The sequence below is a fragment of the Barbatula barbatula genome (assembly GCF_947034865.1).
Source record: "Barbatula barbatula genome assembly, chromosome: 11".
Lineage (NCBI taxonomy): Eukaryota > Metazoa > Chordata > Actinopteri > Cypriniformes > Nemacheilidae > Barbatula > Barbatula barbatula.
This window is the reverse complement of record NC_136774.1, coordinates 2,003,655-2,075,743: the sequence shown is the minus strand read 5'-3', so window position 1 is coordinate 2,075,743 and position 72,089 is coordinate 2,003,655.

Sequence of the window (72,089 nt, the reverse complement as noted above, 5' to 3'; positions counted from 1 at the left end):
AAATTCTCGTTCGCACAAATTTTCTGGTCTTTTGTAATTGTAATGCCGAAATATTTCACCTTATTTTTAACCGGAAAATTATGCAGACAAGTGATATCACTCTGGTGTAGGGCAAAAAGTTCACATTTGTTTAAATTTAGCTGGAGTCCTGATGCCTTAGAAAAGGTATTAACTAAAGAAATAGCCAGAGGAATTTGATTCTTGTTTTTCAAGAATAACGTAGTATCGTCTGCCAATTGACTGATTGCTATACTTTTATCAAATACATTTAATTTCTGTACCGTTCGATCATGAATAACTAAAGTAGACAACATGTCTGCAGCCAAAATGAATAAAAGAGGGGATAAAGGGCAGCCCTGTTTTATTCCACGACTAATAGGAAATCTTTGTGAGGTAGGCCTACCTTAAGGAAGAGAACTAGAGCTGTTCATATCTTTATAAATCATTTTTATAATACTGACAAAGTGCTCACCAAAACCAAAGTGCTCTAAAGCTTTAAATAGAAACCTGTGTTCTAACGTGTCGAATGCTTTCTTAAAGTCTAAGAAAAGAATATATCCATCATCTTTTATCAAATGATTGTATTCAACCAAATCCATTACTAGTCTTACATTGTTGTGAATAGATATTCCTTTAAGGAATCCCGATGAACCTTATTACCCCAGTAAGGCCCTCTTTCAATCGACTGACAAGAACGTGTGTAAAGATTTTATAATCATTATTAAGCAAAGTGATTGGGCGGAGATTATCTAAATGTCTATGATCTTTATCTGGTTTGGGGATTAATATAATCAATCCTTGACTCATTGTGGGGCCTAACGATCCATCTTCAATAGATTCAATAAGAGCATTAAACAATAACATTTTTTCAAATCGTTCCAAAAAAAATATAAAAACTTCCTGTAAGGCTGTCGGGACCAGGGGATTTATTTGATTTAAGTTTCTGAACTGCTAAATAGAGTTCTTCCATACCTAAACGTGCATCACAACGATCTCTTAATTCATTGTCAATCCTAGGAATAAAATTAATAATTTTCCCAAAGAAGTTATCACAATCTTTTGGAGAAAAATGAGATAGATATAAGTCACTATAGAAATTATGATTTTTTTTGCTTATTATTGTAGGATTTGTATTTTCAATATTATTCACAATTAGGGAAATAATACTGTTTTTAGCCTGCTGTCTTTTTTCTAACCTACAAAAATAGGACGTGCTTTTCTCTCCCTCCTCTATCCATTTGGCTTTTGAGCGAATGTATGCACCTTTAGCTTTTTATATGTATAAGTTATCCAATTGTGTCTGAAGAAAAATAAAGTTACTTTTTTCAGCTCTACTCAGTGCACTTTTATTGCAGTGTTTATTAATCTAAAAAATAATCTTGTTTTCATGTTGTCGTCTTATTTTGGCAAGCATTTTACTATAGTTTATAGAAAATTCACAAATTTTAAATTTAAGAAACTCCCATCTGGCTTTATGAGCACTAAAATCATTACTATTCTCAATTACTCTAATTAAATCTTTTACTTTTGTACAGAATCCTTCATTTTCAAGCAAATCAGAATTAAATTTCCAATATCCCTTATTATACGAAATTTTACCCTTTGACTTAACAACCAAGACAATAGCGCAGTGATCTGTTAGAGGCTCTGGTGAAATAGAGCAATCCTTAACTAAATGTAGTTAATTGAAATTAACCAATAATCGATCCTTGATTTGCTGGAGGCATTAGGTCTAAACCAAGAAAACGTTTTGATGTTAGGGTTAAGATGTCTCCATACATCCAGTACTTTAAGATTGTTGCAAAAATTAGAAATCATAGAATTTGGTTGAGGGGTACTACTTTTAGGTGGATGTCCGTCAAGAGTTTCATCTGGTGTAACATTAAAGTCTCCACCTATGAAAATATTATCTGTTGGGAATAACCTTTTGAAATTAGAAATTAAAGAAGAAACCTCAGCAAAAAGCTGCTGATTTTGTTTTGCATTATTAAGACCGTAAGTAGTATAATCATAAACTATGTGTCAAAATGTTTGATTGATTTATGACCCTCCTGTCAAGGTCTATCATCCTGACAGCCTGTCAGTCAGATCTTCTTTATGGCCTGTCAATCTAATTGACATTTGATGTTTTATGACTGTTGTATGGGGGTCCTATGGCCCGCACTTTTCCTGCAGGGTTAGTCCCCCAAACCCCAACACCTTTTCAAACCTGGCTGCTTTTTCTATCGGGACACATGCTGTGAAATGTGTTTGTGTATTAGCAAATTAGAGAGATAGAGGCATACATAGAGGCCTGGATAGAAGCATGGATAGGCTAACCCTTGTAATATGTTCGATTGTCGCGGGTGGTCTCAGTTTAATTTTGTAACATGAGATAAGACATGGCCCATGTCATTCAAAATAGTTTTTTGTAACATGGAATGAATTTGTCACGGACAATCTTAGTTAAATTTTGTAACAAGGTGATGAGACATGCCCCCCCCCATGTCATTCAAAATAGTTTTATGGCCTGTCACTCCAAACAGGCTAGTTTTATGGCCTGTCACTCCAAACAGGCTAGTTTTATGGCCTGTCAATCTAAAATAGGATGGTTTTATGGCCTGTCAATCTAAAAACGATAGTTTTATAGCCGCCTTGTCAATCTAAAACCACGTACCATCAATAAATGTGTTTTTCACACTACCTCGTGAAAAACCTGAAGGGTGTGTCGTAATAAAGGGTTTAAATAATGGAGGGTTTTCGTAAATTTAAAGCAGATACTTACGTTGTCTTACATGCGATACAATGGCTCTAAACAGTACAGAAACGCCTAAAAATGTTGCGACCGGCTCGTCTACTGATGCCTGGATGGAATCGGAAGATTTGACAAGGGCTCCGCCGCGTTTAGAACGTATGCACATAACCCGTTTTATACATGACGATGAAGAGCTTGTAATACGCGATTTTTCACTTGCCGGTAACCGTGTTGGGTGTTTCGAGGTCGACAAGACGAGACGCTGTGTATCATTGTACAGCACCGATTTGGGGGTGGAGAGGTCCATCCTTGACCCCTGTCTGCGCAAGACTGGTCATTGTTTTACAACTACGTTTGGAGCGATCTAAACAAGTATCGTGTGGAACCTATGTTCGTCGGTGAATGGTGGAGCGTAATACCCGGTATATGTTGTCGGATGTTCGCCGACGGCTGTGGCGAGAACCCTCAAGATGCCCTGTATATATCATGCGGCTTTGATTCTGAGCCGAAGGCCCGCACAATTGATTCTCCAGCTAAAGGGGTGCGTTACGATCTGCGGTTTATGTTTCAATGGAGAGATGTGTGTGTGATTGATGACATTTTCGCGGATATTAACAACATGTTTAAATGGTGTAAGTTGCGGGACCGGTACAACTCTGTGAGAGTAAACTTGTTTGATCTGGAAATGGATGTTGCAAATGACACCGCCCCCCCTGCTATAACCTTTAAAAACAGACCGTTCAGACAAAACCCTCACCACAATATCCAACATTCAACTATGTCCCAGGAGGAAGCAACCCTATACCACAGTGCCGGACAAAATCCCCCGGTGTGTGAGGCCGTCGCCGGTGTGGCCGAAGACACATTGCAGCAATCTACAAACACCTGGCTGGATAAATTCTGCGAAGAGCTGGGTTATCACAACCTTACATTCATCACTACAAGGGGTCAAGCCCTCTCGGATGCCTTCGTATGCGCTGGTGTTGATGGCGTGGACGGGTGTATCGGAGAGGTCGGATTTAAAATAATTAAAGCCATCGTAGCCGTTCTGATGTCGCACATCGTTAACCGAAAACTTAAGGAACTATGTCAGGGTTGTGAGGTCGACCATCCGAGCCAGATGCGACATTCGTGTCTATTTGAACCATTACCCTATTTCTTCGAAGGATACTTTGGGGGTTGAACAATTTGTTTGATAATTCTTTAGTTTAAACATTGTATTGTTCAAGTGTTAACCACCTATGAACTAAGGCTTCACCACCAGAGAATTCAGGGGGCCGTGGAAGCCATTCTATGTGAACTACGGAGTGAACCATTTATCGTGGGTAAACTTAATGAAATTGCAGAGACTCTTGTGGATAAACATTGTGAGAAGGTAGTCAACGACGCGGTAGCTTGTTGGAAAGGGGTTACCGATAATCTCATTGTGTAGCTGTTGCGGAGTGATGGGGAACACATGCTTTGCGGGTTTTTTCAAAAATGTATTTAAGATGTATTACAAACATGAATTAACTAATCTTTTGTATTGTGTGATATATGACAATGTTGATATGTGTGATGTCTTACGAGTAGATAACTTAAAGAATGAAATGATTGTTGTGCGAAAATGTTCGGACTCTTGGGTTAACGTGACACAGGCTTGTGTCAGTGGTGATGATTCAGCAGCAGCGTTCATCAGAAAAGTATTAAATGCATTATGTGAAAACACTATTATATTTGATATTGAACATATCATAACGATGTTTACATACACAGTTGATGTTTGCATAAAACTGATATCCATAAAAAAAGATAGTAAAGATGTTTCTGAAATTGTTGAAATTGTGAGCGACTACATGCTTGATAAAGATATTTTCACATGTGTTCGTTTTCTTGGGTATCTAGACAGCATATGAAATGTATTGTTTTTACTTTTTTTTATTGTTGTTGTACATTCTTAAATAAAAACCATTGTTTTAAAAAAGGTATACTTTATATGTCTGTGTCTGTTGAAATGACAACATGTCAGATCTCATGAAAAAGGTTTATTACACACCGTCTAACCCGGGGTCTTTAGGTGGTAAAAACCGTTTAAAACGGGGTGTTTTAAATGACTCAGGCGTTCGACTAACTGACAAACAAATTTCAGAGTGGCTCGCGGCAGAGGATGCCTATACATTACATAAAACCGCACCCCTAAAATACAAGAGAAACAGGGTATTTGTTTATGGTATGAATAAACAGTTTCAGGCGGATTTGGTAGATATGTCAGCATACTCCGAGGAAAACGACGGTATCAAATTTCTCTTAACATGTATAGATGTATTTAGTAAATACGCATGGACTCGCGTCTTGAAGAATAAGTCCGGATCTGAAGTCTCAAAAGCTTTTGTTTCTATACTTGCTGATAAACGCATCCCCCAAAAATTACAGACAGATGCCGGGGGTGAGTTCTTTAACAAACAGTTTCAATCTGTTTCTAAAAAGTATAATATTCAACATTTTGCTACAGCATCGGATTTAAAAGCTAGCGTTGTTGAACGTTTTAATAGAACTCTGAAAAGCAGAATGTGGCGGTACTTAACAGCCGCTAACACACGTCGATACGTAGATGTGTTACAAGATATTACGCTGGGTTATAACACCAGTTTTCATCGAAGTATTCAAATGAGACCCGTGGATGTTAACAAAAACAACGAAGACACAGTGTTTCAAAATCTTTACGGACCTAGGAATCCTCTATGTGTTAAACCATTGTTTAAATACAAAATCGGAGATATTGTAAGAATATCCAAAGTGAGGGGTCCATTCGCCAAGGGTTACGAGAAAAATTATACAGAAGAGTATTTCACGGTGAACAAGTGTGTACAACGAGACCCACCAGTTTACAAACTTTGTGATTATGACGGAGATATTATTGATGGTAGTTTTTACGAGCCAGAGTTACAAAAAATATCTGTGAGCAAAAACAATACGTTTAAAGTAGAAAAAATCTTGGACAAGAAAAAGCAGGGTAAGAAGACCATTGTCTTGGTAAAATGGTATGGATGGCCGTCTAAATTTAATAGCTGGGTCCCCGAAAAAGAAGTGGTCGACGCACATTCGATTTAAAAAGGAGAATACATAGTAGTCTACCACATTCATTTAGAAAAGAGCCATGGGTAGCGACGGATTTTATGTCGTATTACCATGCAATGCATCGTTGGCGGTGTATCCTGACAACTATTTCTAATTATAGGACGTGCCTAGCCAACCCATTACATGTGAAAGGTAAATGGGAAGTGGGGGTTGTTGAATTCAAATATCCTAGAACGTGGTATACGTTTAATACTGAAGATGCATTTTTTGAAATAAATGTCGGCCAACCCCCGCTCAGTGGTGGTCCTATGAAGAAGAAGAATAAACACGATGACGATTCATTGATGCGTAGTAAAATGTCTCCAATACGTTACCGTATAAAAACGGGGTATTATGATGACATTGCTTCTCTGGTTAGAGAGATAAATGAGGCCCTTACGCCGCATTCATCTTTCGGCTATGACAGTGTGAAAAACTGTGTGTTTCTGAATGCAAAACCTAACATATCTTTGACTTTTTACAGGAAACTAGCCAATATTTTAGGAGCGAAACCCGGGGCTCCATTAGGTGGCTCTTCATATGTACCAACGGATTTTAATATCGACAAAAACAGTGTAACGCACACTCAGCAACAGGCGGACAAACACGGGAATGCATACATATCTGCTGACTTTAATAACGACACGGATGTTGTGACGTATGCACCGCATCAATCAGATATACAAGGGGGCTTCTACACCTTGTATTTATACACAGACATTATCGATTACCAGTCATTTGGTGATGCCTATGTACCTCTCTTAGGTACAGCTCATATAGCCGGAGAAAATAAGCATATGGTTTGTTTGCGATACGACAAAGTGCATTACGTTTCAAACAAAACAACCATCACAGACATTGGTATTGAAGTTAAGGACGACCAAAATACACACGTAAAGTTTTCATACGGCAAAGTTAGCGTTAAGCTTCACTTTAGACCTGTGAAACATTTCGTAAAATAATGTCCTTATTCAACAATTATAATCATGATCCTGAACGCTACGTGGCTTACTATACGAACCAGGCAGGTGGCGCTCTACCAGGGTATGCCGGTGGGGCTGTTATGTACGGAGGAGGTGTTGGGGGTCTGTTTAGAGGCCTCTTTAGAATGGCTATACCTCTGTTAAGGCGAGGTTTCAACATAGCGAAACCCCATCTTAAATCAGCTGCAAAAAACATACTTAGTGACGTTGTCAGTAACACAATGTCAAGCGCTTTTAACCATAACAAACACCCACAAGACGGTTCGGGTCTATTGGTAATGTCCCGTAAACGTTTGCTACGACCCCCAGGTGACAAGAGGAGGGGTCATTCTCAAAAGAAAGCAAGACGGTCATCTAAGAAGGTCTCAGTTGTAAAACGAAAACGTAGGGTGTCGGTAAAGCGTAAAATAAGCTCAAAGAGAAATCCTAACACCATCTTCTAGATCAGCGGTTCCCAAACTTTTTTTCCTGCGCACCCCCTTCTATGTCCCAACAGGGTTGGCGCACCCCCAATCCCCACTTAAAAAAAAACGCAACAAAGATTTGTTTTATCGCCATATAAAGACTCATGTTTAATCATGCGCAAAAAAACAAAACACGCATGACAATAACATCAACAAAATTTCAATATAATACAACAACTTTTTTGCCTCTTTCACTCCAATCATACACTCCACCATCTCTTTGGCCGCTGGCAAACACACGTCTTCGGCAATTGTGTGCGGCAGCCCCTTTCTCCCCACTCTGTAACTGAGTAGATATGACGCCCGTAATGCGTCTTTCGTAGACCCAACGCATGAATGAAACTGCATTTTTTTTTTGGCTTTTCTGTAACTCCTCCAACTTTGCTTTAAAAAATGTAAGGGGCTTTTGGCTTAAATTGCCATGTTTCGTGTGCAGATGACGACGGAGATAAGACGGCTTCAGACAGCTGTTTGCTAGAACTTCACTGCACAACACGCACTGAGGCTTCGGGCAATCTGTATCGCCGATCCAAGTGAAGCCCAGACTCAGATAATTGTCATCATATTTCCTTTTTTTTTCCCTGTCTGGTGTTCACCCTCATCACCTCTTTTTTGCCATCTCCTTCCCTCCTCTTCGGTTTCCTGCGGCGCATCTTCTGACTCCCGCTCATTTTCTTTCTCTATTCTCTCTGTCTCTGTTGCCTCCAAATCCTCACTCTCTCTTGGTCCCTCTCCTCCTTCGTGACTGACAACTTTATCATAAGACGTCCTACTTGACAGTTTCCCTGATTTCAGCCAGTTAAGCATATTTATAATATGGAATGAATGAAACGAGTTGGCAGCATATAGCCTAGCGGCTGCAGTGCATGAAAGAAGAGCAGTGTAGAAACGTAGAAGACAGCTGCAGTCTTCTTCTACGTTTCTATCAAAAACTAATAAATTATAGTTTTTTATTTAAAAAAAAAGCGATTACAAAGGAAATGTTTACTGTTCATGTTTTTTTATTGTATGGAAAAATCCCACTTAAAAAAACAGATCGCCATTACATTTTTCCTCTCGCGCACCCCCTGGTGGCAGCTCGCGTACCCCTGGGGGTGCGCGTACCACACTTTGGGAATCCCTGTTCTAGATCATGGCATTGCTACACAGCATGTCAGAAGAGTGTGTTAAATCAGAATTGGATTTGTTCACGGTGCCTCCAACTCAAACGGCAATTGAAAGAAATGCCTATATTGAGATACCACCATTATCTGCAATATCAGACACAGCACCCCTGGAATTTTTTATAGCGGGGAATGGAGAAGATTATATCGATCTAAATAATACATTGTTGTTTTTGTGTCTCAAAATCACAAATCCGGACGGCACAGATATTGTAGATGGAGCACCTGTAGGTCTGATTAACTACGCAGGAGCCACCATTTTTTCACAGGTTGACGTATCACTTGGAGATAGACTTATCTCACAGAGTTCCAGCACATATCCATACCGATGTGTTATAGAGTGTCTTCTTAACTACGGAAAAGATGTTCTTCAAACAACGTTTTCCACCGGTCTCTTTTACAAAGATACAGCCGGACATATGGACTGTACAGATCCGGGGGGAGGAAATGCGGGTCTGACAAAGAGAGCTGCGTACACTAATGCCAGCAGTGTTGTAGAATTATTAGCACCAGTTCACAATGACATATTTTTTCAGGAAAAACTTATGCTTAACGGTGTGGACATCAAAATCCGTATGACTAGGTGTAAAGACGAGTTTTGTCTGATGAGGGATGACAATATAAATTATAAAATAAACATTCGGTCTGCGTCACTTTTTGTGAAAAAAGTTACCGTGTCACCAGCAGTACGACTGGGTCATGCTCACGCACTGCTCTCGGCAACAGCCAAATACCCTATTGAACGAGTAATATTAAAAAATCATTCGCTGCCCGCTGGTTCTCGCGTCGTGACCCAGGAAAATGTATTTCTAGGAACCCTCCCCAAGTCTTTGGTCATAGCCATGGTTGATAACGATGCATTCACGGGGGCCTATAATAAAAACCCCTTTGCTTTTAAAAATTACGATTTAGAATTCTTGGCCGTATATGTTGATGGTCAGCAACATCCGGCCAAACCGCTACAACCTTAATACGGGACCGGTTCTGCTATACGGGAGTACTATCAACTAGCTCTGTCTTCTGGAAGACATCTGAAAAACCAGGCATTGTCTATTGACCGCGAAGAATATTTGCACGGGTACACATTATATTCATTTAATTTGACTCCTGATGAGGAGTGTGTAATAAAGTTTGTAAGAAGGGAAGGAAGGAGGCGGGAACCGGCGAACATTTGAACAATAAAACTTTAATTAAATAAACAAACACTGAAGTAACTGACCGACAGCCACCTCACGGTAGACTGCCGGCCATAAAACATACACAAACTAAACACAGTTTCGGGCCCGGTCCTCTCTCGTCAACAGTCCTGCCGAACATCCTTTTAAGCTCCCAATCTCCTCCGTGATAAGATGCGGGACCGGTGCGCGCACAGCTGCTTCCACTTATCACTCACGCCACCGGCCCCGCGTCACGGCTCTCGTCCCGCCTTCCTCACCACATACCCCCATCACCCCTTACAGGCCGGGGGGCACCACCGAGACTGTACCTACTCCCCCCCCCGGGGAGCCAGTCTCGGAGTCCGCGGCGCCTGGGGGTATGCACCGGCGAGACGAAAGAACGGAGACGGGAGCCCCCGGAGCGACAGGGACGAGAGAGGGGAGAGAGGAAAAGAAAAAAAAAATTATCCGGTTCCCTGACAAGCTGTCGCTCGGTCCTCAGCCAGCCGAGAAACTCTTCCTCGCGGTGCCATGCGATGGTACTGGACGCTCGGTGGACGGCTCGATCCTCCTCCGCCCCCTGGCGGCCGGCGATGGCCCTCCAGCTGAGAGCAGCTGGTCCTCCGTTCCCTGCTCCTCCCCATCATGGCGGCTGGCAGCAGGCTCGGCCCACGGCGAACGGGCCTTGGCTCCCTCCTGGACGGCAGCCACCCCACCTCGACCCAGGAGCACGGCAGCGAGGTCCTCGTCCCATCCGACTTCTTGATCCAGCACCACTGCCTCGGGCAGCCACTCGCGGACTTCCCCCGTCCGCGCTGCCCGAACTCCTCAGCACCGCGATCACCCTCGGCAGCGAGGGCTCTCTGACAGAATGTCCCTCCTTCCTCCCGGGTTTCGGCACCAGTGTAATAAAGTTTGTAAGAAGGGAAGGAAGGAGGCGGGAACCGGCGAACATTTGAACACGAAAACTTTAATTAAATAAACAAACACTGAAGTAACTGACCGACAGCCACCTCACGGTAGACTGCCGGCCATAAAACATACACAAACTAAACACAGTTTCGGGCCCGGTCCTCTCTCGTCAACAGTCCTGCCGAACATCCATTTAAGCTCCCAATCTCCTCCGTGATAAGATGCGGGACCGGTGCGCGCACAGGTGCTTGCACTTATCACTCACGCCACCGGCCCCGCGTCACGGCTCTCGTCCCGCCTTCCTCACCACAGAGTGTTCTAGACGTGTGTCTCTCATCAAATCTGGAAATATCAGACTAGAAGCACGGTTTCGACAACCGCTCCCCCGTACGATAAACCTTGTAATCTATGCTATTTATGATTCGATTCTTGAAATTTCAAATCGCAGACAGGTCTTGATCGATTACTATTAAAATGAATACCGTACAGCTCACAGTCTTGATGGATAAAATATCATGCAACACACATTTTCTAGGTGTGCTGCCGTGTGATTATTTACCAGAAGAACGTCTAAGAACAGTACCATCTATGGTCATAATTAATACACACCCCTCAGGACTCCCCGGGGAACACTGGTTAGCCATGAACATAACCAGGGAAGGGGTTGGGTGCTTTTTTGATTGTTTTGTCAAAATATTCCAGCCATTCGATGGAGACATCTAAGTAGGCCTTGTTCTGATTGGTGTAGGCATTGTTGTGGGTAAGAGCTAGAGTGTCTAATGTGTTTTGTACACAGCCATACAGCATGATGCTAACGTAGTGCACGTAAACGGATCAATCCCTGTACATTGCATGAATTCATCGCGGTATTTCATACATGCCTCCCTCAGCAAAACAATGTAATTCCTGCCATACATGGCTAGTTCTTTTTTTAAATCAAACACCTTATCGGTGACTGTTGTGTACCAAGCATCGAACTGACCTCTGTCTTTATCACTCATGGTCTCGTACCCATAGAAATGCTTGCCTGGATAAGGGCCTGTATAATCTTCGTTTTCTACCCTGTTGAAATGGTGGGGGAAGTATCCCTTATCCTCACAGGACAGGTTTAACGCGGCCGCTGTATTGGCCAAACGCATGGGGATGAATGAGTAGCTATCAATAAAACGTTGCTTAAAGCCGTTGTCATACATTAAAATTAAACGACACCCCTGCATTGTGATTTTAAGTGTGAGCCCTACTTTTGTGAAATGTTCCAAAAGTATGAAGTTGTCAAACCCTGATGCGTTATGTGCAATCCATGTGTAATTTTTATAACGCGGTTGTCTGAAACGTCTGAGGAGTCTGTCGACACAATCTGTACCCTCTGCTGTGAATTCCTCACCAGAAAAAGTGATAGCACACACAAAATTTGGAACATGTTTACCGTCTTGGTAGCATGTTTCAAAATCATAAAATATGTATTTCACACCAGGTTCCTTAGGGGTTATCGGTTGTATAAAACACTGATGGGCTCCATCAGCAACCAACACATCACCGCAATGGACGCAACAACTTGCTGGGCATTTGTGGGGTTTAGGATCTGTGCCGCTAATGTGATAACATCTATTGCATTTTGGACAACGTTTAGTCACAACACACTGCGATAACTGTTGACCTAGCGGTGGTTTCTTATGCATGTCATAACAATAGTCAGATCTGCAGTAACGAAGACAATCACTACATTGTCTTTTTTTCACAGCGTGTCTGAAACATTCAGACCCATTACAGACATCACACACACATTTACAGCTGTGATCTCTACGGCATGTGTAACCCCTGTAACAAAATTCACAAACGTAAGGCGTACCTGAAAGCTTTGAAGTTCTTAATCATAAAATAATGGCCGTCGTGCAGGTACAAAAACACTGTTCTGTTATGTGGTGCATCTTTTGTGTTGTACTTTTCCAACACACCAGTGTCTGACCTGTGGAAGACCACTATTTTAACATAAGACTGACGTTCAAACTTTGCTATGTCATTAAAGCCTATCATATCCTGATCCGTGTGACCAGCAGCATTCTGCAATGCTGAAGCTAATGGTATTAACTCTGTGTGTTGTTTTTGTGGGTTCAGAAAATGTGCCAGACAAAAAGCAAAACACAGATTGTTTGAGATATTAACGGTGTAGAAAAGATTCATTCTCATTAACCTCGTTATGACCTGTGTCACGGAGTTTTCTATACGCACCACCTTGTCTACACATGGCTATAGACACTTTCAATTCCAATCTATCGTCAACGCACACATCTGCGTTGCTCTGCATTATCTTTTCGATCTGGTATTCAAGAAACTCTACGCTATAGTTATTGCTAGGTGACAATAGTGTATTAACATCAGCTGTCAGACTAGCACCTCGTAACGTGATATTAATCAAACCGCCATCACCAGCCAGCTGTCGCGAAAATTGAACTATTTCAGTCAATGCCTCATGTAAAAGACGAACATAGTCTGCCATATCGGTGGATGTTATCGAACGCAGATTCAATACTCTATGTATTTCCAAGCTGTTAAACCTCCTTCTAGGGACCACAGTATAATCACCAACACTACCGCCCTCTCTTTCTAATCGCTGAGCTTCGCCAGGATTTAAACAAACAGAGGGTATCGTTTGTCTCAACATTTCTTACATCTCTTACAACCGGTTCATCATCAACAACTATATCATCATCAACAATATCAGCACCTAGATTATTTGCACCAACAATATCCGCATCAACAATGTCTAATCCGTAACCAACTTGATGTTGATTTAAAACATGTGCATCTAGAGCCACAATTGGTTCTGGTTGTACATCTGACATTGAACGAACAGTACTAATTAAAGCTAAAAGAGACTCTGTTGTAGTTGTCGGTCTATGCATCGACCTGACTGTGTAAATTAAACTCTGTAACGCGTCTGAAACACTTTGTGGGGGGTGTGAATCACCGTCACTGCGGTATCTAAATATTTTTGCCGCTGACTCACTTTCAGAATCATCTGACCCCTGACAACGTTTTGCGGTCATTTCACAATATTTTATTTAACTTTTAAAAACACTGTTGAAATCCCTCATACATACACTTTTAAAAACAGTATCAATAAAAACAAAAACATTAAAACATGTGCAAAGTGATTTATATACACGGTGTTTACTCACCAGATATGCGTCTGCCCATGTTAATGATCTCCATAAATAATACAACACTTTGCGCTTGACCGTCCTGAACGTCTTTTAGCGCCTTACGAATCAACCGTTGTCTCGCAAGACCTTCTCTCAGTGATACTGAAGTTGCGGTGATGACACTCCTTAACTTTTCAAAGTCCCTTCTGTCTCTCAGTCTTTCATCACGCAAACGCCACCGATCATCTCTCGCGATCCTCAATTCGGAGCTAATCAGATCCAAACGACGTAAAATCGCCACTGCCTCAAAGACAGAAGCCGGGGTCGCCGTCGGTATTGTACCAGATTCCGCTCTGAACGCCTCTTGATTAGAAGGCAACACCGCTGTGTCAGGGCCTGAATCAAGCCCCTGTTGGTTCGGCCTGGGTGAACTCTGCCGCTTCCCACGCTTCAACTAAATCGTCGTCCCACACAGCCTCTGAAATAAATAGTAAAACAAAATATGTATTAGGCGAGAGAGATAACCAAAAAGGTTCAAGATGTTTATAAATAAATATAAAAAGCCTTAGACTCACTGACCGGACCCGTTATTTAGATTTTGCAACGGTGTTGTAGCCTGTGATGTTCGTTGGTTGTAAATGCCGCCGGACTCCGTGTGAATTTGAGCAGCCGTTACAATTGTCCTTGGAGCAATAGAGCTACTTGGTAACGCAGGGTCTGTAGAAATGTTCACATCATTCGAGATGTTTGCCACCAATAGCGATAAAGACCCTACAAAACACATTATATAAAACATATATCTACATTTCTAGCAGATTATCAAAAACATAAAACAAAATAAGTATATTTTACTTAGTGAGTCGTTATCGCCGTAACCAAACTGAGGTGTTTCGTCGTTTTGTGTGTCTCCAGAAACTGTTGACATATGTAAAAAGAAAATGTGTGACTAACATGTTTATATAGGGTTTTTGAACAACTATAGACATACCTATTTTACTTACCAAGGAGTCTCCTTCTAACGTCAGGGTTTTGCGGGGCTGTGTCGACAGACCCCCGTGTTGGTCCTGTTTTGATAAAAAATAACGTGGAACAAATCTTGCAGTGTTTTTCTACGAACAATGATTTATATATAAAAAAATTTAGACACACGTACCTGCTGCGTGATTAAGAGCGTTTAGTTCTTCTGCAAGCCAAGAATATCTCGGATCGTTTAATGCACCTACGGTATGATAAAACCTGTTAAGCAATCCCCCGACAACCGTAACAAAAAGTTATATACAGACATTTTTATTTATTTTTGTTATAAAGAGAAAATGAAAACCAACATACCGGTCAGAAAGCTTGCCATTTTAGAAAACTGTAAGTTATTTTCAAGACAACAAAAGAGTATTGAATATCTGTTACCACAACACGTCCATACGTCTCGACACAAGGACTCTTAACTACAAGAACCCTCTTTTAAACTTTTTTAAAGAAACCAGACCCATTGTGAGCGTAGCAGGGGTCCGTCATTAACATATTTCAAACTTACTCCCAAAAGCTGTGTGGTAGTGTGTGTATTCCATGTATACCTAGTAGGTAATTTGATTAAGGTATAACCAAAACCAACATATAGATTTTTTGAAAAAATTGTCACTAAAACATTACAATAACTATTTATTGGTAAAATCAACCAAAAGTAGCACCTCTTATAAGTGTATGAAAAGTTATTACCTTTTCTATTTTATTTTTTACTCAATCTTATGTTTGTTTCATTACATGTCTTAACAACACTAGTAGACATGTAACGGTGTTTGTCTACGAACTGTCTCTATCAAACAATCCGTTAGCATAACAAGAACCCTCAGGATAGGTTTACACATTTCAGACAGTTCGTCTAGGCATAGCTATATCCTAATTAAATCTAGATGTCTGTCTTGAACACTTTTTCAAAGTAACTCTTAGAAGAAACATCACACAAACATTTACATGATTTCTCTCATTCATTTAAAATACACAAACAACTTTCACACGGTAATGTGACCCCTCGGTGATGTCATGTCAAAAGGGTGAAAAACACCTTTATTGATGGTAAGTGGTTTTTAGGTAGACAAGTCGGCTATAAAACTATCGTTTTTAGATTGTCAGGCCATAAAACCATCCTATTTTAGATTGACAGGCCATAAAACTAATTTGAATGACATGGGGGGGGGGCATGTCTCATCACCTTGTTACAAAATTTAACTAAGACCGTCCGTGACAAATTCATACCATGTTACAAAAAACTATTTTGAATGACATGGACCATGTCTTATCTCATGTTACAAAAAATTAAACTAAGACCACCCGCGACAATCGAAAATATTACAAGGGTTAGCCTATCCATGCTTCTATCCAGGCGTCTATGTATGCCTCTATCTCTCTCTAATTTGCTAATACACAAACACATTTCACAGCATGTGTCCTGATAGAAAAAGCAGCCAGGTTTGAAAAGGTGTTGGGGTTTGGGGGACTAACCCTGCAGGAAAAGTGGGGGCCATAGGACCCCCCTACAACAGTCATAAAACATCAAATGTCAATTAGATTGACAGGCCATAAAGAAGATCTGACTGACAGGCTGTCAGGATGACAGACCTTGACAGGAGGGTCATAAATCAATCAAACATTTTGACACATAGTATATGATTATACTACTACCATATACATTAACCAAAATAAAAAAGATAGATTCAATATCCAGAACAATTGCAACCCAATGTCCATTAGAATCATTTTTAACAGAAATCACTTTACCTGGACAGTTGTTAAATAAAATCGCAGTCCCTGCAGAGTGGGAGGATCCGTGGCTTAACATTTTATCTCCCCATTGGCTCGACCAAAAAGCAGCATCAGTTGCAGTAGAGTGTGTCTCTTTTGACCTTATTTTGAATGCCCCGAACTTTTAAAGTAATGAAAACGGTAGCTTAACTGCAAAACATATGAAGAACAAAATATAAATATAAAAGAACAAACACAGATTATGAACTCGAAACAGATATGTACTAAATGGATGACAATTAGCCAAGTACATACCTCGCAACCTAGCATTTCTCCAAATTATCACATCTCACACCATCCTACCCGTAAAAAAAGGTCAAGGCTTTCGTTGGGTCAATGCGTCTCCCTTCAATATAACCAAACGGTCCTCTGTAATTTTCCCTTCTTTACGTGCTTGAGCAATCAGCGGCCACAGGACGGCATGAGCGTTTCGGTCTTCCTTCGTGAAGTCTTCCACAAATCTGACTCCCTGGTTTAGGCAGACAGATGAGTTTTTCGTTGATCTCCATAACTCGTCCCTGTATTTCCGCATTGTGAATTGGACGATCATCTGTCTTGGTCTTCCTGGTTCCTTCTTACCGATCCGGTGCACTGTGTCAGTAATATCATTTAATTTCTGTATCAAGTGCGGAACAATTTCGGCAATCAGGTCAAGCACTTCCCTATGGGGATCCTCTTCAGACTTCTCCTTCATGCCGTTAATCCGGAGGTTCCATCTTCTCTTATATCGTTCAAGATCAGATGTTCTACTTTCCAAGTCGTTGTGTGCGGTGGTTAAACCCATGACCGATCTGCTCAACTCTTTGCACTTTTCTTTGCAATCTTTAATTTCAGCAGAGTTAAATTCGACAGCTTTGGTCTAACTTTTTGTCCTGTGAATCGAAGCGTGCATTTAGGGAAGTAGTAGCTTGCAGCAGAGTAGCGTTGGTGATGTCCTCTTGAGATTTTAGCATTTTCGACATATGTCATTTAGTGGGTGTAAAGTGAGAGGAATCACAGCGTTTCTCTAATGAATCAGTCTCTGTTTCCATTGAGCCACGCGATGAGCCGGAGGAATAACAATCTTGGGATGAGTTGATTTTCTCATTTTGGAGGTCAGCAACAATAGCACAAAACTTTAACGTCACTCTGGGTAGGTGTAATTGAGAATCAAGCTCTTTTCATATTAGAAAACGGGAGATAACTAAGCCGCTTAGTGAGAGCGCGTGTGCTCAGCCCGCCATCTTGCCCAAAACCGCAGGAATCAGAGTGATTAACGCCAAGCTCTACACACAACGTCAAAAATGAATTTGATGCAAGCGGTAGATGCACGCAGTCTGCACCACGGTGAAGCAACGCGCCAGAATAGCGTTGAGGATTTGAGACAGTCGCTAGCGAGACAATTCGCCAAAATAACTTCGAAGAGCTGTGTTCACGAACAGAACACAGTCACCAGGCGACAGCGCGCCGAAAGTTGCTGCATCAATGCGCTCCAGGACAAAACAGCAAAGCAGTCAGGTAGCTAGCCCTTAGCTCCGAAGAACCATAATGCCTAAATGGTCAAAACCTATAAGGTGCTGCAGTTTAAATCATTAAAAGCGGGCACTCGGCCAGCAGTAAAGCACACAAGCCAGCAAAAGCAGGCAGCCAGCCAAAGGGAACAACCACACAACAACTCCTGCGACGAGAAAAGATGACGTCAACCAGAAACAGGCGGTGTCAAAGACGACGCACATCCAGTTTGTCTGTATTCGCCCATATATATACATCCACATCCCCAAATGGATTCAGCTGGCTACCTATGGCATGCCCAATTAACCCTACTACATAAGCAATGTGCCCACCAACTTGATACGTGTGGCCCATTCATATAAACAGCAGGCGGACCGCTCCCATACAGTTAGTGTCCCCGTGCAGGTTATAAAGCCTGTGCGAGGACCAATATGCATAAACCTAGTAAAGACCTGATAAAATGAACATGGACAGCTCTGTGAGTACATACCACCTGCAGTTTACATGAATTGTGTGTCAATGCAAGTCAAGTCAACTTAATTTTTAACATTTTCATTGTTACAAAGCAGCTGTAAATGAAACATATTGACTTTAAGCAAAACATTAAATTTATACATACAAAAATGTGAAGTATATAAATCACTATGTTGTTTTTTAGGGAAAAAGCAATGTGTTTGTTCCATTGCCAAAGGAAGACTTTGGTATTAAAGATATCAAAGATATCAAAGACATAAAGCCGAGTAGCCTGCTGAACAACAACAGAACAACTGAACTCCGTCTGGTCGTGGGAGACCTTTATAGGGGTCTTCCCACACACACGTCAAATTGAGTTATCGAGGGTTACCATATAACTTGAAACAGATCTTTCCTTAGCCCTTGTGATAACTTGAAACTGTTGGGGTCCCTAAACAATAACAAAGACTCAACTATGAACAACTAGAGATAAACATACAAAAGAGCTCACTATGTGAGATGAACTTATAGTAAAATAATGGGTACACGATTCCTTTACATTTTGGTAAATCAAATCTTCAACATTTTCCCCTTTGAAACGTATGTGTCTCATTTGTCTGATTTTATCCAGAGAGCTGTTTCATAATTTAGTTTCTCTATTATAAGTATCTCATGACTAAGAGTCATTGGTAATAAAGAAGCATGACTATTATTATGACACCTCTCTCTGAATTTATTTATCAGAACCAAACGTCTCCCTCCCTCATAGACAAGGAAGCAAAAGATCCTTATAACAACAAAAGATTATAGTTAAGAATAAATTTGTTCAAAGCATGTGCTTGCAATTGTTTCGGGTCTTGCCTGTGGTTGTCACAGTTATATATAACAAGAAAAAAAACATACCATAATAATAACAGAGAAATAATTGTGAACAACACAGTGTACATGCAGCACCACAGGAGAGTATCCACCAAAGAGACCACACCCGTGTTCCAACCAGCACTCCCTAGTGATCCGCTAAACAAAAGCCAAAAAGATAAAACAAATTAGTTGGTTCTCGGAGTAAAACTGATGCTCAGGAAGCTGATGATAGTGGTTTAAACAGCCCTGATGCAGACTAAAGGCGGGCGTACACGGTGCGAATTCTGATGGTCGGAAGATCGTATGTCTACGCACATGTCACGAGTGAGTTTATCTGAAAATCATACGGACGAGGTGATATACGACACGATTTTACGACCTGCCGATTTCCGAAGCAATCGCACAAAGTTCCGCGCCAAAAACATTGAGTCAGAGGAAGATTTGCTTTTTTGTGGCAGCAATGGCTTGCGAAAGAATAAAAAAGAAAAGAAAAAGAAGGGCATGGAAAAGAGTTTGGCTGAAGAGCAGAGAAAAGCATGGACTTTCAGTTCTTCAAAAACAGCTGTGTATCTGTGTGCGCATGCTTTGATGTGGTCGTGGAATATGGCAAAGTATATAACCATAGCGTGTCACGCAAGTTTGTGCATATAGTAACGTCGTTTTTATATATTTTTTGAACAAATGTTATTGCTGGATAGTCTAGGTATTATAATTGTATACATACTGTTTATACAGGCCAAATGTTTGATATGGAATAGCCTACATATTGTATTGTGGGAGAAAAGTGATGCAGAAAACTGCCTTCAGGCCTTTTGTTATATGTTTAAATCCACTGTAAAATATCATCACGGATGACCCTGTCATGGTACACGCTGCTGGAAACATCATACAGCGCTCGCTGTTTCTGCCAGACTTCGGCGAGTTTATCCTCTTTTTCAATAGTCCACATTCGCTGTGGCGCTGCCATATTTGTCTATCTTCTTCTGTGGTTTTCCTAGTTCGTGATTGGTCAACTTCAGATAGATCAACAAATCGGCTCGTTCAACCGCACACATGTCACGAATTCAAACCGATAGCTCACGAACTTTTTAGACATGTTTAAAAATGTTCGGGAGGTCGGGAAGTGCTCGTAAGGCACTCTGCTCAGATCGTAATTCCTCGCACTTGATACGAGCCGCGACCATACGAGCATATACGATTTCCACACGATTGAAAAAAATCGCATGTGAACTCGTACGACAGCAAAAATCGCACCGTGTACGCCCGCCTTAAGAGCAAACATACCCAGCCGTATTAGACGTTTTACAATATTAAATAGGCAATTATCAAACAAACCTTAACCAGCAAACCCCACAAAAAGAAAAGAAAAGTTACATAAAACCAAAAGGGTAGAAAAGACAGCAGCGGCAAAGAAATTGGAAATCCTAAGGAGAACAAAAATAAACCAAATGTTACATCAAATAAATATAAAATCATCTAAACATCAACTACACAAATAAATATATTGCCACTGCCGCAGCTAAATCACTCCCAAAACACATGAAATCCTACCGATGCTCTAAAAGGATGAACAGTACCACTTTTAAGGGTCACTAACGTGCGTCCACCAGCCCCACGGCCATCAAGGAGATCTAACCAGCCTAAAACACATCCACAGAATGGTTAAGAGCAAATTCCCACATGCAATTGAAATCATTCATTCTAACTATATACACGAGCATAGAAGAAAACAGCCTACAAACAAGGCACACAGGTGTACGTCACTTTAGAGGCAATAAATACGGAATGAATGAAAGCAGCAACAATGATTACCTTCTTGAGTCTCAACCAGAAAACAAAGCCCATGCAAACAACTGCTCCTCTGGTCTTATAAAGCACCTGGGAATCTAATCATGTGCACAACTCCGCCCCTAAGGAAATTGGATTGGATTGGATTCAATTTATTGTCATTACACACATACAAGTACAGTGCAACGAAATGTATTTTTAGAAGAAGATAAAGCATAACATGGGGAAGGTGAGGAGAAAAACATGTACACAATACACCATAGACAAGACTTGCAACAGGGATAAGTAATCCAGTTCCGACAAGCAGCCATCTAATCCTGCTGCCATGGTGGCGCCGTGTACAGACCCGCTTGTCAGGCTGGCGGGTCAAAGTGACGGAGGCGATGGATCTGGGGATGGAAGCCCGCCCTCGAGTGCGGCCTATGTTTGTGTGTGATAGTCTGTGCAGGTGTTTCAGTAGAATGGGGGAGGGACGCAAGAGCGTCTCTCCGTACTGCTCGACTCGGGGTTGAATTCCAGCAGCAGCCTTGGCCAAGGCTGATACGGGGGAGTCGAAAAAGAAAAAAGATAAGATTGATTGTTTAGTCTTGGGGCGAGCAACCGCATTCCATTTATACGGCTACTCTCTTTGTCCATTTTATCCATTTTGGCCTCCAACAACATCAAATTTCCTTTGCAAAGTCGTGAGCTTCTCCGTGATAGAATCCATATTGCGGTTATTAGTATCATTTCCAGAGCCGACCGCTCTTCCCACGACTTCCATCATAACGGGCAGCCTTGTGAGACTTTTGAGAGCTGTTACAGTTTTCTTAATTTCTCGTTAACTAAGGGCACAGCCTAATCCAATTAGCATAATACCTGTTATCATGGTTCCGAATAGGTAGATATCTTCAATGTCCTCCACGGAAAGAGGAGCCAGACACACGATTCGCCATCTCTCCCAGGCGTCCATCGTGTAGCCAGCTGCGAACGTTCCGTCAGGGCAGACAGGTTCCCCCGAACCCAAGCTTCTCGTCGAGAAGATCGTGTCAATAGCGTTGAGAGACCAGTTGATCAGATCCATAATTTCAGTTGTAGAGCAGTGCAGAGAGAATCTCTCAATAGATGATACGAGACGAGACACGAAATCAGCAGGAAAAAAAAGGGGAGGACGGGAGCAAGAAAAATGCGACTGCCTCCATTGAGAGAGCGAAGAGAAGAGGAAATGGGAAATGCTCTTAATGGGGAAATGCCTTTAAAGGTGCCCTGCCACTTTTCCCCTGCTACATCTGGTTATATGACACCAGGTGTTGCTTCCTTTTCCTTGGACTTGGAGTAGCTATCACTACTTGAAAGCTTCCTCTCTCCTGCACAAACAAAACTTTATAGATAACAGTTAGTTTTCTCATATATGATCTCAATTCCATTTGTAATCGTTCTAAGGGGGGTCCTTTGTATCCGTCTTTGCTTCATGGTACTGGTATAAATTGACCTGTATGAATTTAATGCGGTGTTAAGTGTGTGTTCCTATGTGGTACAGAATTTGCTTCAGAAATTTGAGCCTCAATGAATTTACCCCATTCATCAACTGCCAGTCTTGATATAAGCAAAGGTTAGTCACATCTTAATTTTTTTATTAAACTGGGCTTTCTGAATATTTTTTATTTGTACCTCGGTTTAGCACTTGTGCTAACAAAAGAAACACGAGGAAACCGCATGTGGTAACTGTCACGGGTTGACTCAGTATTTTTTTAGTTTGAGACATTAGGGCCTTGTGTGCTGTCATGTTTCCTGTGTGCATTTATATAATGGCACTCTGTATTGTAGTGGTTATTCACTGTGCATACGCAATCACATTTGTAGTGGGTTTTGTTACCATTTTTTAAATTGCCCAACGTGACTCTTTTTAGACTATTTATGGACAAACCTGGCAACCGGATTCCTGTTTTATTAAGCCCATGTTTGGACTGTGCTTCCTCCCCTGCTACTGTGAACCCATTCTGTTTATTAGAATTCATCACCATGCTCCACCTTTCTGCCCATATTTGGACGACACTTCCTGTAATTGGGGAACTTTATTATTGCCTCTGCATTGCTGCTAATGATTGCAATTATGATTGACTAATTGTTTAACAGCTGGCCATGAGGGTTTTGAAGAAGATAAAAACTGGTTCCTTGGAACCGAGAGGGGCCTTTTTTTCTTTGTCTGGTGGCTGTTGTTCTGCTGCCATTGTGGTCAACGTACTCCCCTGCGCTGCAAATGAAGCCCAGGTTCCCAGGCTTCTCTATTTGACTACCGGTGTACTACAGCTGGATTCTCTCAACACTCTCTAATGTCCTTTAAAGGGCCGTAACTATAACTTATCACACAGTGTGAATGTGTGTCTATTTTCTATCTGTGGTGTCGGTGTTCATTGTGGTCGCTTGCTTTTCTGCCTCAGAAATACCTATCCTGTGGTTCCAGTAGCTGGCGTTGTCCTGAAGATGGTGGCTATCCTCGAACCTCCTTCCACGCTTGCTGTTTGCTGACTAGAGTACCGTAACTTTCTCCTGTGGCTCTGACGACTGCGGTGATCCTCTGGACGTGTCTGTTCGGCTTCCTAGAGGGAGGCAGCTGGCAAACTGCCGAGAAGCCACCGAACCTGAACCTTTGCTCTAAATGGCTTCAGAGATGTCATTTTAGTAAATTCTTTCCCCTACATAATAGTATTCCCAGTTAGCACTTGCTGGCACATTAATAAAGAGTATTTTTGTATCCTCACTTTGACTGTCTGTTGTTTCTGTGGCTGGGGCCTGAGTCATTTTATTATTTAAAGTTGGTTATTAGGTGACATAACTGCCAACGCAGCCTGTTGCAATGCGACACGAAAGGAACAGAATCCCGGCTCCGCCTCAAAGGGACCGTATGGCTTCTGTCTGAGTGAATACCGGTTGTGAATTATGTAAGCAAGTCCATTGTGTGTGAGGTGCTTGCATGGGGGCTCATGCACTTATTGTTTTTGGAAATGGAACCCTTTAATTGTTTTTGGAAATGGAACCCTTTAATTATTATGAATCTTTTTTTTTCTTAAATTTTGGAAGAGCACTGTGAGAATCCTTACCACCACAAGCTTCACTTTGATGAACAATACAAACTTATTAAATAAGCCAAAGTGCTTTCCTCTGTTTTAGGTGGCTAGCCATTTGTATTGCTCATCCAGTCAGCATGCCATGAAATAATTATGAGAGTATAGTTACAGGACCCTTCCTTGAACCGCCACCTTAACGTGGTGGAGGGATTTGAGTACCCGAGTGACCCTAGGAGCTATGTTGTCGGGGGCTATATGCCCCTGGTAGGGTCTCCCAAGGCAAACAGGTCCTAGGCGACGGGTCAGACTAAGAGTGGTTCAAAAACCCCTTATGATGTTCAAAATAACGAGGACCGTGACGTCGCCCGGAATAGCGCAACCGGGGCACCACCCTGGAGCCAGGCCCGGGGTCGGTGCTCGAATGCAAGCGCCTGGTGGCCGGGCCTTTCCCCACAGGGTCCGGCCGGGCTCAGCCCGAAGGAGCGACGTGGGGCCGCCTTCCCGTGGGCTCACCACGTGCGGGAGGGACCATTAGGGGGTCGGTGCGTGGGAGAGTGCCTCGACAGCCTGATCCCTGGACATGGAAGCTAGCTCTAGGGACGTGGAACGTCACCTTGCTGGCGGGGAAGGAGCCTGAGATGGTGCGTCAGGTTGAGAGGTTCCGACTAGAGATTGTCGGGATCACCTCTACGCATGGCTTGGGCTCTGGAACCACACTCCTCGAGAGAGGATGGACACTTCATCACTCTGGAGTTGCCCATGGGGAGAGGCGGCGGGCTGGTGTGGGTCTGCTTATAGCCCCCAGCTCTCCCGCCATGTGTTGGAGTTTACCCCGGTGAACGAGAGGGTCGTTTCCCTGCGCCTACGGGTCGGGGTTGGGTCTCTCACTGTTGTTTGTGCCTATGGGCCGACCGGCAGTGCAGAGTACCCGACCTTCTTGGAGTCTCTGGGAGGGGTGCTGGAAAGTACTCCGACTGGGGACTCCGTCGTCCTACTGGGGGACTTCAACACCCATGTCGGCAACGACAGTGACACCTGGAGGGGCGTGATTGGGAGGAACGGCCCCCCTGATCTGAACCCGAGCGTTGTTCAGTTACTGGACTTCTGTGCTAGTCACAGTTTGTCTATAACGAACACCATGTTCAAGCATAAGGGTGTCCATCTGTGAACGTGGCACCAGGACACCCTAGGCCGCAGGTCGATGATCGACTTTGTGTTTGTTTCATCTGACCTGCGACCGGATGTTTTGGACACTCGGGTTAAGAGAGGGGTGGAGCTGTCAACTGATCACTACCTGGTGGTGAGTTGGATCCGATGGTAGGAGAGGAAGCTGGACAGACTCGGCAGACCCAAACGTACTGTAAGGGTCTGCTGGGAACGCCTGGCCGAGTCTCCTGTCAGAGAGATCTTTAACTCCCACCTCCGGCAGAGCTTCAACCAGATCCTGAGGGAGGCTGGAGACATTGAGTCCGAGTGGACCATGTTCTCCGCCTCCATTGTCGAAGCGGCCACTCTGAGCTGTGGCCGCAAGGTCTCCGGTGCCTGTCGAGGCGGGAATCCCCGAACCCGGTGGTGGACACCGGCATGTAAGGGAAACAGTCAAGCTGAAGAAGGAGTCTTATCGGGCCTGGTTGGCTTGTGGGACTCCTGAGGCAGGTGACAGGTACCGGCAGGCCAAGCGGACTGCTGCCCGGGTGGTTGTGGAGGCAAAAACTCGGGCCTGGGAGGAGTTTGGTGAGGCCATGGAGAAGGACTATCGACTGGCCTCGAAGAGATTCTGGCAAACCGTCCGGCGCTTTAGGAGAGGGAAACAGTGCCCTACCAACGCTGTTTACAGTGCAGGTGGGGGGCTGTTGACCTCAACTGGGGATGTCGTCGGACGGTGGAAGGAGTACTTCGAGGATCTCCTCAATCCCACCGTCACGTCCTCCATTGAGGAAGCAGAGGCTGAGGGCTCAGAGGTGGACTCGTCCATCACCCAAGCCGAAGTCACTGAGGTAGTCAAGAAACTCCTCAGTGGCAAGGCACCAGGGGTGGATGAGATTCGCCCTGAGTACCTCAAGTCTCTGGATGTTGTGGGGCTGTCTTGGCTGACACGCCTCTGCAGCATCGCGTGGCGGTCGGGGACAGTGCCTCTGGGATGGCAGACCGGGGTGGTGGTCCCTCTTTTTAAGAAGGGGGAGCGGAGGGTGTGTTCCAACTACAGGGGATCACACTTTCTCAGCCTTCCCGGGAAAGTCTATGCCAGGGTATGGGAGAGGAGAATACGGCCGATAGTAGAACCTCGGATTCAGGAGGAACAGTGTGGTTTTCGTCCAGGCCGTGGAACGCTGGACCAGCTCTACACCCTCTACAGGGTGCTGGAGGGTTCATGGGAGTTTGCTCAACCAATCCACATGTGTTTTATGGATTTGGAGAAGGCATTCGACTGTGTCCCTCGTGGCATCCTGTGGAGGGTGCTTCTGGAGTATGGGGTCTGTGGTCCTTTACTAAGGGCTGTCTGGTCCCTGTACGGCCGAAGCAGGAGCTTGGTTCGCATTGCCGCCAGTAAGTCGGACTTGTTCCCAGCGCATGTCGGACCCTGGCAGGGCTGCCCTTTGACACCGGTTCTGTTCGTAATTTTTATGGACAGAATTTCTAGGCGCAGCCAGGGGCCGGAGGGTGTCAGGTTTGGGGACGACACGATCTCGTCTCTGCTATTTGCGGATGATGTTGTCGTGTTGGCCCCTTCAAACCAGGACCTTCAGCATGCACTGGGACGGTTTGCGGCTGGAATGAAAATCAGTACCTCCAAATCCGAGGCCATGGTCCTCAGTCGGAAAAGGGTGGCTTGCCCACTTCAGGTTGGTGGAGAGTTCCTTCCTCAAGTGGAGGAGTTTAAGTATCTCGGGATCTTGTTCACTAGTGAGGGAAGGATGGAACGAGAGATTGACAGACGGGTCAGTGCAGCTTCTGCAGTAATGCGGTCGATGTACCGGTCCGTCGTGGTGAAGAAAGAGCTGAGCCGCAAGGCGAAGCTCTCAATTTACCGGTCAATCTACGTTCCTACTCTCACCTATGGTCATGAGCTTTGGGTCATGACCGAAAGGACAAGATCGCGGATACAGGTGGCTGAAATGAGCTTCCTCCGCAGGGTGGCTGGGCGATCCCTTAGAGATAGGGTGAGAAGCTCGGTCACCCGGGAGGAGCTCGGAGTAGAGTAACGAGGGGCACAATCACTGACAAAGACCTAAGTGATAAGACTGTTGGAGTTATGGGATTCTCTGGAGGGTTAGAACATTGGCATCTTACTGTTCCTCTTACCACGAAAGTGGCAAATCAGTCCCTGTAACACTCATTTCTGTACTCCACAAAAGCACCTGTTCCCTTATTGGGCAGAGATTTGTTGATTAAATTGGGTGCAAATATTTTATGCTCACCAGAGGGTGTCACAGTCACGTTCCCGGACGGCGCTAAAGTCAACTGTTCACAGGCACACAGTAAAGAGGGCCACCAGCAGGTTTTGTTGGGAGGACCCTTGCAGGAAATGGCAGACATATATTGGGTGGAACTAGATGATTCTCAATCAGGGGCCAGGGCACTGTATAAGAATCAGTGGCCTTGGATTAAAGACTTAGCTGTTTATTTGCCTCCCATCGACCCCCTGCATTGTACACTATTTTATGACCGAAATGACACTGTCACATATCAGGAAATGTTCCATGACATTGAAGGCCAAATGTGGACACTCACAGGGGATGGCCTATATGTAGGACAAGAGGGTGTAGTAGTCCCCGTTACACTGACACCAGAACAACAGATATGGTATGAAATGGCAGACACAGCTGAACCTCACATTTCTATGGCACTGCATCCAGGCCATGAAGCTCGAGAGTTAGGAGCTATGACAAAGAGGTTGCGCTTGGTGACCGATTGGGAGCCCTCTGGCATTGTTGGGGTTTTGCATTTGCATATGACAGATTCATATTGGGTACCACAAAAAACGGCTGACAGGGGCCAATTGACTCATCTCGAAATTACAAGCCATGGTCGCGAACTAACAGACGGTCCCGGAGCTGAGCAGTTAATTAATAGCCAGCCGGACGACCTCTGTAACATTGAGCCAGTCACATTTCAGTTAAAATCGACAGAACCAGTTTGTGTCCCACAATATCCTAATAAAAGGGAGGCAGAGGAAGGCATTGCGCCCACTGTTCAAGGTTTAGTGGAGAAAGGTGTCATTATTCCATGGCGATCGCCATGGATCACCCCGATCTTTCCTGTCAAGAAACCAGGCACAAACAAATATAGATTAGTCCATGATCTGAGTCGAGTAAACAGCCTCGTGGCAACACCAACAATGGCCGTACCAAACCCATATACTGCCATCTCAAATTTGACCCCAGCTCACCAATGGTTCACATGCATTGATTTGGCCAACGCTTTTTTCTGTATACCAATCTCAGAAGAATGTAAATTGTGCCTGACTTTCACTTACCAGAAATGTCAATATTCTTATAACAGACTTCCACAGGGCTTTATTTTATCGCCAGGGATATTCAATCAGGTCCTGAAAGATCAGCTGAGAAATTGTGTGTTACCTGTAGATTGCATTCTAATAATGTATGTTGATGATCTTTTGCTGGCAGCCGTAACCAACGAAGATTGCTTCTGAGACAGCTGCATTCGTCTGGGTTCAAGGTTAGTAAAGAAAAACTGCAGGTCAGCAGGCCATCTGTTACTTTCATGGGCCGTTTAATCACAGGCCAAGGCACAACGTTGTCTGATCGCCAACGTGATAGCATTTTGTCACACCCAAAGCCACACAATGTGAAGGACATGCTTTCCTTTCTGGGATTGACAGGTTTCAGCAGAAACTATATCCCTATGTATGTAGCGGTCACTCAGCCATTACGAGACATGGTCAAGGAACAAGGCATGCGAAATGTACAGGCAAAGTTAACATGGACCCCTGAAGCAGAGACCGCGTTCATTAAATTGAAAGGGGAGCTGTCACATGCAGCATATCTGCATAGCCCTGATTACAGCAAGGCATTTTTCCTGGACGTTTCTGAAACAGGGAATAGTGCACATGGAGTACTTTTCCAGAAGCAGTCTAGTGCTAGACGTGTGCTCATGTATGTCAGTGTCCTAATGGATGCCATTGAACAACGCCAGCCAGCTTGTGCCAGGTTCACTGCAGGATTGGCAAAGATCATTGAAAAGACATCACACATTGTGATGGGTCATCAGTTAACGGTCCTGACCACGCACTCTGTCATGTCGTTTGTCAACTCTGAATCATTTACATTTTCACCATTGAGGCAGAGAAAACTGTCCAAATGTCTAACGGCGCCAAACATAACATATAAACACGACGGCATTAACATGGCAGATTTGTTCACCAAAGGGGAACCACATTACTGTGAACCAATCACTGACCTGGCATCTCGTGTTCGCCAGGACTTAACTGCAACCCCTATCCCTGAAGCCTCGGACGTGATTACACTATTCACGGACGGGTGCTGTTTCAGAGCTCATGACGGCTCTTTGGTCTCGGCATACTCTGTTGTGCAGCAAACAGACTTAGGTTACACCACTAGGGAAGCAGCAAAAATAGAAGGCAAACAGTCAGCACAGAGAGCAGAACTAATTGTGGTCACACAAGCACTAAAACTTGCAGGCTCTGGTAAAGTCAACATTTACAGTGACTCAGCTTATGTCGTGGGTGCTGTCCATGTCGAACTCGCAGTTTGGCAAAGAAGTGGGTTCGTCACTACGTCTGGTAGGCCTATAGCACATGACGCAGAAGCACGTGCACTGATGGACGCTTTGAAAATCCCAGCAGGTGTTGCTGTCATAAAATGTCAGGGCCATTGTAAAACAGACAGTGCGGTAGCACGGGGAAATGAGGCTGCTGACTTGGCTGCCAAAACAGCTGCAGGCTATCAGGTAACCATGATGGTACAGACTGACTGTTCATATGTGAAATTGTTACCATCTTTCAGCAGAGAAACACTTGTGGCCGAACATGGCAAATGCACACCAGTAGAACTGTCAACGTGGACAGAGTATGGGGCCCTGTGTGCACCAGATGGTCTGTGGCAGGCCCCAGATGGCAGACCGGCATTGCCGTTGAGCCTGTCACGCTCTATCATGATCCAAGCACACACTGTCACACGTGAGCTCAAAACAGATGATGAAAACATTGCAATATTGGTGGCATCCTTTTTTGACGGCTATGGTGTCTAACTTTGCACTTTCATGCAACATTTGTCAAAAACATAACGTCAAACTAACCTTAAAACAGTAAAGGGCACATTTTTGCCGTTGCGAGGCCCAGGAGAGGAAATCGTGATTGACTTTACAGACATGGTAGAGAGGGTGCAAGGGAAACGGTATTTGTTGGTGATAGTTGACCAATTCACAGGTTGGCCTGAGGCTTTTCCTTGTGGGAAAGAAGACAGTACTGCAGTCATTAAGTGTCTCATAAATAATTACATCCCTCATTACGGTTTTCCCCGGCATATCCGGTCAGAAAATGGATCGCATTTCAAAAATGAGCATTTAAAAATCGTAGAGAAATCGCTGGGCCTAACGCATGCGTTTGGGGCCGTCTATCATCCTGAATCGCAAGGTGAGGTCGAACGGATGAACCTAACGCTGGCTAAAATCTGTGCACAGACCAAATTATCATGGCTATCAGCTCTTCCGTTGGCTCTAATGTCTGTACGTTCCTCTGTTAACAGAATCACTGGCTTTACACCTTTTGAATTGCTTACAGGTAGATCTTTTCAAGGACCGTCGACGCCGCTGCAGCCGGACACCTGTGTACCACTTTCACATTGTGTATATTTTGACAAACTGACTGCTATGATTCAACATTTCTCTCAGCAGATACGTGGGGTTATGAGTGTATGTTGGCATTGACACGGATGGCCAGTCCAGCAAATTGTACCACACTAGCAGCAATATTTCCACCAATAACCAATCTTTCACGGGCAGGTCCGTTTACACCAAAGAAAGCAAATTATACTTGCTATGATATTGAACGTCAATCACCAACTAGCAACCTGGGGGAGATAAACAAGGAGTGGTGTGATCAGATAATAGTAGATAATGGGACTAAAATAGGTACATGGGCTAGGGCAGGTTTGTATTATTATTGTGGAGATCGAAGATTGTTTACTAGGATACCTGAGAAGGCGAAGGGAGTGTGTGCTATGGTAAGACTGGGAGCCCCAATAACCCTGATAGGAGATAGAGCAGTAAGAACGGAAACCGTGAATTCAGCAACATTGACTAGAAGACGTAGGAGACACATCATTAGAAGGAGAGCAATAGGTTCAAGTGTAGATTTGACATTAAATAGTCCCACGTATATCGATGCGATAGGAATTCCACGAGGTGTACCAGATGAATATAAGCTAGCAAATCAAGTGGCAGCAGGTTTTGAGAATATACCAATAATAGCTGCTATTTTTCCAGTCACCCCGAACAAGAATGTAGATAGGATTAATTATGTGCATTTTAATGTGATGAGACTAGCAAATATGACAAGAGATGCCGTAGATGGTTTAGCGGAGCAACTTCCACCAACCTCATTGATGGCCATCCAGAACCGTATGGCTCTGGACATGTTATTGGCAGAGTATGTGTTATGTTTGGTGATCTTTGTTGTACGTACATCCCCAATAATACTGCCCCAGACGGATCAGTAACGAGGGCATTGGAATGATTGAAAACTTTGTCTATCGAAATGAAGGAACATTCAGGAGTGAATAATCCTATTGGAGATTGGCTAGACAAGGCACTAGGCAAAAGGAAATCAGTAATAATGTCTATTGTGGTATCAATAGCTGTATTTGTAGGTATTTTGGTCTCATGTGGATGCTGTTGTATTCCCTGTATCAGATCACTATGTAACAGATTAATATTAGCGGCAATAGAAAAAACAGATCTAACCCCTCCCAAATATACCATGCCTCTATTGTCTGGCGACCACTTCCTAGATGAGGATGATAACGATGATTGTGATGATGTATGACCACTTTCAGTGGTCAAGAGAGGGACTGGAGGATTTTTATTGTGATTTTTATTGTGGTTTAAACGTGCTTTTACATTTAATATGCTTTATGATTTCATTATTGATCATTAACTGTGCATAATATGTTAAGAATATAACAAGTGTGTGAGTTAACCAAAGGACTTATTTGGAGTGAACTTTCTGTACCAAAATAATATGTGTGTGTGTGTAAAGATCAGATTATGCAGAGCTCGTCAGAATTTGGTGAGGTATGGAGTTACGTGTGATACTCCACAAATAGTCGGGACAAGAAGTGTGAGCTGGTTGGCTGAGGCAGAACAAAGGAGAGAAAGCGGATTGGACGTGTTCCCAGGAATCCACGGCCGAGAAAGGACATCAGCTTCTCGGACTAAGAAAAGATACCATAAATATTATTAATACCATGTAAAAGTGTTTTTCGGTGTCGGTCCTTTGTAAAGATATCAGTTCTCTTGTAAGACTGAGTCTGAGGCAACCCACCCAGCTGTACTTTGAATCTTCTGATCAATAAACTTCAAGATTTTACTTTGACTGGCCTCTCTCCAATTCTGAACACGCAGAACATTGAAGAAATGTTCATCAAATGTTTTTATTGTGTTAGTAAGCTTTATTGTTTTTAGTTATTATGGCTTGAATCAAAACAAACTAACTGCAATTTGATTGATATTAATTGGAATGCACGGTTCAATTTCTTTTATTTTCAAACGCAGTTCTCATTATGGAACCAAACTCTTCATAAACGTTTTTCTTTTTATTAAACTACATTGTGCTATTTGTTTACAATTAGTTAATGGATTAGTTAACAAACTAACAATAAACAATATTAATACAGCATTTATTAATCTTATGTTTAAAATCAATTGTTGTATCTGTTTACATTAGTTAATGCACCATGAACTAACATGAATAACTGTATCAACATTAACTAACATTAACAAGGATTAATAAATGCTGAAAACCTTTTTTTTCATTGTTAGCTTTACATTTACTACTGTAAACAAATAGCACCTTATTGTAAAGTCTTACCACTCGTTAAATCGTATTCATGGTAGTCACAACAAGAAATTGAAATTACATTTTTTAAAATATATGTTATACTAAATACAAATTAAATTCAAACTTGATCATACCATTGTGTCGACGAATATGTCTGTCGGCTGTACTGCACGTAGGACGTTCAGATACGTCCACGTTATTGCCTGAAAAATATGAAAAGCAGGACAATATAACAGATGAAATGTATTAAGTTTTAATGTAGGTCTGTTTTAAAGTATAGAGAAATAGGAAACTAGTGTTACATTTTTTGTTTAATATTCCAATAAAAATCGAACTTCACACCATTTTGTCCACATATATGTCTGTCAGCCTCCCTCACTCTGTCAGATGTGTCCATTTGTTCATCTTTCAGTTATGTAAAAGAAAAGTGTAGTTAAAGTCTGATGGCATCTGTCCCAGCACCCAAGAAATGTTAGCAAAAACTTTAAAACAACATTATACAATAGTTTAAAAAAACTGTAGTACAACTTGTTTGACGAGCACCAGTATCAGTACACGGTGCCCATTTCATTGATTTTAATCAGGTACGATAGTTTTTGTCAGAGTTTACATGCATAAGCGGTGTGGTGTCATTTGCCTGTCAAATTAGCGCTTTACAGGTTTAACAAATTTGAACAAAAGTTCAGAAATATATGAGAATGCATGAAAGGAGTTGCGTGCAAATAAAGTGCATTCTCTGAATTTATCGAAAGGGAGAGAACAAAGCAGATAATGCCAGCTTTAATTTATTTGCCTTTACCGATGAGGTGAGTAATCAACAGGTAAGTAACCCACAAATAAACAGCCTAGTAATCCACAGGTAAACAGCCAAGTAATCCACAGGTAAACATGCAAGTAAATCACAGGTAAAAGGGTAAGTAGCCCACAGGTAAACCGCCAATTGATCCACGGGTAAACAGGTAAGTAGTCCACAGGTAAACATGTAAGGAACTCACAGGTAAACCGCCAATTAATCCACAGGTAAACAGGTAAGTAGTCCACAGGTATACATGTAAGTAACTCACAGGTTAAAGGGTAAGTAACCCACAGGTAAGTAGTCCACAGGTAAACATGTAAGTAACCCACAGGTAAGTAGTCCACAGGTAAACATGTAAGTAACTCACAGGTAAAACGCCAATTAATCCACAGGTCAACAGGTAAGTAATCCACAGGCTAAGGGCTAAACAATAACTACAGTGTCGGCACTAGACGATACATATACGACGAGTAGACCTGACAACAAACACAACGCATATATAGTGTCCATGGCGATGAGGTTCAGGTGCGAGTGTGATCATGGGTCTCAGGTAAGGGTGTCCGGTGCAAGGGGGTGATGGGAAATGTCTAGGCCCTGCTAATCTCAAAATTGGACTACTGCAAAGTTCTCCTCGCTGAACTTCCTGCAAAGGCTATCAAACCGCTCCAGCTGGTTCAGAACGCAGCGGCGTCTCGTATTGCCTTCACATAATGGCAGTAAATCGCTTTCCCGCTCATTCTGCTTCACGGTGGTTTGCTTTACCTGAAACATTCTTCCCAATGCGGTCCGGTAAACCACAGCTCTCACAACATTCAAAAAACTACTTCAAACCCATCTTTTCTGTGAATACTTGAGTGATTTGTTTTTTCATTTGTCTAACTCTTCTCTCAACAGGTAGTGGTCTGGCTTTTGTTGAAAACAGTAACTTTGTATTGGCACCTACTGTATTATTGCTCCCTGAACTCTCTGTAACTTGCTTGGGATAAAAGCTTCTGCTAAATGACTAAATGTAAAATGTAAATGAAGTCTATGAAATTAAAGGTCAACTGAAAGGGAGTCAACTGGGTGAAAACACAGGGAAAACTGGTAGGGGAGCATAAGGGGGCAGACAGGACTGTGAATACAGTTAAACTATTTATGGATATGTGCACTGCTTGTTAGCGTGGGATAACAGAAAGGTCCTCCCATCCATTTTAGTTCAAAAATATTAATGTAATCCTTATTATAGCATGGAATTTAAAATACATACCAATTTCATCTGCAGCATCTTTGCCCAGTGTTGTATCTTCCTCACTCTCATCATCCTCGTTATCATCACCATCTGTGAGATCTTGAAAAAAACAATTACAATTGCGAATTAACTCATGTAAACATGTGGATCCTTACTGTAAAGCCTTAATATTATAAGAACTTAAATACCTCCAATTTCATCAAGTGTTTTCCCTCGTAGCTCACTCAGCCTACCCTTTTCCAGTGCAAGAAGCAACTTGGAAATTTTTGCACTCTGAACGGTGGGCTCAGACAGACGGTAGAATTGTCTGTGCACTGATATGTCGTGTCCCAAAAAATCAGCAAGTTGATCCATTTCATTGTTCTTTAAGTTTAAAATTTGAGAAGTGGTCGCTATTTCTTTGCGCAGCTGAGTAGATCTTAAAAAATCTGGTTTCTTCGCACCACATTCATCTGCAAACTTTGAGACTTTGATGTCCTCTGTAGTAAGTCAGGCAGCTTGGAACCACAAATAAATACTCATTTTTGCTTGGCACACCACATTCCATTCTCTTCTCAACCATCAGGTTTAGTACTTTTGTCATCTCAGGAGTTAGTTGCACTGCTACCTTTCTTCCCCTTTTTCCTTTCAGCTCAACACGCTCAAAATAACTGCACAATTTCAGTTCATTTTCTGACAGACCCGTTTTTTCTAGGTAATTGCGCACTGTCGCTCCATATAATTTTTCAGTTTCATTTTTGAAACTTCTCCACCACGTCTTCTGTTAAAAAGAACTATCTTTGTTAGTGTTGTTCTTGCAACATTGGAATAGTTCTGTGGTGTTGCGTCATCCTCCAATGCTGCGGTTGCTGACTGTGCATTTTCATCAAGATGCTTGTTCAGTTTTATGATGTCTTCGGTGAGGGGTAGTTTTGCTGGTTTGTTATATTTCAAGTCACTCAGAGCACTGTGTGAAATGTACTCTGACCACTTTGCCCGATAAAGCTTCTGGAAGGCATCTGAGGATTTAATTAGGTTCTCATCTCCAGCCATGAGAGCATGGCAATGAATAATGTCACTCACTTTCAACAGGGAGTGACCAATCTTTAAGGCAAGACGGAGTTTTGTAACTGTTACGATCCTTATCAAATCCTGCAGTCTTTACTGCTCCAATCACATTTAGGAAATTTCCAGGTTTAATAGCATCCTCTAAAGTAAGTATTGGAGAGCTTTTGCGCATGGCCTGTAAGAACCTTCCAAGCTGCCGAATTTTTTGGCGGATATAATCATGCTTTGAAGGGTCATGTCCATGTTTGCTGTTAAGGGACTCAGCAAACCTAATAAGACAAAAGTCATTGCGAACTACACTTGCAATGTCGTCATTATGCATGTGGCTTAACATCTTAAGTACCCCATCTTCAACTGCGCTTGAACAAGTTGATTTGACCACTGCAGCTAGACCAAGTACTCTCTTCCTTCCTGGGTGGTCATGGTCCTCCGGTTTGGAAGAACACCTTCTCATGTGTCTCCACAGCTCTGCTCTCAAAAACATGCCCTTACAATGGATACAGTATTCATATTTTTTATAGTCGCCCTTGGCTTTTCTCTTGACTTTAAGTGAACCAGCTCCTTCTTTTAGAACCTCACAGTTATGCATGAAGTTTCCTTTGTTCCGAAGTTTCTCTAGCCACTCTTTTCTACTCTTTGAGCCTGCAGGGAAACTAAGAGCTTTGGCGATGTCTGCATTTTCCTTAACATGAGCTTTGAAATGTCGAGCTATTTTAAATTGAGCTTTTTTGCAAACAAAGCAAAAATTTTGCCCCTTCTGTGCTATGGTTGATGAGTCTGTTCTGTTTGTGGATGTTTTATTTGCAGTTATTCCACTGATGTGACTTGTATCCATTATTGGTGATTGTTTATCTTCCAGAACTGTAGATTTTGTCAAGGTACTTGGTGGTAGATCATCTTCTAAATCAGTTACTGAAGCTGGAACATATTCTGGATCATCATCCGATCATCCCATCCTCTTCACTGGATTCGGATTCATTCTAATTGAAATTCAAAGAAAACCAATCAAAGAATGTGTAACATTACAATGATAATTGACAGATTGCATTTTGAGGTAAAACAACACGTTTGGGAAAAACTTATATATTTTGAGGTTATTTAACAGTCATGTACCATCACATATTCATGGTAACCAACTGATAAGCACACCATGTTAAATATGGCATCAACTTGATGGCATGGAATAGCACCGGTTCTCATTATCATGAATTACTGTGATTATGTGACGATGGATGATCGCCAAAAAACTCAAAATATTGTTTTCCATCACAAATGTATTGTTTTGCTTCAAAAGACAGACAGCTATTTAATATACATTTGTTTTCGGCTAAAGAAAGATCTGGGATGACATGAAGGTGAGTAAACTATGAAAGAATTTTCAATATTTTAATGAACTTATGTTACTTAAATGGTTTTTAAGTAAAGTGTTCATCAGGTTTCCCCCTAGACCATGTCATTTTAATAGAGATATAGATATTTACAGCCTACTAAACTACTACCTACTTGGCCTAAAAGGTTATGTCCAATTTTCTAAATGGCTCTGTTTTTCTCACTTCTCTGTGTTTGAGGTGTCATAAATACTTTGAAATGTTTTCAAAATACAATACTTACCCAGATCTTTAGTCTTTCATGTTTTTTATGGTAACAGTACACATGCCATGTAGTAGTGCACACTGTTTAAGAAATAAGAATGTTTCATTAGAAAATTCATAAACAATTTCATATATAAAACAAAGCATCTACTGAGTAAACCTAAAATAGCATATATTTGGATATTATAGTAAACAAGCAGACCATGAAAATGAAAAACAATAAAAATGCATTTATAGTTGTGTAGTAACTTGGCCATGATATGAGCCGTTTAACCAAAACATGATAACAAGTAGGGGTGGGAATCGCAGAGTACGGTTCGATACGCGGTACAGGGCTAGTAGTATAATCATATACTATGTGTCAAAATGTTTGATTGATTTATGATCCCTCCTGTCAAGGGTCTGTCATCCTGTCAGTCAGATCCCCCTTATGGTCTGTCAATCTAATTGACATTTGATGTTTTCTGACTGTTGTAGGGGGCCTATGGCCCCACTTTTCCTGCAGGGGTAGTCCCCCAAACCCCAACACATTTTCAACCTGGTTGCTTTTTCTATCAGGACACATGCTGTGAAATGTGTTTTGTGTATTAGCAAATTAGAGAGAGATAAAGGCATGGATAGAGGCATGGATAGGCTAACTCATGTAATATGTTCGATTGTCACAGCAGACTTAGTTAATTTTTGTAACAAAAGTGTTAAGACATGCCCCCATGTCATTCAAAATAGTTTTTTGTAACATGGAATGATTTGTCACGGGCGGTCTTAGTTAAATTTTGTAACAATGTGATAAGACATGTCCCATGTCATTCAAATTAGTTTTATGGCCTGTCAATCTAAAAATGATAGTTTTATAGCCGACTTGTCTATCTAAAACCACGTACCATCAATAAATGTGTTTTTCACCCTTTTGACATGACATCACCGAGGGGACACATTACCGTATGAAAGTTGTTTGTATATTTTAAATGAATGAGAGAAATCATGTAAATGTTTGTGTCATGTTTCTTCTAAGAGTTACTTTGAAAAAGTGTTCAAGACAGACATCTAGATTTAATTTAGGATATAGCTATGCCTAGACGAGCCGTCTGTATGTGTAAACCTAAGCCGTGGTGGGGTTCTTGTTATGCTAACGGTTTGTTTGATAGAGACATTTGGTAGACAAACACCGTTACATGTCTACTAGTGTTGTTAAGACATGTAATGAAACAAACATAAGATTGAGTAAAAAATAAAATAGAAAAGGTAATAACTTTTCATACACTTATAAGAGGTGCTACTTTTGGTTGATTTACCAATAAATGGTTTTGTAGTTGTTATTGTAATGTTTTAGTGACTTTATATGTTGGTTTTGGTTATACCTTAATCAATTTACCTACTAGGTATACAGGGAATACACACAGCTTTTGGGTGTAAATTTGAAATATGTTAATGACGGACCCCCCAATACGTTCACAAATGGTCTGGTTTCTTTAAAAAGTTCAAAAGAGGGTTCTTGTAGTTACGAGTCCTTGTGTCGAGACGTACGGACGTGTTGTGGTAACAGATATTCAATACTCTTTTGTTGTATTGAAAATAACTTAGTTTTCTAAAATGACAAGCTTTCTGACCGGTATGTTGGTTTTCATTTTCTCTTAATAACAAAAATAAATATAAATATGTCTGTATATAACTTTTTGTAACGGTTGTCGGGGGATTGCTTAACAGGTTGTATCATACCGTAGGTGCATTAAACGATCCGAGATATGCTTGGCTTGCAGAAGAACTAAACGCTCTAAATCACGCAGTAGGTACGTGTGTCTAAAATTCTTTTTTTTTATATATAAATCATTGTTCGTAGAAAAACACAGCAACGTTTGTTACACGTTATTTTTTATCAAAACTGGACCAACACGGGGGTCTGCCGACACAGCCCCGCAAATCCCTGACGTTAGAAGGAGACTCATTGGTAAGTAGATATGTCTATAGTTGTTCAAAAACCCTATATAAACATGTTAGTCAAACATTTTCTTTTTACATATGTCAACAGTATCTGGAGACATACAAAACGACGAAATACCTCAGTTTGGCTACGGCGATAACGACTCACTAAGTAAAATATACTTATTTGATTTATGTTTTGGATAACCCCTAGAAATGTAGATATGCGTGTCAAATAATGTGTTTTGTAGGGTCTTTATCGCGATTGGTGGCAAACATCTAGAATGATGTAAAAATTTTTACAGACCCTGCAGTACCAAGTACCTCTATTGCTCCAAGGACAATTGTAACGGCTGCTCAAATTCACATGGAGTCCGGCAGCATTAACAACGAACGAACACCGCAGGCTACAACTCCGCTGCAAAATCTAAATAACGGGTCCGGTGAGTCTAAGGCTTTTTATTTTTATTTATAAACATCTTGAACATTTTTGGTTATCTCTCTCGCCTAATACATATTTTGTCTACTATTTATTTCAGAGGCTGTGTGGGACGACGATTTAGTTGAAGCGTGGGAAGCGGCAGAGTTCACCCAGGCCGAACCAACAGGGGCTTCGGCTAATAACACAGAGGTTGTTTCTGGCCCTGACACATCGGTGTTGCCATCTAATCAAGATCAGAGCGTTCAGAGCGGAATCTGGTATGATACCGACGGCAACCCCGGATTCTGTCTTTGAGGCAGCGGATTGTGCAACGATTTTACATCGTTTGGATCTGATAAGCGCCAAATTGAGGATCGTGAGAGATGATCGGCGGCGTTTGCGTGATGAAAGACGGAGAGAAAGAAGGGACTTTGAAAAGTTAGGGGGCTTATCATCACCGCAACTTCAGTATCGCTGAGAGAAGGTCTTGCGAGACAACGGTTGATTCGTAAGGCGCTAAAAGACGTTCAGGACGGTCAAGCGCAAATTGTTGTATTATTTATGGAGATCATTAACATGGGCAGACGCATATCTGGTGAGTAAACACCGTGTATATAAATCACTTTGCACATGTTTTAATGTTTTATTGTTTTTGTTTTTATTGATACTGTTTGTGTGTGTTATTGTTTTAAAAAGTGTGTATATGATGGTTTTCAACAGTGTTTTTAAAAAGTTTTAATAAAATATTGTGAAATGGCCGCAAAACGTTGTCAGGGGTCAGACGATTCTGAAAGTGAGTCAGCGGCAAAAATATTTAGATACCACAGTGACGGTGATTCACACCCCCCACAAAGTGTTTCAGACACGTTACATAGTTTAATTTACACAGTCAGGTTGATGCATAGACCAACAACTACAACCGAGTCTCTTTTAGCTTTAATTAGTACTGTTCGTTCAATGTCAGATGTACAGCCAGAACCAATTGTAGCTCTAGATGCACATGTTTTAAATCAACATCAAGTTAGTTACGGATTAGATGATCAGACAAGCGAATCCACAGACACCCCAGAATGTTTAGGTCCTGATGTTGATGACGATATTGGTGATGCAGATATTGTTGATGCGGATATTGTTAATGATGATATAGTTGTTGATGATGAACCGGTTGTAAGAAATGTTCAGACAAACGAAACAACCATACCCTCGGTTCGTTTAAATCCTAGCAAAGCTCAGCGATTAGTAAGAGAGGGCGGTAGTGTTGGTGATTATACTGTGGTCCCTAGAAGGAGGTTTAACAGCTTGGAAATACATAGAGTATTGAATCTGCGTTCGATAACATCCACCGATATGGCAGACTATGTTCTTCTTTTACATGATGCATTGACTGAAATAGTTAAATTTTCACGACAGCTGGCTGGTGATGGCGGTTTGATTAATATCACGTTACGAGGTGCTAGTCTGACAGCTGATGTTAATACACTATTGTCACCTAGCAACAACTATAGCGTAGAGCTTCTTGAATACCAGATCGAAAAGATAATGCAGAGCAACGCAGACGTGTGCGTTGACGATAGATTGGAATTGAAAGTGTCTATAGCCATGTGTAGACAAGGTGGTGCGTATAGAAAACTCCGTGACACAGCTCATAATGAGGTTATTGCGAGAAACAGAATGAATCTTTTCTGCCCCGTCAATCTCTCAAACAATCTGTGTTTTGCTATTTGTCTGGCACATTTTCTGAACCCCCAAAAACAACACCGAGTTAATACCATTAGCTTCAGCATTGCAGAATGCTGCTGGTCACACGGATCAGGATATGATAGGCTTTAATGACATAGCAAAGTTTGAACGTCTGTCTTATGTTAAAATAGTGGTCTTCCACAGGTCAGACACTGGTGTGTTGGAAAAGTACAACACAAAAGATGCGCCACATAACAGAACAGTGTTTTTGTACCTGCACGATGGTCATTATTTTATGATTAAGAACTTCAAAGCTTTCAGGTACGCCTTACGTTTGTGAATTTTGTTACAGGGGTTACACATGCCGTAGAGATCACAGCTGTAAATATGTGTGTGATGTCTGTAATGGGTCTGAATGTTTCAGACACGCTGTGAAAAAAAGACAATGTAGTGATTGTCTTCGTTACTGCAGATCTGACTATTGTTATGATATGCATAAGAAACCCCCTCTAGGTCAACAGTTATCGCAGTGTGTTGTGACCAAACATTGTCCAAAATGCAATAGACGTTATCACATTAGTGGCACAGATCCTAAACCCCACAAATGCCCAGCAAGTTGTTGCGTCCATTGCGGTGATGTGTTGGTTGCTGATGGAGCCCATCAGTGTTTCATACAACCGATAACCCCTAAGGAACCTGGTGTGAAATGCATATTATATGATTTTGAAACACGCTACCAAGACTGTAAACATTTTCCAAATTTTGTGTGTGCTATCACTTTTTCTGGTGAGGAATTCACAGCAGAGGGTACAGATTGTGTCGACAGACTCCTCAGACGTTTCAGACAACCGCGTTATAAAAATTACACATGGATTGCACATAACGCATCAGGGTTTGACAACTTCATACTTTTGGAACATTTCACAAAAGTAGGGCTCACACTTAAAATCACAATGCAGGGGTGTCGTTTAATTTTAATGTATGACAACGGCTTTAAGCAACGTTTTATTGATTAGCTACTCATTCATTCCCATGCGTCTGGCCAATACAGCGGCCGCGTTAAACCTATCCTGTGAGGACAAGGGATACTTCCCACACCATTTCAACAGGGTAGAAAACGAAGATTATACAGGCCCTTATCCAGACAAGCATTTCTATGGGTACGAGACCATGAGTGATAAAGACAGAGGTCAGTTCGATGCTTGGTACACAACAGTCACCGATAAGGTTTTTGATTTTAAAAAAGAACTAGCCCTGTATGGCAAGAATGACGTTGTTTGGCTGAGGGAGGCATGTATGAAATACCGCGATTAATTCATGCAATGTACCGGGATTGATCCATTTACGTGTACCACATTAGCATCATGCTGTATGGCTGTGTACAAAACACATTACCTCCCAAAAGACACACTAGCTCTTACCCACAACAATGCCTACACCAATCAGAACAAGGCCTACTTAGATGTCTCCATCGAATGGCTGGAATATGTAAAAAAAAACACGGGGCATAGACATTCAACATGCTTTAAACTACGGTGAGGTGTCAATTGGTAAATATTTTGTTGATGGGTATTGAGACGTCAGATGTAAAGACAGTTTTTGGATGTTTCCACTACGGATGCCACAAAGTAAAGAATAATATTCTGATTTAATGGTGCTTTAATCATTACAAGTAGTTATGATTGTAGTGTACCAACAAGATAACTAAATACCAGTTTAAGACATCAGACACATTCAGAGTAGCCCCAAGTTGCATACTGGTTTTTCATCCATTGCTCTTTTAAATTTTAATACATGCTGCTTTATGTGACTATAAAGGCACTCCATGGTCTCCGGACTCCTTTTTGAGACAATATCATTGCATGTTGTGGATTTGGTGTTTTCAGTGACATGTGACCGCTAGTAGATGATTGGTTCCCTGACCTGGGAACCAGAAAGTCAAGACTTTGTGCCATATTTTGAGACAGGAGATCGGCCCCGGATCGAGAGCCCCTCTGCCCCAAAACCCCTTCCAATTATGTTCAACTTGTATTATTCCCATTCATTATTTGTAAACCCTTAAAATGGTAAAACCTTTAAATCTTATTGGCTCGGCTCGGGTGTTTTGTAGACCCCATGAAATCACCAATTTACCACAGCTTACTTTCTAAAGTTGTGCGTCTCTGAAACAGCAGAACAACTTATAAATTCTGGTTGAATAATGTGATCTCAGAAGAACCAGCCATGAGCTATGAGGAGCCCTTATGAAGCTTCAATCTAATAGTGTTTTTATGAGACACAGCTGCTTTCTAATGTCCAGTTTAATGAGTAAATTGATATTTGACGTCATCAGTTCTTCCTTCACCAATGAGAACACATAAGATCATCTGATGATGATGATGATGAGCAGCAGCTGTACACATTCAGAAGCTCTTGTATTTCAGCACTTAAATACACCGACTCAACACATGTATTCTGATGGCTGTGTAAGTTTGAAACAAGCAAGAAACTAATTGAAGTCATGCCAATTTGAGTGACGGCATTGATGAGATGAATGATATGATTGCTAAGATATTATTATTGGAGTATAAAAGAGCACAGACTAAAGCCGGAAGAATTATAAGAGAAGCCAAAAGGAAATATTGGAGTATTTCTGTAGTAACATTGGGACCGGAATAAATATTAAGGATATATGGGGAATGATCAGAAAGATGGGAGCCATAAGAAGGGATTTTTCACTACCAGTATTAAGAGGTCATGACACTGAGGCAGTAACCAGTAGAGAAAAGCTGAAATTCTTGCAAAATCTTTTGTAAGAACACATAGCTCACATAATCTCTCCAGTGAAGAGAAAGCTATGAGGATCATTGAAGAAAATAAAGATTTGCTGGGGATGAAAATGGTGGGGGAGATCACTAGATGCAGATTTCACACTGTTTGAATTAAAAAACACTGATAGTTGTTAAAAATACATCACCTGGGAGAGATGGGAGACGATATAAAATGATTGAAGAACTATCTGATGTGGCAAAAAAGTGATACTGGTTTTATATAACAAAATTTAGGAGTGAGTAAAGTTGCCCAAATGGGTGGAAACATTCAGTAATAGTCCCTTTAGGAAAACCAGGAAAGGATAAAACAAATGTCAAAAGCTACAGGCCAATAGCTTTAACATCCAACATATGTAAACTCATTAGATTAGATTAGTTTCAACTTTATTGTCATTACACATATACAAGTACAGTGTAACGAAATGTAGTTTAGGTCTAACCAGAAGTGCAGTTAGCAAGTGCAGGATATACAGTTAGAATAAATACAGAATACAATATGAGAGAATATAATACAGTGGGCATGGACTATGAAAATATTTTGCAGTAGGTGTGTTCTATGAAAATATGACAGTAGGTATATACTATGAACAATATATACAGATGGCTATATACTATGAACATTAATGTACAGGTGGATATGAACAGATAATAATTTAGACTAAAATAGTGCAAGTGACTTAGGTATGCATAAATTGTTGACATTGGCTATTAAAGTTGCAGTGCAATAGGTGAGTTAATGCAGTTGTTGAAGTTACAGTGCAGTGGATGAGTTAATGCAGTTATTAAAGTTACGGTGGAGTATATGAGTTAATAGGTTGCAGTCCAGAAGATGAGTTAATGCAGTTTATAGGTTACAGAGCAGTAGATTAGTTAATGCAGTTATTGAAGTTACAGTGCAATAGACGAGTAGATGCAGTTAATAGAATTACAGTGCAGTAGATTAGTTAATGCAGTTATTGAAGTTACCGTGCAATAGATGAGTGGATGCAGTTAATAGAATTACAGTGCAGTAGATAGGTTAGTGCAGTTATGGAAGTGGTCCATTAGTGCAAATGAGCATTCAGTTAAATATTCCTGGTGTGCAAGTGAGCAGTATAGAGTGCAAATGATGCTGTGTGTGTGTAAACAGTCCGGTAGAGCAGATACATGAAGTACTGGTGTGTACAGTTCAGTCATGCATGCAGCCCTGTAGTGCAATGTAAACAATGTTATAGCAGCATTGGAGTTAAAGGTAAGAGAGGTAGTGGAATCAGTGGGGGGCAGAGTTCAATAATGAAACAGCTCTGGGGAAAAAAGCTGTTTCTTAGTCTGCTGGTTCTTGTCCGGAGGCACCGGAAGCGCCTACCGGAAGGCAGGAGAGTAAACAGTCTATGAGCGGGGTGAGAGGAGTCCTTGAGAATGCTGCGAGCTCGACGCAGACAGCGTTTCTTCTGGATGTCCTCAATGGCAGAAAGTGTAGTCCCTGTGATGCGCTGGGCTGTTTTCACCACCCGCTGCAGTGCCTTGCGCTCAGCAACAGAACAGTTCCCGTACCAGACTGTGACACAGTTGGTCAGGATGCTCTCTATCGTGCAGCGATAGAAGTTCACCAGGATAGTTGTAGACAGTTGGTTCTTCTTCAGTGTCCTCAGAAAGAAGAGACGCTGGTGAGCCTTCTTGACCAGGCATGAGGTGTTGGTGGTCCAGGACAGGTCCTCCGAAATGTGAGTCCCCAGGAACTTAAAACTGGAAACACGTTCAACAGCCATCCCATTAATGTGGATGGGGTCGTGTGTGCCTCCTTTCGCCTTCCTGAAGTCCACGATGATCTCCTTTGTCTTGGAGGTGTTAAGGAGCAGGTTGTTGTCTGAGCACCATGTGGCCAGGTGTCGGACCTCATCCCTGAATGCAGTCTCATCGTTGTTGCTGATGAGACCAATCACTGTTGTATCGTCTGCAAACTTGATGAAGGAGTTAGATCCGTTCACAGGCCTGCAGTCGAGTATGAAAAGGGAGTAGAGAAAGGGGCTCAGTACGCAGCCCAGTGGTACACCAGTGTAGAGGGTGGTGGTGGTGGAGCAGATGTGGCCTAACCTAACAAGCTGAGGCCTGTTCGTCAGGAAGTCCATAATCCAGTTGAAGGTAGGGTTGTTGATGCCTATGTTTCCAAGTTTGATGATTAGTTTGGAAGGGATGACCGTGTTGAAAGCAGAGCTGAAGTCTACAAACAACATGCGTGCGTAAGTGTCCTTATTGTCCAGATGTGTGAGCACAGAGTGCAGCGCCATGGACACTGCATCATCTGTGCTCCTATTGTTGCAATAGGCAAATTGGTATGGGTCCAGTGTGGGTGATAGGGAGACCTTAAGGTGTGCCAGGACCAGCCGCTCAAAGCACTTCATAACAATGGGTGTGAGTGCTACAGGGCGGTAGTCGTTAAGGCATGTCGGGTTCGAATTTTTGGGGATGGGCACAATGGAGGTGGATTTAAGACATGCTGGAACCACTGCGTGGGCGAGGGACAGGTTGAAGATGTCCGTGAAGACCCCAGCGAGCTGCTCCGCACATGCCTTGAGTACACGACCAGGGATGCCGTCTGGGCCAGCAGCGTGTTGATCCAGCTTAGTGCAGTGTGAACATCAGTGGAGTTAAGTGTGATGATTGGGTGGTCAGCAGAGGTCGTGAGCTTGGTAGCTGTTTCCTTATTGTCTCTCTCAAAGCGAGCATAAAAGTCATTAAGCTTGTTCAGGAAGACGGCATCTGTGGCTATGGGGTGGAGTGTTTGGGTTTGTAGTCACTGATGGCCTGGATGCCCTGCCACATGCGTCGAGGGTCAGAATTGGAAAAATGCTCCTCTAGCTTCAGCTTGTAGCAGTGCTTGGCCTTTTTGATGCCCCTCTTCAGATTTGCCCTGGATGTACTATAGGCCTGTGCATCATCCGATCGGAAGGCAGTGTTACGTGCTTTCAACAGGAGGCGCACTTCCTTGTTCATCCATGGCTTCTGGTTAGGGTACGTGATGATCTGCTTCTGGGTTGTGACACTATCAATGGTGGAATTTATGTAGTCCAATACGGATGAGGTGTAGCTGTTGATGTCTGTGTGAGAGCCACTGGTGGCCTGAGAAGCAAACAGACTCCAGTCTGTGTGTAGAAACCTTTCCTGGAGTGAAAAGTCTGCCCCCGCAGGCCACACCTTGATGGTCTTCACCGATGGCTTCACACGATTAATGACATTAATGTACTTGGGGGTGAGGATCAAAGAAAGGTGATCAGATTGACCCAGGTGGGGGAGGGGGGGTCGCGGTGTAAGCTTCAGCCATGTTTGTGTAGACATGGTCCAAAGTTTTGTTTCCTCTTGTGTTCCCGTGGCAAATAAAACGGTCTACATTTAACCATGAGCAACTCAAGGTTAGCCGAGCAGTGTCTCCCGACAATAAAAGAGTTCGTGCACCAAGCTTTGTTGATGTAAATGCACAATCCACCTTCTCTTGTCTTACCGGATTCCTCTGCCGTTCTATCCGCCCGGTGTGTGTTGTAGCCCGCTAACTCAATAGCGTTGTCCGGTATACCGCTGTGTAGCCATGTTTCCGTGAAGATTATGACATTGCATCACCAACAGCAAAAGACTTTTGAACTGCAGAGTCTAATCTCGTCCATTTTGTTCACTAATGATCGAACATTAGCAAGGAAAATGCTGGGTAAAGAGAGCCGGTGTGGTGTTAGCTTTAGCCTAGCTTTAACCGCGCTTCCCCCGCCTTTGTTTACGATCTCGACGCCGCCGACAAGCACTTCCGCCCGGCCGTGTAGGGTGTGTTGCATCGGTTGTTCTGACGATCTCATGGACGAGTTGAATGTTGCTGATACAACTTCCGGACATGTGTAAACTGATATCCAAAAGCTCCTGCCGGGTGTACGATGTAAATGCACAACTGTTCTGGACGAACAGACCCGAGATGAGCAAGAAATACACTATATAAATGCTAAAACTGGAGAGACGCTGAGCCTCGTGATGTACACGCGCCGCCATCTTGGTCATTGATGGAGAGGATGATTACAAAAAGGTTTGTGTACAAATTAGAAAGCAAATGTAAGAAAGCAATCAATATTCTGAAGTGTCTCTCAGGGTATAGCTGGGGGGCGTCAGGTTCTTTAAAAATAATTTATAGTGCAATCCGATCGGTGTTGGACTATGGATGCTCCGTATACAAAACAGCAGCAAAATCAAAAGCAATAAAGAGGCTGATGACATTGGAATCCGTACTATAACTTGCAACAAGACTGTAAACTTCTATTCAACTCCACCTTGGTTTTTCTGCTATCATGTAGTTAATCTAGAAGCAAAACATAGTCAAGACAGGACTTCATCAAAGTGTACAGCAGTATCTAGAAGTAATGTATGATGATGACAGTACACATTTTTACAGATGCATCCAAAGAACCAGCAGGTAAAACGGGGGTGGCTGTATACATTCCTAAATATAATATCATAGAAAGAACCTCAAACCATCTCTCAGTCTTCTCTGCAGATATGATGGCCATCATAATGGCACTACAGTGGCCAAGTTCATCCAAAGATCTTTGCCCGAACGGCCCTAAAGTCGGCAGATTGCTGCCGTTTCGGGCACAGGGAGAAGCGTCTGACCCGGCTGGTGGGTCGCCCGGTTAAACAAGTCACCATGGGGAAGCATAGGGGCTGCGCAACTCCATTAGGGCCAAGCCCCCACCGTGATCCTGGGCCCAGGGATTATGATGCTGATGGTGGCCAACCTGGTAATCGGACTCTTGGAATTGACGGACGACTACGAGAGTGCTATGTCGAGCTCATACGTAATTGGGAGGGGCCAGATACAATGACGATGCTGAGAACGGCTGAAGCACATGCAGCCATCTTGGTGCACATGGTGATGCTCGAGAACCCACCAAAGCAGTGCAAACTGCTGCTTACCCGGGGGGGGCCCGTCAAACAGCCGGAGGGCGGTCGGCTTGTGATCTGCTTGCCTACAGCGTTGTGCCTTGTGTGTCGTATTGGTGGGGATGATGGCCCAATTGAGGAAACACACCTCAAGAAGGCACAGTAAAGTCCCTGTAAGATACTGCTGCAACTCATGTGGAAAAATCTCACCTGCCGCATTCCATCGTGTATCACGTCCCTAAGTGTAAGGGCCGCGCTCTGGCTGCGCCTCAGGGCCCAGTCCAGTGTGATGCATGTGAATCTTAATTTGCGACGAGGGCTTGCAGTATCCACTAGTTGCATGCCATCCCGGAAACCTGAAACAGGAGGCAGGGCAGGCCAGGGAGGAGGGTGAAGCGGGAACCGCGCAGACCATGATGGGCAGACAAATGAAAAAAAAAACATACACTAACCCTCTTCTCTCAACGGGTAGTGGTCTAGCTTTTGTTGAAACTAGTAACTTTGTATTAGCACCTATTGAACTATTGCTCTTTGTGTGACATACCGCTTATTGCTCCACGAACTCTTTGTAAGTCGCTTTGGATAAAAGCATCTGCTAAATGTAAATGCAGTGACCTGGGCGTTGTGACTAGATTTAAACTGGTGAGCGAGGTTGAGGGCGATGGCGCGGATCATATTCTAGTCCTGAAAGCATTGTTGGAAGGCAGCATTCGGATACCCACACTGGTCACAGAGGCATCATCCTCAATACTCCGGGAATTGTACTTTGGAGTAAGAGTCAAACCGGCACCACAGAGATTTGGTGTTCCCCAGAGCATCATGCGGAGAAGTAACACAGGCTTCAACACCTGTTTAAGATCTTGGAGGGCAGTGTTCCCATGCGGTGCACGATCTCACTGGAATCGGTATATGACGCCTACAGGCACAAGTGGGAGGACTGCTCGTCCTCTGGCGGGTTGGGTCCATTCATGGCAGGGGAACATGCGAACAACGAACACCTTGCCGAGGTGCGTGATAGCCTCCACCAAGCATTGAAGAAATCTGCACCAGGCTCAGACGGGATACGCAAGGAGGATGTCCTTGAATGGGATCCTGGATGCGAGGCACTCACACGCATGAACATGTGGTGGATCACCGGAGTCGTAGCTGCCCGCCTGAAAAGATGTCGTACGATATTGCTACCCAAATCAGCGGACCCAGTGGAAGCGATGGAATACTGTCTAATGGGCTGGCTCTGGCCTACCTGCTCAGTACTAATCAAAGGGGGTTCCGTCCCACTCCCAGGTGTTCAGAGAACATTGATGTCCTCCGGGGCCTCGTTCGACATTGCAAAACAGAGCATAGCTGGCCGCTTGAAGTAATATCCATCGACTTCGCTCAGGCGTTCGACTCAATCTCCCACAGGCATCTGCTGGCCATCCTTGGGTTGATCAAGGTAGAGCGACACATGGTAGAGCTAATCCAGCAGCTCTACAATGACCGCGTGATGCAAGTTAAACTCTGAACATAGCACTGAGGGTATGTGTGAAGCTGCCAGCGACTGGGCAAAAGATCAATTCAGACACCTATGGTTGAGATCGGGGTGGGGCGAGGAGGACATTCCACAGTTTTGAACGCAAATGAAGACGACCCCCTCTCGTGGACGCCAGTCTGCCCAATACCGTGTGGGAATTCCTGAGATGGGCGGAGTTGCCTGTCCAGGGTCATGGGATTGCCAGTTTACCAACACCACCATTTTGTTGAGCCTGTAATTGTGTTAACGTTGGATTACTGCTACTATAAGGAACCATAACCAGTGGTGGATGAAGTACACAAACCATGTAGTTGAGTAAAAGTACAGAAGTATTTGCCTTCAAATGTACTCAAGTATCCAAGTACTATGATTTGTTTTTATGGCTATAATGTCCTATTATCATTTTTGTCACAAGACTCTGGCTTAACTCCATCTATGTGAAGACTCTAACGTCACTCTTGGCACACCAATCTATTAATAAAATTACATTTAGTCAGACAGACACTGATGTCTATTTAAATTTTCATAAGCCCAAAACCTTGAAGCCAAAACATTTCCTTTAGAACAAAATTAAATTACAGGACTTGAGAGCAGGCAGTTTCGTTTTAATATTTATTTGTAACAGTAATCCAAGATTTTATTTAAACTTAAACTTGCAATGTACAAAAGGATCGTAAAACAAATATGTAAAAATCTAAGGGGATTCACTGAACCGTATTACAGCACATTCTCGCTAAGTAATTTAACAATTACACATTTCTCCAATGAATAATTCTTGAAAGCAGACTGTTGGTTATGTAAGTATCTAGCCCATCTTCATTCCTGATAAATGAGACAGGTGTATTCCTCCTCTCTCATTCTTTTCAACAATTTCAGAAAAATCGCGTAAGGCCATGGGTGTTGTGGCAAGTTAGATTTCTTCCATGATTTCACTAATAAAGACATTGGCAGTCAAAATGTTATGCTGTTGTGATGTGATGTTGAATCGTATGTTCGTGCTAAGTAGACCAAGGCCACAACAGGGGCAAAACAAAGAGCGCGATGTACTGTGATTGGTGGCTCGTTTTACCCTTTAAGTTTTTACTGACTTATAAATAAAAAGGAACGACTGATTTTTACAATGTAGTATACTCTTTACACTTTCTAATGGGATATTGTCAGGTAACTATTTTTCAGTAACAGCAATGCAGTTAGGCTGCAGATTCAGAGCATACAAAACCAAATCAGCTTGATGTTTACGTAAACTTCACACATTTATCAAAAACAGTGAAAGCTTGTGTATTGACTTTCTGGTTTGGATATTATAAATACCAAATGTGGGCATTCACATTTGGTATTTAAATATTTTATATATATATATATATATATATATCTCATAGCCTTTTCTTCAAACCTGATAGACTTCTAACCCAACAAGTTTAAGTGGAAATTTGCGACGCATTTGCCCTTTATTGTCGAGCCTTTCCTCAGGTTTAATTCCAGTAGAACCCATTGCAACAGCTGGAGCGTATGTAGAAGATTTTCTCTTTTGTGCACCAACTTCATTATCAAATTTCACAAACACTGTTTGAGGGAACTTGTTATCATTGAAATGATAAAGTATGTCTGTCACTATACCACATGCCCCATTAACTAGACCAGGGGTTCCCAAACTTTTCAGACCGCGTCCCCCAATATTAGACTGCTGACGACCCCCTCTCCTCCTTTCTCCTACCTGTGTTTTCCTCCGACAGCTTGTGAGGATTTGGTTACATACTGACAGAGCTAAAACAAAAAGGAACGCAATCTCTAAGCCAGGCTATTTTATTAACAAATTATGGACAAAAACAAATGCATCCCATAACTGTGAAATGCTTACAGACAGAATACGAACAAGCTGCCTGTAACACGCATACAACAATAACTTTGTATTCAGAAAAAACGCCTAATGTGATGGATGGGCGCTGTGCACGGAGCAAAGCAGGTCCACTCTAGTTTCAATTTTGGAGATCGCCACCTGCAGATAATCTTCCACGTTAAGCCGTGACCTGTGTTTATTCTTAAGGTAAATCAGCGCGGAGAATGTCTCTGCTCCCTTCTCGCTTTCTTTTGATGATGATAACCACAGTTTCGTTTATCAAGCTTAGATCACAAAATAGACCGATCGCTGTTTAGCAAAACACCTTATGTGCATCTAGCTAGCTAGCATATGTTGTTGTGCTGTAAATTGTGATTGACGCCGTCACAGTCATAATTAATCGGATCAAACAAAGTTTTATTTCCAGTTTATTTTAATTATCCTAAATTTATACTCGCATCATTACAACCTTTTTTAACATATAAATAAATGAATTAAGTTTCTGTAAATCATCTTGCGAATAGAAACATGTATTCACCACCAGTGATGAATACATGTAATGGTTTTGGGTGATTCCCTGTTATCTTATCTAAACACCATTGCCGAATCTGATAAAAACGCATAGCTGTGTATCATTTAAAGACCGAATTAAGGCCAGACCATCACTTCTACACATTGTATTCTTTTTCTTTTCCAAATGTGCAACTCTTTGATGACTTGATGCTAAATCTGGGATATTTTCAACATGTTCTTCCACTAGTTGGTTTTAGTCTTTCATGTCCTCCACACACAGTAAACGTTCTAACTCGAGCTCTGGGCACAGCTCACACCAGCTATCTTCTACTACACCATTACTCTCTACTGTATTCTGGATATCATCCAATTCTTCTGCCTCCATTTCAAACTTCTTTCTATTCAAATCAACAACGGACCGAACTGAATGTCTAGACCCATCAGTTAATGTCATCTTCATGTAAAACTGTTGGAATGTTTCAAAGTTTGGTTTCAGATGCATATCTGCACGGTATGGCACACACATCTGCATAATGCTTTGATGAAAGGGTTCTAGGTCTGTTTCCTAAGAAAACCGTGCATATCGAATGACTGCAGGTTGTGTTCGTGTTCTTTTGGTGATAAAACCACAAGCATTGTTTAATTTAAGTGGAGCCCGGGATTTCTCATTTTTACTTAGAATAAACACTGCCTAGATTTTTCAGCGCATCTTTTGCACTAGTATTTCCCTCTTTACATGCTTCTCTTTGTGCATTACCTAACAGCAATTCCATCTCTCTCTGACTTTATATCATTCCTTATATATCTGACCACACATGCATGCGCATCAACCCCTACTGTATATCGCAATTTGCATTCCAACATTTTAAAAGTGGTTTGCTATATTGGTTGAGCCACACGTCATTAACCTGTCTTTTCAACACAACATGTGGATTTCCATGAAATAATTTATATGCATCTCAAAAGTTGCTTGATTTATACCTAAATGTCCAAACAAATGTTCCACACTATCATATTTACTATCCTCATCTAAAAGAGCCTTCATGACTGCTGACAATATCTCACTTGCCTGTTTTTAAATCTTTCGGACCTTGGACACAAGCACATATAGTTGAATCCTCATTTTCATCTACTTTACACTTACACTTTTCTTTTGCATAACTTTTACAACGACATATAAATGTCCGAGCAGATGCTGGCCTGGGAAATTAAGTTTTGGAATGTCATTTTGAATGTTGTTGCACAGATGTCACAATGTCCAATAATGTGTCATCCTGTGATGTCACCTGTAAAATTGCGTTTTTCCATCTTAAAAATATATCTAAACTAAGTCATATGCTGTCACCATCAGATGCAGAGAAGCTTATACATGCCTTTATGACATCAAGACTAGATTACTGTAGTGCACTATTAGGTGGTTGCCCTGCAGGCCTATTACAAAAACTCCAACTGGTCCAAAATGCGGCAGCTCGAGTTCTTACGCGTACAAAAAATTATAAGCATATTAGCCCGGTTCTGTCAACCTTGCACTGGTTACCTATAAAGCATCGCATAAACTTTAAAATCTTGCTTATTACCTATAAAGCCCTGCATGGTTTAGCTCCTCACTACATGAGAGAACTTCTCACGTATTACAGTCCATCACGTGTACCATGCTCTCAGGCGTCAGGTCAGTTGGTAATACCTAGAATTTCAAAATCAAGTGCAGGCGGCAGATCCTTTTCCTATCTAGCCCTAAACTTTGGAACAGTCTTCCCTGCACTGTCCGGGAGGCAGACACACTCTGTCAGTTTAAATCTAGACTAAAGATGCATCTTTTTAATCTTGCATACACTACACTATCATAATATATATATTTCAAAGATCTAGGCTGCACTAGTTGGATCAACTGGAACCAGGGACACTTCCAATAACAACTGATGCATTTGTTGTATCAAAGAGTGCAGAACAGTACTCTACTCTCAGCCAGTCTTGTCTCATTGTTCCAAGGTTACTAGAGCGGGCAGAATGCAGTCCAAGGTTACCGGAGCGGGCAGGGCGCAATCCATTCCCAGACCTGACAAATGCTGGACGAAGGACGTGGCGACTCTACAAAACTTCAGTCGCTATTAGATTATTGATCATTTTAAATCTAACTTTTTTTTTATTTTGTCTTGTTGTACGCGCACAGTCGAGCTTGTGCAGAGGCTGCAGTTTTTGCCAGAGGGGAACTGGAATCCCCTGGTTAGGCCTGGTTTCCCTCTGAGGTTTTTTTCTCCTCCAATGGAGTTTTGGGTTCCTCGCCACCGTTTTCATACTGGTTTGCACTGTTTGCCTGGCCGGGGGGGCTGCTAGAATTTGATAGTCTTATTTAATTAACACTGCATATAGGAATTTATTGTGTGTCTGATATTTGACCGGTGTTTTGACTTCCATAACCTTTTATGTTTTACTTATAGTCAATGTTTTCTTGTACAGCTGCTTTGTAACAATGAAAATTGTAAAAATTGACTTGACTTGATGGTCATACATATGTGACATTTATCCATAAACTGAATGACTTCTTCCTCTGTTTTTATCAATCACTGGGGCGTTCTCAATCCAAAACAGCCAATGAACATGAAGGGAACTACGCTGATAGAAACACTTGGCATCCTTCATTTGACCTATTGGATGCGCCGAAGACATAAGTACCTCCCTTACAAAACAATGCCACCAAAAATCAATTATTCTAGCCGCAGTTACAGAATTCCAACGCAATAACTCACACCTGTAATTCTTCAACTGTCTATTTAAACAAGATTAAAACACCCGCACAGCATAAACATACTCATATCATTATATTTGACAGTAAAGCAACAGTAAATATAAACTTATAATGCATAGAACATCGTAAACCCATCATCAATGAGCTGACTGACACTGCATTGTTTCAACAAGAGAGGTGTATGCTGGTGTGTAAGAGCTTAGCTTCACTCGTATGCACTCATTCAAATGTTCATCTGTCAATCTTGTTCTGAATTTACATTTAATGACATTCATTTCAGAAAATGCAGCTTCACAAATGTATGTAGATCCAAACAAGGCAGATTCTTTGAGGGCAGCTTGGTGAATGTTTTTGTGCTCTTGTGGATCCACTAGACTCCAGAAATTTGGTGAATGTTGTTGAGATTTCAACAGGACATTATTTTTTAGGTTAATAATCTCAATCTGCATCTCCAATGCTTTGACAAAGAGATTGATGACATTTCAAAGCAGATGGCAGAACTCTTCAATCTCCATAAAAGGGTTGGCAAGGAATGCTACACATGGCTCAAGTTTTTCAAAATCATTAAACCTTTTCTCAAATTCCTGCTCAAGCCTGGACAGAATATCACAGTACTTGAGTACATCCAAAACTTCTGGTTCATCTGGGAGGTTTTGCTGATATTATGCTGATTGGATTAGGCTGTGCCCTTAGTTATCGAGAAATTAAGAAAACTGTAATAGCTCTCAAAAGTCTCACAAGGCTGCCCGTTATGATGGAAGTCGTGGGAAGAGCGGTCGGCTCTGGAAATGAGACTAATAACCGCAATATGGATTCTATCAAAATTGATGTTGTTGGAGGCCAAAATGGACAAAGAGAGTAGACGTGGAAATGGAATTCGGTTGCTCGCCCCAAGACTAAACAATCAATCTTATCTTTTTCGACTCCCCCGTATCAGCCTTGGCCAAGGCTGCTGCTGGAATTCGACCCTGAGTGGAGCAGTACGGAGAGACGCTCTTGCGTCCCTCCCCCATTCTACTGAAACACCTGCACAGACTATCACACACACAAACATAGGCCGCATTCGAGGTTGGTCTCCCATCCCCAGATCCATCGCCTCTGTCGCTTTGACCCGCCAGCCTGACAAGCGGGTCTGTATACGGCGCCACCATGGCAGCAGGATCAGATGGCTGCTTGTCGGAACTGGATTACTTATCTCTGTTGCAAGTCTTATCTATGCTGTATTGTGTACATGTTTTTCTCCTCACCTTCCCCATGTTATGCTTTATCTTCTAAAAATACATTTCGTTGCACTGTACTTGTATGTGTGTAATGACAATAAATTGAATCCAAAAAAATAATCCAATCAGCCAAGAATGCAAGGTCAACCAGCCACCCAGCATCAGACAACAGCGTGATGTCCTCCCCCCTTGCTTCCATAAAAATCTTAATTTCATCCAGCAAGGAGATAAACCAATGTAATACCTTACCCTTACTCAACCATCTCACTTCTGTGTGAAGAAGTCGCCATACTCCGCAGACAGTTCATCAAGAAGCAGTTTGAAACATCTGTGTTGTTTAGACTTCGCTCTTATTGAGTTTATAATCCGAACAACTGGTTTCATGACATGATCGAATTTAAGTTGCCTGTTGGTGAATGATGCAGTGATAGTTCAGAAATTCAGGAAAGTCTGGGTCAGTCTTACAATGTGCAATAAATCCAGAGTGGCATCCTATCAAGGGACACGTATTTTTCCACGCAGTAGTTCTTGAACACGTTATAGATGTCGTCGACTCTGGTAGTGCTTTTAAAAAATTCCTACTGGTGGAAAAATCATTAAAAACCATTTGAATAAAAACAGGTAACTGAGCTGTATCGCTTGAATCCACAGATTCCTCACATTGAAATAAACCATTGTAGCGACAATGAGTCTTGGGGAAAAATCAAACTGAAATGGATTGAATATTCATTGATTTATGAATATAATCTGCTGGTCGTTCATATTAAATCTCAATTTTCCCGATAAGGAAAAATGTTTAATTTAGTACAAGTAACCTCTATAGAATTGTTTAAGTTATCTGACTATTTCGTTTGTCCTGCAAACTATAGTTATAGACTTCCCACTCAATTCTCAAAAAGGGATTACTGCCTTACGAACGTCTAAATAGTCTTAATTTTCTGATCAGGAGAAATTAATACTTCCTAGGTTCGTACAGTTTATATCACTGAAATAGTAATATACTAAAGCGTAGGTAACGTTAATATCTTAGTTTCATTGACTTCGAGCATGCATCTTGCAAAAGGGTTTGGCCGTGGAGGTCTCCTGGAGATGTTCGAGAGATCGAGGCGGGAAGAACTCTCTTTGTTTCGCGGACTCCCTCCTCCTGGCTAATTTAATGGGGGTAGCGAAAAAGGGCATTTACCCTTTGAAAGCTGGTACTTTTGTACTATTGGATCGTGTGGTAATTTCTTTAACGAAATTCGATACATTCGAGTTTTTGTGGTTACAGAGGTATCAAACACTATGATTCTGTGCATCAGGAATACGTAGATGCATGATTATCACAGTTGCCGGCATACAGGGTTCGTTGAACATACAGTTAACGTTGTGGCTGTTTTATGTATAGCATTTGAAAACATTGAATCATAAACATATACATTTAATACAGTTTCAGCTAGTTGTTGTCCATGAAGTCCTTATATGGTCGTCCTTGTGAATTCCTTGGTGTGTGCGTAAATGCAGTCCGCGTGTGTTTGGGGGGGGTTATGTGTGTGCGCAGTGCGGAGATCTTCTGGCTTGGGCCATTTGGAGGGCAATAGGAGTCACGCGGAGCAACTATCTCCTGAGGGCCATAAAACTGACTGGTCAATCGTTCTGCCGCAGACATGGTGGCGTCTTCAGAATAACTTATGTTGGTATGCTTGTGTGAACAAAAGGGCTGTGTTTAGCGTGATCTGACAAAGCGCCTGCCAGATGGCCTACATCCTCATTAGTGTTACAGTCCCCCTTTTTGTACGCTGATGTCCTGGGGACATCAGCCCCCCCCCACCACAATGGTTGGATGGTAGGTGAGTCGGGCGGTCGGGCAGCAGGTGGTTGTTACAGCTGAGGAGCCAGCTCGATGAGATTCGCATCTGCTTCGGGGGTGGTATCATCCCTCCGGGGTTTCCATCGGAGACCCCCAGACACGGCCGTTGTGAGCTTGGCGGTGGAGATTCTTATCTCGTTGTATTTTCTGTACAGGACGAAGGCTAGGCCCAGGGTTAGGGCGTTGCCGAAGATCATAGAGATACATAGCGCAGTGTCAGCTGCGGTCCAGGTTTGGACAACCGGCGAGGTGTTCAGGATCGGCATTCGAGACAGTGCTTGGAGGGCTGTGTCGAGGGGAGCAATGTCAATGAGTTGAGGCCCCCCTTTCTCAATCCACAGTTCTAATTCCGGAGCGAGGGTGAAATTGTAGTCTTTGAAAAAGGCAGGGATTTCTATTTCTGACTGATACTCTTCACTCGGAAGGTGGTACAGGGCCAAATCGTCCAGGTGGAGGATGGCCCCTCGCGGGACCTGGACCCACATGCTTTGGTCCAGCAGGTTGATACGGGTCGCAGTGTCGTGCTGGTCGTAAATCAGCGTAGCGGTACGCACTGGAGTGTTGACGAGCCACCTGTCACCTACGATTTCTGCTTGCATCTCGGTGACTTGGGTACGAGGCGTGGCGTCTGTAGGGCAGCGGGTATCAGTGATCATAGGTTGCAAACCGCAGATTCCCTCGGTGTTGTCTCTGAGGAAAGGTTTGCTTGGGCAGAGATAATGAATGTCTTTAGTCAGGGTGCACATGTGCAGGTTCGGGGCTAGGTACAGCTGTGTATCGCTGTCATGGTACGCGACCACCTGGGGAGTGCGCACCTTGAGGTGAGTGTTAAATTTCCAAAAACCCACATTGACAATGTCTTTGAGTCGGTAGATTCGGCTGGACTCGATGATGGGTAGGTTAAGGAGGAAACCCATCTCCTTCTGCTCGGGGTCCACGTAAAGGGGAATGGCGCTTCCCAGAGAGTAGGCCAGGTGTAGTTGCAGAGGGTCTGTGGGTGCGTTGATAGCGGATGCCAGCACATTTTGTACGAGGCTTAGGGGTATCAGGTATGGTGGGATTCTACCCATGGCTAAGCTATCGATGGAGGAGCTTACTTCCCGTAGCATGTCAGTCATTAAGGCGGTGACCAGCTGCGTTTGGGCAAAGTCATTCTGGAAGACAGTTACCAGCTGTTTCATGGAGTTCATGGTCTGGTTCAACAGGACACTGTGGGTGTTCAGAATTACCACCGTTCCTCTCAACGTCTTGCCGATGGTTTGTAAAGCTGCACTCTGTGTGGTGAGTTGCTCTTTAAGCTGTGGGAGCTCGGTTTGGATTTCGGCCACATGTCGCTTCACCGTGGCGATATTTACCACGTTGATACTGGACATGCCAATGTTGAACAGAGTTCCGACGGCGGCGGCGGCTCCGAGCAATGCTCCAAGGAACCGTTTGGAGCGGCGGTTGTGTCCACCTAACTCAGCTTGGGTGACGGTCATCTTCTCTAGTTGGTTGAGCATGTGCTTGACATCGGCCTCTGCATGGAGGAGAGATTCCTCTGTCCAGTGAGCACCGGCCTAGCTGTACTGGGCCATTGCGCGGGGGTAGTGTGCTCTGTAGACGTTGCGGGGGTCGAGTCGGACGTACACCTTCTGGGTGTGTGTTCGGCAATTTGTGATCAGGAGTCCGGGTTGCTCTCTCAATACGATGCCCAAGGCCGGACCTGGTGTGATGATGTCTGGTGGCGGCTGGCCTCGGATTGTCTGGAGGCACAGGAGCATGATCCACAGTCGCATCCTGTTACAGGCAAGATAGAGAGAGGTAGGGATGAGAAGGGGAAAGAGAGAGAGAAAGGTCAGCGGGGTTTGTCCCAGGTGGATGGGACAGTCTTTTCGTTTCGGAGTCGGCGGTTGAGTTTAGCTTGCATTGGCCCCTAACTGTCTTTCTCGGTTATTGGCCACATGTCTCTTAATCTGGTTCCGGGGAACCCATTTGAGAACTGGTTCTCTCTGTCCCCGGTTTAGCTGGATCCGGTACGCGACGGGGGAGAGTTTGTTCATAACCTCATGAGGACCCGTCCAGTGGGGCAAAAAGTTTTTTGACAGCCGTCGTGGGCCTGCCAAAGGTGGCGGGTTGAAGCAGTAATACAAGACTTTGTCGCCCACCTCCAATTCCTGGTGTGAGGCTTTACGGTCGTAATATGCTTTCTGACCTTCAGCGCTCTTTTGCAGGTGTTGCTGGGCAAACGCGAAAGTTGTTTTTAAATGTCTATGGAGTTCATCTATGTACTGGAACGTGGTGTACGCGGTGACAAGGTTGGAGTCCCCAGGTTGGTACAGCAGGTGAAGTGGCAGAGTCATCTGCCGCCCAGTCATGAGTTCAAAAGGGGACACCCGCGTCGATTCCTGCGGGGTGGCTCCGAGGGCCATCAGAACGAGGGGGAGTTTCATATCCCAGTCTTTCTGGTTAGCAGACACATACTTTTTCAGCATGGCAACCACCGTTCGGTTTGATCTCTCGACCTGTCCGGAAGAGATGGGGTGGTGGCTGATGTGCAGTTTAGTCTGTATCCCGAGGCATTTCCAGATCTGTTGCATGATCTCGGCAGTGAAGTGGGTGCCTCTGTCTGAATTGACTCTCAGTGGCAATCCGAACCGCGAGAAGATGTGGTTCATCAGGAGGTATGCTGTGGTCTGGGCAGTGTCGTTGGGTGCTGGCAGACACTCTACCCACTTGGTAAACTGGCACACTACCGTGAGAAAGTACTTGTTGCCTCTCGTTGATCTGGGCAGGGGTCCCACCCAATCGATTTGTAGATCTGACCATGGAAAAGTTGTTCCTCGGCGTTGCAGTGGTGCTCTGTGGTTCGGGTTCGCTGGTTGAAACTGGCAGCAAACCAGACACTCTCTGACATATTCTGCCACATCTTGCTGCATCCCGGGCCAGTATGCCACCTGTTTCAGTGTGTCATACGTGGCTCTGGTGCCATGGTGTCCAGCACATGGTGTGTCGTGGGCGTACATTAACAGTACCCCCCTATGCGACCGAGGTATCACAAGCCGTGGCGCAGTGCTGTCGTCGGGTGTGAACCACAGAATGTCGTCTCGTATTCTCAGCATGTGTCTGGAATTATGTAGATGTCTGAGGCCCGAGTCATCAGTGAGCTCAGTGTCCGCGATAGGGCGGTTGGAGGGGTCAGAGAGGTGGTCAAGAATTGTCTTTATTGCAGTGTCAGAGGCTTGCATGTCCGCAATGTCGTTGTTGGAGATCTGCGGAGTTAGCGATAGCGGCTGCGGGGCGGGCATCACGGCCGGTGCCGGTCGTTTGCTGCGGGTTAGCACTGCAACGTCAGGGCCGGGTTTGGGGGTTCCCACATGTCGCCATGTAGTGCGCCCGTTTTGGCGAGGGCGTCAGTTTGGTCATTTAAGTCTTTGTCTAGACCTGGTAACCTTGAGTGTCCTTTCACTTTCTTCCAGTACACAATGAGGTCGTGTGTCTTTGTGATGTTGTCACATTCCTGGAACAGGTGTTGGTGTTTGACTGGCTTGTTGTTAGCAGTCTTGAAACCATTCTGTTTCCAGCTTTGAGGGTGGCACACGAAACTGAGTCTGGCATAGTTAGAGTCTGAGCAGATGAGCAGTTCTCTGATGTCATGGGCTGATGCGATCTGTAGGGCTATGAGAATGGCTGCTATCTCTGCATATTGCGATGACTGGGGTCCCAACTTGAAGTGTTGTGGTGGGCACGGCTGGTTGTCCACCCACAGAAAACCTGCACCTGCTTTGAGGATGCCGTCGTGGTTGTAGGAGCATCCATCGACGTAGGCCGTGGGCATGCCTTGGCACGCATTCGGTTCAAAGTACCTGTGACAGGTGAGTTGTTGTTGTTGTTGGGGTTCTTGTACATCAGCAGCAGCAGCAGGCATGTTATCAGAGCAGTTTTGGCATGCCGCCAGGCCATCGCCCAGCGCAGACTTGTGATTCTGTGCCTATCGTGCCTCAACGTTGCGCCCCTGGAGGGCCATCAACCACGTGGCTATCCGTGAATTAGTGACCACGCCATCTCTGATGCGTTGGCTGTTGAGGAACTTTACGGGCTGGTGGCGAGTCTCTATGATAACTTTCTGTGCCCCGATGTAGTTGGAGAATCGCTGAATGGCCCCACACTGTGCAGAACAGAGCTTTTTCACAGTCTAAGAACTTGCACTTTGGAGGGAGAAGCATCTTACTGGCATAGGCCACCACCTTCTTGTCCTGGTCGGGTCGTTGATATAGGCCAGCGCTGAGACATTGGTCGGAAAACCCGGCTTCCAGGTAGAATTCCTGTTGTGGATCGGGGTAAGCAAGGCATGGAGCTGTGCATAAATGTCTTTTTAGCGCCGCCATGGCGTGTTCTTGAGCGTCTGACCAGACGAAAGGGCAGTCTTTCTTCAGCAGGGCTGTTAGTGGTCTAGCAATGTCTGAGTAATTTTCTATGAACTGTCGGGAGTAATTACATACCCCTAGAAAGCTGCGCAGCTCAGAGACGTTAGTGGGAGGCTTTATGTTTTGAATGGCATGAATACGGTTTGACTGTGGTTCAATGCCTTGGGATCCGATGAGCAGGCCCACATAGTTGACCTTGGTCCGGCACCACTGTCCTTTGTGGAGGGCGATCTTGGCGCCTGCGGCGGACAGTTGGTTCAAAACATTGTCTATTTCTTTCAGGTGGTCGGCCACCGTTGTGCTCTTCATGAGAACGTCGTCGACATAGATCAGGTTGCCTCTTACTCTGGCGTCTGGGCAGGCTTTGTTCAGGAAGATGTTGAACTCAGCTGGTGAGTTGGCATAGCCGAACGGGCACCTGTTGAAGGTGAATTGTCTGTTGCCGAATGTGAATGCTAGCTTGTGTTGGTCTTCTGGATGCACAGGAATGGTCCAGAATCCAGAGGCCACATCAAGTGTAGAGAAGATTGTGGCTCCCCTGATTCGGGGTATTTCTTGTTCTAGCTGGGTCATTGGCCATCTTGACAATGGCTCCTGTTTGTTCAGTTTTCTGTAATCGATGGTAGGACGCCACTTGCCATTAGGTTTGAGGACTGGCCAGATGGGGGCAGAGTAGGTGCTGTTGCATGGCCGAATGACTCCTTTCTCAAGCATAGATTCGATGATCTCCTGCACTGGTTCGTGTGAGGCGATTGGGATCTTGTACTGCTTGACGAACGTGGGAGGCGCATCCGGGGGCGTTGGAATGCGCACCGTGTGGAGGTTGGTGAGACCGCAGTCTAAAGAGTCTTTGGCAAAGGATTCTTTGAACTTATAAAGGACTTGTCTGAGTCTTTGACGGTCTGTCTCGCTCTGGAGCGCGTTAGCTTCTTGTAGAATTTGCCGCACTTGAGACTCAAAACCTGGGTACAGTTCCTCTGTCTGTGTGTCATCAGCCAGGTTGGTATTGAGAGGTGTTGCAGGTTCATCAGTCTCGCTGATAGGATGATGAAAGACTGTGTATACGGCGAGATGACTGTCTTCGGTCAGCTCCGACCTGCACACCTGGGTTTTGGTTACAGACATGACAGATGTGATGGCGATAAATTTGAAGGGTACAGTGAACAGTGTGTTATCTGTACTTCCTTCGGGTATCAGTGCGGGTGGAATGGGCCCAATGATGGGTAATACAAGTTCAAAGTCATGAAAATCATGGCTTACTAGCCATCCCAGCCGGAAGGCCTTGGGAATGTTGATGTCAGTTGCAGTGCAGTTGTTGAACAGGATGTAGACTACACGAGATGATACTTCAGTGAGGGGTGTGGCTTCAAGTGTGATTTTGAATTCCACACATTCAGGTGAGGGTTGGAAGAAACCCAGCGTGTGGTTTAAGGTTTGACCACATCTTATGTTGAGCCTGACAGCGACCCCTTTGGTGTATGCTGGTATCACCGTTCCCTGTTCGTTGACAAGTGTGCAAACTTCCGGGATGGTCTGTCCTGACATGAGGTTGTCATGACTGATGGAAACGTGTGGCTGTAAAGTCAATGGGGCCCATACCACTTCATTCAACATGTCCACATGAGCCTTGAGGCGAATTAAAATGTCTGCTCCAATGTACAGATCGTGGGGCGGGTCCGGCAGGACCAGAAAATAATGGGTAAGGCACCGTTGATTCCATGTCAGGCGCAGCGCACAGATTCCTCTGGCAGATACCATAGAGGAGGGGTGTGAGTTCAAAGGGAAACGGGTGCGCTTGTTGGCATACGGAGGGTGGGGTGCCTTTTCACTGATTGCATTGAACAGTGAGAGACTAATGGCTGAGTTATCGGCCCATAGTGCTAGAATAATGTTTGTTGTGGGGATATCATTCAGCTGTAGGTCGTTCATGACCTTGGGGCAGAAGTTATCATTGTCTTTGGTGAGCTGAAATGTGCAGAGTGGCGAACTTGAACCTGGCTTTGGGCTTGAGGCTGTGTTCTCACCGTGTGCTGCAGGAGTTCCCGTGACCTTTGTGACCTGGTAGTCTGGCTCTGTGGGAGTTTCTGTGACCTCTGTGACTTGACAGTCTTGCTCAGGCGACGTGTGCGTCTGGAAGGGAAGAGGTTCGCGCACTTGAGCCCAGAATTTCAGCTGTTTGAAGTCCAGTAAGGGTTCAAAACGGTCCAGCAGGTCTTTGCCGATGAGGAATGGATAAGTGTTCATAGGGGAAACATAGATGGGGTGAATGAGGCTCATAGGTCCAATTGTCAGGTAAATGGGAGCTACGTGTTTGAGCTGGATGTCGTCTTGGCTATATGACTGCACGTTTAGCTCACAAGTGTGAAGGTTAAGGGTGCGATTCTGTTTCTGTGCTTCAAATTTGAGTTTGTCAAACAGTTGGGCAGATATCAACGTGAGGTCGGAGCCGGTGTCAACGAGGGCTTCGAGCTTCAGTTCCCTTTCCACGGTGATGGTTAGATAGTTTTCGAGCCATTCCCTTCTCGATCAGGTTTCCCAAGAGTCTTGGTGTTGGGGCCTGTGCGTTGATCGGTAAGCCGTCGGGATATGTCTCGGGTGGCTCATTGTGAGTGTAGATAACCAAAACAGCACTTTCTGGTACCTTGGGGTGACGAATGATGCTGCCTTGGTCAGGAGCTGTTGCCGTCAGCTGTAGTGAGTGCGTGCTGCTGACGTGTGGGGATGCAACAGGTAGTTCAATAGTCTGTGGTTGTAAAACAGTGTTCAGGGTGCTTGGTGCAGTTTCAGGAAAGTTGGGAAGGTTGGTTTCAGGTATCAGGTTCAGTCATGCTGTGTCCGGTTCATCCTTGTCTTCCCTGCGAGGGTTCTTTTGGAGAAACTCTTTCAGTGCCTTGAGGAGCTCTGCAGCTTCAGAAGCGGCTGCAGTTTCTTTGTTAGATACGGGCTCAGGTCTGAGCTTACCGGTATCACGTCGTGAGTGGCCCCTTCGCCGGCTTTCTGGGCTTGGTGATCTTGGAGATTCGGTTCGGATCCTTCTGGGTTGCTGGCTGGCTTCCCAGGCGCTCACCCCCTTTTGGTTGTAGAAGGGGCGAGGCTGGTCCCAGGATCTCTCAGAGCGATCGTTCTGGTGCCTCGGACGGCCCCCACCACGACCACGCTGTCCTCTGCTGGCTGGGAGTGGTTTAGACTCTCTGTTGGCGGGTCTGTAACTGTGGTTCTGTTGGGCGCCCTCTAGAGCTAGCTCTGGACGATACTCAGAGACAGGGCAAATGGTCGGGTGTTTTACAGTCTTTTCAGAAATGGTTTTCTGTTTGAGGTAAGCTTTGTGAGTTAAATCTCTTAACTGCTGGGTATTCATGCTGCGCGGGCACGCCAGCACTCCCAGGTGGTGACTTATCGTGGAGTGAAGGTTTCGAAGGAACAGGGTTCTGAAATTGCCTGGTTCATTACGTGCCCCAAAGTAAGAACGTCGCAGTCGGTTATAAAAGTTCTGTGGTGTTTCAAGTCGACCTTGCCTGAGGTCCATGGCCGCGATGAGACCCTGGTCCGACTCAAGGTCAGAGTACTCACGAATTAGAGCTTGTCGTTGCTGCCTGTAGTCCGCTTTGACAGTTTCTGGTTGGCGATCTAGGAAGCTGCGTACTTCACGATTAGACGTGATTCTGAGTAGGTACAATCTGTCCCAGTTGTTCGCGTTAGCGACAGTTTGCAGGTGAAAGTCTATGTCTTTTAAGTACGCGTGGACGTCGTGTCCTCCTGCAGGGTCAGGGCTGAAAGTAGGAACGTTTCTGGCCAGCTTGTCAAGGCCTTTTGAGGCTACGTGGCTGTTGACTCTGGCTTCCTGGGAGGGCTCCCCTTCCTCTGCTCCTGACGGGAATTCGTGGAGACTAGCAGGTGACATCTTAAACAGTGGGTTGTCAACCCCCTTCGTAGCTCTTGGTTCTTGGCTAAAAGGTGCAGAATAGTTGGTCAGGGAAACATCTGTGTTGTGTGTTTCCCCCTGCCGATCACGTTGCAGTTTATATGATTGTCTCAGTTCTCTGTGCACCGTGTCAAGTTCATCTTGGAGCTCGTGTCTTTGCTGGACAAGCTCATTGATCTCAGCTTGTGCCGACTGCAAGTGTTTTTCATAAGCTTTGGTTTTAGCGTCTCTTTCCTTTAGTTCTGTGTTGGCTCTCTCCAGGAGGGATTCGCCACGCCGAAGCTTTTCGTTGAGGTCTTTCCGGGCGTCTTTCTCTGCCTTTTCTCTGTGGGCGGCGTCCAGACGGAGATCCTCCAGGGTCTTTTGAAGTCTTTCTACTTCCTTTTCCTGTTCTGTGTCCGTTTCATCATCTCTCTCGGTCTCTAGAAGTAGCGGAACTAGACGGCGCTGATTGAGGGTCTGATCTCTCCGGGCCTCCTTGGCTTGAAGCTTTAGCGTTGCGGCTTCCTGTTCCAGATCGGTGTAGCTCTTTTCGCTTAGACGTGCCTGAGCGATGAGGTTGTGGGCGAGGCTTCCGAGAATCCTGACCAGGTCTTTGTGAGCGTAGCTCTGCGTTGGATCATGCACCATCAGCTTGTCTAGCTCGGTGTCCAGTTGCTCCTGGCTCAGCTGCTCCAGGTCCCCTCGACCGGTGTCCGTTATCGCTTCCAGCCAGGTCGCTAGACGATCCCACGGGACAGCGGGACTGGATGGCCGGGACATGCTGGCTCACTGTGGACGAGAGAAACACAGCACACACACAAAGAGGCCAATGCAAGCTTGTTCTACGGCTAACGAACTATCGCACGGGCTATGCCGTTAATAGGAATTTTGGCTACCTGATGTATACAGTTAGGCAGTTAGACAAATTAGGCAATTTAGGCAACCAGGCGGGCTGTAGCCCTGTGGGTCACGTGGTGACCCGCTGCTTGGTCGTCACTTAATTACTTAGGTCTCCTTGGGGTCTCTTGGTGAACTGAAAGAAACACAATTACGACAGTCCGAACAGTGAAGATTGGCAAGAGCACAGTCATAACAAACACAAAATTAATCAGGTCTGTAACGAGATGAAAGGTCAGTGTGAAGGCTGGGAGTGTTAGGCAAAGGAAAATTAGGAGGGCTAAACCTACTACCTGTCGTAACAGTCTCTGAAAAGGGCCTACAGCACGTTTGTCTGTCGGGGTAGGGGACCTAAGCAGAGGGTGTGGCTTTAGGGAGGAAAGGTTGGTCAAAACTTTCGGATATACCTGAGGGAATACCTGACGTTTGGCCTATAGTCTATACTTTTTCACCTTTCTTGTGAGTCCTGCAATAAATACACAAAGAGGGTAAACAGGTGAAAGTCTAAAATCAATTAGGGCTTTCTGGCTTACTGGATTGAGTAATTTATGGTTGTAGGCGTAAGGGAAGTGACAAATTAGATATAAAGCTCAATTGGGAGTAGGTAAAACGAAAACAACAAACAAAAAACAAAAAATAATAATAATGTTTGTATCAACTAATGATACAACAAAGGGAACTGTGATAACTGTTAGTACTTATCAAAGGGGAACTAACCTCAATGGGGGAAAAAGAGAGAGAGAGAGAGTTGTTCAAAACCATAATCAGTAAACAATTTACCTGCTCTACTTATTTTGTTTAAGGCACCATTAATAGCGGGGAGTAGCACTATCCGAAATTATCCCCGAGATGATGCTGTTGCGTTCGCGTGGGAAGGTATGGCGGCGTGTCTAATTCGAGAGTCGCCCTCTGGTGTCTAGCAAGCGGCGTTGCAACACCTTCTCGTGATTTTGGAACAAAAATCAGTTTTTGCAAAAATCACAATCACTTCTCAGACCACTGCGGGTCTCTTTGTGCTGCCTTGGCACAGAAAAAAAAAAAAAAAAAAACAATGTGGTGGATACAGGAATTATCGTATGTCTATCACACATTTAAAAGAACTTCAATGGGCATCAACTAGCTGACCGTTTTGTCAGCATTTGAGTCCAATGTTTTAGGTTTCACAAATGAGAAGCAAATTCACCGCTTAACCAGGAGTTTATCGTTTATCTTAACGATATAGTAGGCCTATTATTGAAATAAAGGAAACTCGCTTAATTTCAATCTTCCGAGTGAACAAAGAAACTCGTTTGAATCACACGGGGAAAACAATATTAAGAATGTGCTGTTCAGAGATTTCGTTATCCCCGCAGAACATTCAATATTGCAACATAAGTCTAGTCTATACTTTCATTAATATAGGCTAACTATTCGACATGTATCAGCATTTGTTCAATATGCTTGAGCCGGTCACTTTTAGTGAGTTCGCTTTGCGCGATTTGTCTCACAATTCGAAAACGCGCGTGCGTGCTATCAATACCCAAAAATACACATGCATCTGAATATGAATATTGCTCACATACACAAACGTTTGAAACTTGCCCGCATTCTCCACCATTAATATGTAGCGACAATGAGTCTTGGGGAAAAATCAAACTCAAATGGATTGAATATTCATTGATTTATGAATATAATCTGCTGGTCGTTCATATTAAATCTCAATTTTCCTGATAAGGAAAAATGTTTAATTTAGTACAAGTAACCTCTATAGAATTGTTTAAGTTATCTTACTATATCGTTTGTCCTGCAAACTATAGTTATAGACTTCCCACTCAATTCTCAAAAAGGGATTACTGCCTTACGAACGTTTAAATAGTCTTAATTTTCTGATCAGGACAAATTAATACTTCCTAGGTTCGTACAGTGTATATCACTGAAATAGTAATATACTAAAGCGTAGGTAACGTTAATATCTTAGTTTCATTGACTTCGAGCATGTGGTGCAAATAACAGATTCAGTTCAAATGTACTTTTTGGGATTTTAATAAACACAACTAGAGAGTATAACACTACGGTTTCACACAGAGTAAATATGCACAGACATATACGTATAATAAAACGAAACAAAATAAGGCACTAAACACAATTATTCAGTAAGAGTAACAGGGAAGAGAGAGAAAAAGAGAGAGTAACACATTTCACTCCGTTCTTTAGAAGAGACCTCAAGCAGTTTAACTTATCCCAAAAAGGGAGCACTTAGACGACCTTTAAATGCAGTTTGATTGAAAAAGGAAGATACTTGCTTCGTGCGTGTGTGTGTATCGGGTTCAAATGTTTCGCGGCGTTCAACAGTCCTTTCCGGGGCCTGTGGGGTGTGGCTCCAGGCTGCGTCAAACAAGGTTGCTAAGCCATAGAAGTCCGTTCTTGTTCGCGGTTATACAGAACTTCTAGTCAAACTCAGATGACCAAATAAAGGAAGTTATAAACGAAACGAAAGTTACAGAAAAGCAACGAAAACTTCTTGCAAAAGGGTTTGGCCGTGGAGGTCTCCTGGAGATGTTCTTGGAAGTTGGTGTTGTTTTCTCTTTTGGCGGAATGCCACGATCGACGTTCGGCATCTAATTTTATAGATAAGATCGGCTGCCACCTCTCTTTTACGATGGCCCAATCAGATATAAGAGATCGAGGTGGGAAGAATTCTCTTTGTTTCGCGGACTCCGTCCTCCTGGCTAATTTAATGGGGGTAGCGAAAAAGGGCATTTACCCTTTGAAAGCTGGTACTTTTGTACTATTGCATCGTGTGGTAATTTCTAAACGAAATTCGATACATTCGAGTTTTTGTGGTTACAGAGGTATCAAACACTATGATTCTGTGCATCAGGAATACGTAGATGCATGATTATCACAGTTGCCGGCATACAGGGTTCGTTGAACATACAGTTAACGTCGTGGCTGTTTTATGTATAGCATTTGAAAACATTGAATCATAAACATATACATTTAATACAGTTTCAGCTAGTTGTTGTCCATGAAGTCCTTATATGGTCGTCCTCGTGAATTCCTTGGTGTGTGCGTGAATGCAGTCTGCGTGTGTTTGGGGGGGTTATGTGTGTGCGCAGTGCGGAGATCTTCTGGCTTGGGCCATTTGGAGGGCAATAGGAGTCACGCGGAGCAACTATCTCCTGAGGGCCATAAAACTGACTGGTCAATCGTTCTGCCGCAGACATGGTGGCGTCTTCAGGATAACTTATGTTGGTATGCTTGTGTGAACAAAAGGGCTGTGTTTAGCGTGATCTGACAACGCGCCTGCCAGATGGCCTACATCCTCATTAGTGTTACACATTTACATCTTTCCATGTCCTGATCTAATGGTCCCATCGCATCTGAAGAAAGCATAGAAACTCTGTGTTACTGTGTTGGCACTGAGCTGGACATCAGCGATAGCAGACATCATTTCCGTCTTACTTTTGTGGTCCCTGAATAAAGTTGTGGCAACTTCGGTCATCGCTTCCTTTATCATGGTGCCATCGGTTTCTTGTGTTTAGTCAGGATGCGCGCCACTTTGAATGATGCCTCCGCCACAGCATTTCCTCTCTTTATTGGTTTTGTGAATAAGGATTGCTGATTCTGTAGTGTTGCTTTCAGTTGCTTTACCTTTTTGGTCTTTCTGGAAATGACGCGCAAAGTTACTGTGAACTTGAGCGAAATGG